Source organism: Lycium ferocissimum, chromosome 6 (assembly GCF_029784015.1).
Source record: "Lycium ferocissimum isolate CSIRO_LF1 chromosome 6, AGI_CSIRO_Lferr_CH_V1, whole genome shotgun sequence".
Lineage (NCBI taxonomy): Eukaryota > Viridiplantae > Streptophyta > Magnoliopsida > Solanales > Solanaceae > Lycium > Lycium ferocissimum.
Genome location: NC_081347.1, coordinates 3,578,847 through 3,650,935, shown reverse-complemented (window position 1 = coordinate 3,650,935; position 72,089 = coordinate 3,578,847). Strand labels below are relative to the sequence as shown.

General features: G+C 32.9%; 6 protein-coding genes and 1 pseudogene across 7 annotated transcripts; 2 read left to right on the top strand and 5 right to left on the bottom strand.

Annotated features, from left to right (window-relative positions):
* The first annotated feature begins 1,331 nt into the window (after positions 1-1,331).
* Positions 1,332-7,197, top strand: LOC132058957 (elongator complex protein 4). Of its 2 annotated transcripts, none has more exons than XM_059451389.1 (9): positions 1,332-1,484; positions 3,334-3,487; positions 3,603-3,829; positions 3,947-4,016; positions 4,601-4,757; positions 5,572-5,650; positions 5,927-6,086; positions 6,162-6,253; positions 6,662-7,197. In XM_059451389.1, the coding sequence occupies exons 2-9, from the start codon at positions 3,355-3,357 to the stop codon at positions 6,827-6,829; spliced, it is 1,086 nt and encodes a 361-aa protein (XP_059307372.1). In that variant the 5' UTR covers positions 1,332-1,484; positions 3,334-3,354; the 3' UTR covers positions 6,830-7,197. The 2 variants fall into 2 exon arrangements, with proteins under 2 accessions (XP_059307372.1, XP_059307373.1); XM_059451390.1 differs by lacking the exon at positions 1,332-1,484 and adding an exon at positions 2,375-2,527.
* A 742-nt stretch (positions 7,198-7,939) lies between these two features.
* Positions 7,940-11,860, bottom strand: LOC132058958 (probable mannitol dehydrogenase). The gene is made up of 6 exons (XM_059451391.1): positions 11,763-11,860; positions 11,561-11,714; positions 10,072-10,185; positions 9,001-9,514; positions 8,773-8,926; positions 7,940-8,403 (listed from the first exon to the last, which is right to left on the bottom strand). The coding sequence occupies exons 2-6, from the start codon at positions 11,656-11,658 to the stop codon at positions 8,201-8,203; spliced, it is 1,083 nt and encodes a 360-aa protein (XP_059307374.1). The 5' UTR covers positions 11,659-11,714; positions 11,763-11,860; the 3' UTR covers positions 7,940-8,200.
* A 4,110-nt stretch (positions 11,861-15,970) lies between these two features.
* LOC132058956 (probable mannitol dehydrogenase) lies at positions 15,971-19,310 on the bottom strand. Its single transcript, XM_059451388.1, has 5 exons — positions 19,036-19,310; positions 18,705-18,818; positions 17,248-17,761; positions 16,481-16,634; positions 15,971-16,351 (listed from the first exon to the last, which is right to left on the bottom strand). The coding sequence occupies exons 1-5, from the start codon at positions 19,131-19,133 to the stop codon at positions 16,146-16,148; spliced, it is 1,086 nt and encodes a 361-aa protein (XP_059307371.1). The 5' UTR covers positions 19,134-19,310; the 3' UTR covers positions 15,971-16,145.
* A 3,299-nt stretch (positions 19,311-22,609) lies between these two features.
* LOC132060497 (uncharacterized) lies at positions 22,610-23,260 on the top strand. Its single transcript, XM_059453520.1, has one exon. It carries the CDS (start codon positions 22,610-22,612, stop codon positions 23,258-23,260), a length of 651 nt encoding a protein of 216 aa, XP_059309503.1.
* Positions 23,261-31,966: 8,706 nt separating this feature from the next.
* Positions 31,967-40,196, bottom strand: LOC132060496 (uncharacterized). Its single transcript, XM_059453519.1, has 10 exons — positions 40,084-40,196; positions 39,455-39,568; positions 38,396-39,096; positions 37,772-37,909; positions 37,451-37,656; positions 35,635-35,843; positions 34,756-34,869; positions 33,167-33,677; positions 32,478-32,631; positions 31,967-32,385 (listed from the first exon to the last, which is right to left on the bottom strand). The coding sequence occupies exons 1-10, from the start codon at positions 40,179-40,181 to the stop codon at positions 32,183-32,185; spliced, it is 2,448 nt and encodes an 815-aa protein (XP_059309502.1). The 5' UTR covers positions 40,182-40,196; the 3' UTR covers positions 31,967-32,182.
* Positions 40,197-41,869: 1,673 nt separating this feature from the next.
* On the bottom strand, positions 41,870-52,883 carry LOC132058954 (8-hydroxygeraniol dehydrogenase-like). Its single transcript, XM_059451386.1, has 5 exons — positions 52,696-52,883; positions 51,935-52,048; positions 46,531-47,041; positions 42,248-42,401; positions 41,870-42,144 (listed from the first exon to the last, which is right to left on the bottom strand). Exons 1-5 carry the CDS (start codon positions 52,791-52,793, stop codon positions 41,942-41,944), a joined length of 1,080 nt encoding a protein of 359 aa, XP_059307369.1. The 5' UTR covers positions 52,794-52,883; the 3' UTR covers positions 41,870-41,941.
* LOC132058955 (probable E3 ubiquitin-protein ligase ARI8) lies at positions 43,802-45,081 on the bottom strand (annotated as a pseudogene).
* Positions 52,884-72,089: the final 19,206 nt, after the last annotated feature.

The window sequence follows — 72,089 nt, the reverse complement described above, 5'->3', positions numbered from 1 at the left end:
TATAAAAGGGGTACATACAAGTTCACTCCCAGTGGAATTTATTCAGTGTCAAGTGGTTACATTGACATGCTGGAGGCAATGACAAGATTGAGAGAGGCAGATTTGATTTGGAGTGCAGTGATGCTGCCTAGACAGAGGGTGATCTTATGGCTTGCTTACCAGGACAGATTGCTTACAAAGGAAAGGGAAAGGATGATGAGATTAAACATCCAAGTTGATGGAAACACTGAATGTTGTTTGTGTGATATGGGAGTTCTGGAATCACACCAGCACCTTTTTGCTGATTGTAGCTGGACAACTGCGGTTAGAACTGCACTAGAGACCTGGTATGGCATTCCAATCCTTGCTAGAAATGCTAGAGGTTGTATGCACTGGATCAAGAGCAGACATTGGAGACAACTAAGGAAGGAAATAACAACTGCTATGTGTGGTGCCCTAGTCTAGTACACCTGGCAAGCAAGTAACTGGAAAATTTTCAAGCACTTGAATGTCAATACTGCGTATATAATGACACAAATACAGAAAGAACATAGAGAAAGGCTTAACATATGTGCAGGATCTAGGAAAGCTAGAAACTGTCAAGTTTTGATACATAGAATTTGTACTTAGTTGTTCAGTTGTTTGGTTTGGTTGATTGTTGTTTTTCCTTTTAAGGTCTAGTGGATTATGTGAACCTTTCCTGGAAGGTGGCTTAGGACTCTAGATGCTCTTAGTTTGTAAAAAATTGATTTTTTTTTTTTTTTGTATAGTAATATTCACAGTTTATTGTCAAAAATAATAAGTCGTGTTCCATCAATTTATCATGACTTAAGTCCACTTAACAAATAATTAATCCGCGCATTTTTAACCCGTTCAGATTTAAATAACTTTACTCATTAGACCCTATTTGATCGAAGTAGTAAATCAGTTTTTTATTTAGAAAGTAGAAAGTAACAAAAATTAAGAAGAAGAAGAAGAAGAACAACAACAAAAAACGTTACTCCCTCCCGTTAAAAAAGAGTATTCACTTACCAAATCAAAAAAGAATTAACTTTAATTTTTAAAAGTTACCCTTACTAAGTGTTAAGGGCTCGTTTGGTACGAGGGATAAGGATAAATAATTCTGAGATTATACTCGAGATGAGTTTATTCCACGTTTAGTTGAGATAGAATAGCGGTATAACTAACCTCGGGATTGTAGTGTTATTTTATTCCCTTGGGAGGGTGGAATAACTAATCCCAGGATAAGTTATCCAACCAAACGACCCCTAAGTAATCGAATTTCAATACCCTATTTAATTAGGGTTAGTTTAGTAAAATTAACTATTTTAAATGGCTAAATGCACACCTTTTTAAAAAAAAAAAAAAAAAAACCAGAGGGAGTATATTATAAACTTTGTAAAGTTCCAAAGACACTATTTAACTTTGCCGCTCTAAACTCGTATTAACTCCCCAAATTTTCAGGGTAAATCAAAGAAGCCGAAGTTCTAATAGCGCAATCACTTGTAAACACTACTTTCCTCTTTCTTTTAATTGTTGTAATTCTTTTTGTTCAAAGTATGCACACCAGGTGTTTGATAAAATGCTTAGTAGAAGTATCAGCCTATTATGTCAATCATTTTGTATGTTTTCTTATTTAAAATTTTGTAAATCAATTTGAATCGAAGTCCCAACTTGTGGGTGTCTTGAATATTTATAAAATAGAGGAAAAGAATTGAGATGTGAATAAAAGATGTTATTTTTCCTTATAGACAATATGATTCTTGATAGTATAATGATTAAAGATTTTCTGTATATACGGTAGCATATAGAGTAATTGACATGTAAAAGCATTAGCAAAGTGCTGAAATATGTAAACAAAGTTATGTAGAAGCATAAGGTAAAAAACAGTAGAAATATAGCAGATATGGAATTTGTTTTTATATCATATTGGAGTTGTTACCCATGCTTTTTATAGCATTTTGCCTTACCTTATTCGCTTCCGTTATTTCTTTTGTACTGCTTTGAATTGCTTGTACTTGTGCCGAGGTGTCTGCCGGAGACAGCCCCCACTTGTGGGATTGAATATGCTATTCTTTTGGGACATCAGCAAGTTCTCAGATGCTGAAAATGGGAGCATGTTCAATATATTTACAGTTTACAAGTATTATCTAGCTTGTGCAATATGTTTTGCAGGCATATGAGCTAGTTTGACGTGGATGCATTCTATTTTATGATGCTGAGACTATTTGATGGTGCTCATTATTTGTTGAAAAGTTGTGTGCTTGGTTTGTTTCCTTTATAGCTCTGCAGTTCAGGGGCGAAGCTACTCTAGGTCAAGGGTGGTCAGTTGACCATCAACGCCGAAAAATTATACCATGTATATAAACCAAATTCTAGTGGCAAAGGGTGTTCTAAGTGATCAATTGTTCTCATGTTCAAAGTAACCTTGTTTTGGTTTGTTATGACTTTTTTTGGTTAAAAATCAGGAACGAACAAGTCCCTAAGAATGAAAACCTACGAGAATATATAAAGTATAAACCCCATCCTTGTTGGGCTTGTTTTGATAGTAAGTTTTTTTTCTATAAATATTGAATAAATGAAGTTTGTTTGAAGTTTTATTCAGAGGATGGATTTTCTATGTACTGTGACTTGTGAGTCTTTATAATTTGGACAGAGTAGGAAGTTCTCTTTTTTCTTCTTAACTTTCTTGTTCAACATTATTTGTTCTTAGCTTTGAGAAGTATACTATACCTCCGCTACAAGTGCCATAATACTTTTAGTTTCATTAGTTTATTCATTGTCCTTAAAAAGAACTTGTGTGGAGATAGAGCTATAATAGGGAGCAGAGGATCCGAGTTTTGAAATTACTATCACAAAGCTAGAAGTTAGTAAGAATTAATTAAGGCCAGGTAGTTCTTCTTCTTTATTGGTTACCTAGTTTGGACTCGATTTTGCTTTCACAGGTAGAATTACTTTTGTTGACTTCCTTATGTTAGTTTTGATTTATACAATTATTGGTTCTATTACAAGAATATTTATGTTATAGCTAAGTAGTACGTAGTTTGATTTAAAAATTTGGGTGCTCCCACTCATCATGTTTTTTTATTTTACTTCTCCGAAATTTGAACACTCTTAACTGTATTCCTGGCATCGCCACTGCTCTGCACAATGTTTTATTTTGTTCATTTATTTGTGCTTGGAAGTGACAATTCTAGAAGAATTAACTTCTATGTTCTATTAAAATTCTACTAAGATAAGTCCATTTTGATGCTGCTAAATTTTCATTTGCTAGCCATGACATATGATTTGAAATTCTTACAATTTGGTTGAGCTTGATTTTGTTACTAATTTTGCTTCCTTCTTTTTATGAAGAGTTGATCTATAAGAAGTTTCATGGCTTCAAGTAGGCCCCGTGCCAGCAGTTTTTCTCGAAACATATCTAGTGCAGCTACATCTCAGATTCCTGGAGTTAAGCTTGGTCCAAATGGCACATCATTTCTTTCATCAGGCATACCAGATCTTGACCGTAATTCCCACTACCTCTCCTTTAGTGTCTCTTTTCCTTTTCTTTGTTATTACTAGCTAGCGTGAAATGTATATAAACTCTTTTTTCCTTTCCCATTTGTTTGTTATATATCCAGAGATTTTGGGCGGTGGCTTTACCTTGGGAAGCCTAGTCATGATTATGGAAGACCCTGAGGCACCTCATCATATGCTTTTACTGAGAAATTTCATGTCTCAGGGCCTGATTCACAAACAACCCCTACTTTATGCTAGCCCAGAAAAAGATCCCCGAGGCTTTCTTGGAACTTTGCCTAGTCCAATGGCTTCTAAGGAGGAAAAGTCTCATGAACGGCCAGCAGAACAGGTTTACACCTCGCTTTCCAACGTCTTAGTATAATATTATATACGAACGTATCATATATGATAATGTAGGCCTTGTTGTTTACTAGAAGTTGAACTTTTAGATCCATTTATATTACAGGACGCGAATTTAAGAATCGCTTGGCAATATAAGAAGTACTTTGGGGAACAAAATTCGGAGGTCCAAAGAGGTATGACCACTTGACGCCTTATTCGCACGATGAATAATGATTATTTTTCCTCTAGAGATTGACTTCAGTTGATTAAGCTAATTCTTTCTTGCAAAATCAAAGATCAAGTTTGTTTTGAGTTGGACTATGTCTTGTGGAGAGGTGACTAAAAATATCCATGATATCATTTACTGGTTATAGTGTAAAGAAAGAGGAAATCGATCCTGTCTGCTAAGGGGAATCTGTTGTGAGATTGACTCAAGTCTCGTGAAATATTCAATAGAATGATGCTTTTTTGAAGTGCCTATTTACTATTTTGCAGTTTTCTTAAAGCCACGATAATATGTTTCTACCGTTAAACAACTTGTAAGTATGAGTTGAAATTTCCTTATGGTCATACCTTCAAGCAAACCTAAAAAAAAAAAAAAAAAAAAAAAAGAGACAAAACGAGAATATTGTGAAGGCACTGATTGTGGAATTAGCTCTGAGACCAAGCCCTCTCATCTGTGTAGAAGACTTTCTATTCCTTTGTTTGTAACTATGGTCTTAATTGAAAGCGAGACTTCTGCTGAATCTGAAGATTAGCTTTTGCATTATGTATGCAGGTGGGAAAGCTGAATACTGCAATGACTTTGACTTGCGAAAGCCCCTAGAAAGGCACTTCTATAGTGGGCAGCGGGTTGATTGCATTAGTCTTCGAGATTCTCCGAATCTAGCCCCTCTACTTGAACGTTGTTCAACCTTCTCAGCTCAAATATCAAAGTATTTTCATATCTTTATTTCCGTATATTCAGTTATGGTTTTCATGTTGGATGTGATTATGAACCAAAATTGCCATTTATCAAGTTGCCCACTCAAGGAATAAGGATGCTTCAACGCATATCTAACGTATGTTGGCTGGATAATCTTTCAAATGATTTGGCAGTGAAAGGAAAAACTAAAATATTGAGATAGAATCACAAACAACTTAAGTTCTTTATGTTTGTGCAATTATGATGTCCGCTATAGATTTTTCCGCAATTAAAGTATCTAGCAGATACACAATATCCTTGCAATCTGTAATTTTTTCCCTTTTCAAGTAACTTCAAGGAGACACTCTGCGTTGGTGTCTACTCTCCTTCCTCTCCTGCAATTGAAATTTTCTTATCTAAAGTGACAAAAGTCATAATTTTCACTATATTCTGTTTTTATGTGGAATATGGGACGGAATAGTACTTTTTATCAGTTGAATTTCTTTTATTCAAAAGCTTCATCATTCCATTTGAATTGAGAAAGCAAATACCGTTTCGCAAACTATATGCACACATATATTAAGCTAGTGGTTTTATTGAGAAGAACTAATAAATCATTGATATTGTGAATGAAGCATCAAACTCTGCTGTTCTTTGTCCAGTTTGGCCCCTTCCAATATTGCTGTGATTAGGATTACCTTTCAAATGGTGGTTTTGTCAATTAAGTTCTGTTACCTGTTTGGACTATACTGGCGTGAATTTTGTTTCTGGGGCTTCTTTAGTTCTGATTATATAGGATTGATCTCTTGAATATGTTGTAAAAGTTTCTTCTAATACAATGTCAGATCTGATGGAAACATCATATGTGCCGGTCGTATTGCTATTCAGTCACTATGTTCACCTCAGTGCGACTTCTCTGACAAGGTTATTTTCTGAATTTTGGTAACTTGTAATCTAGTTTATGCTTTAATTTCTTCTCAATTAATAACTCACTGGCTGCTGCGGGACTAACTAGGCCATCAAAATCATGGTTGTTTGTTGTTTGTATAAAGGTGGGGTTTTCTTTTCAGGGCGGGGATGGGGATGAAGGGTTTCACGCTAGACCAAATGCACGATGAAACTTTTTGCTCGTTTTGGGTTCTAGTTGCCCCGCGGGACTCTCATTGCAAAATTTGATGTTGTGTTTGCATCTTGATGCAGGATTGGGATATGCTATCTTTTATAAGATCGTTAAAAGGTATGGTTCGATCTTCGGGTGCAGTTGCGGTCATATCCTTTCCACCCTCACTTGTCTCACTGACCTTTTTAAAGAGATGGCAGCATCTGGCTGATACCTTGATATCTGTCAAAGCTATTCCTGGTAGGCCTCTGTTTAATCCATTATAGAAAGTTTCATCTTTGTTCTTGTATAAAATGTGACTAAAGCTTGCTGCAGATGAGGACAAGGAATTGGCAAAACTCTTAACTGGTTACCAAGACATGCTGGGCCTTCTGAGTGTACATAAAGTTGCTCGCATAAATACACAGGTGACTTAACCTTTTCTGGAATGCATATTTTCCTTACTTGTCTGATTTATTGAGAATGGATAATGTGCTAAACAATTGATGCTTGGATTTTGAGTTAAAGAAACTCAACATTTTCTAAGAGCATGTTGACTTGAGAAAATGGACGTCGTTCTTAGCGTTTACGCTTCTGTTCTTTTCTTATCTAATCCTTAAGCATAATTAAAGTACGCGAATATTATCAGAAACAATAAAGAAATATCGGTAAAGTGGACTTCCATGATAGTCTTGGATAATTAACGAAATAAAAATTGTGTTAGAGCATCAAAAGTGCACTCAATCATCCTTGAGGGGAGTGACAATATTTCTAACTTCTTTGTTATTGTCTGTTTGTCAAACTTATGGGGTAAGTTGATCCAAATCTTTTAACAGGTCCCTGCAATTCTGGAAGCCACAACATTCTCAATGAAGCTGCGAAAACGAAGGGCATTGGTTTTAGAATGCCTTAATCAAGCCCCAGTTGATGGTTCAAGTGGAAGTTCGTATGGTACTTCTGGTAGTTGTTCTGGAAGTTCTAAGACAGGGAACCTGGACTTCTAGATGATATATAAGCGTGTGGCTCCAACTTCTGACAACCTAATTCATGCTCCTGCAAATGCTGGATTTGCTGGTCTGTACTTGGGTCACATCAAAGCTGGATCTAGCAAATATTCTTATGTTTCTGTTACACAGTCTGAACTTTGTCAGTGAAAGCCGTTCAAAAAGAGGATTGCCAGGACCCGTAGTTCTTCTCACTGTATTATAGGTTCATAGTGTTTTACAGTAGCAAGATTTAGTTTACAATTATGACCTTGATTCGCTAGGCTGTGCTGACCGAGTGCTTTGTGTTTATCTGTACTACAAATTTTTTAGGAAATTGTATTGAAGGATATGTCATTATAGTAACTTATTTGAAGCAGTTTTCTTGATTCCTTGACTCCAACAATGACAGAAACATAATATGAGTATCATCATGCGTTATCACGACCGATAGAGACGGATGTAGCCTGATTTACTGGTTGAGAGGTGACACAACTTGACTGACTAGGTTCATCCGAACCCAGTATTTTCTACACCAGGTGAAAATATAAATGCGAGGAAATATTAAAATTTCAACATATATTAAATTCTTAACTCATAATTTCAAGAGTGACTGGATTCAACAGTAGGGATTTAAAAGGGTGGATTTCAAAAAGTTAAAATTTTGAATCTTGTCTCTGACAAGTGGCACAATCTGGCTAAATATTTAACACCAACAGTCTCTATTTTTTAACCTCCATGCCGATGACTGCCTCCCTTGATCATGTTTATTGCACAATCTTTTTGTTAATCAAGTATATTTAATCTTCGGCATAATGCACAAACAGGCCCTTAAACTTGGCCTTAGCTGGCAAGTATACCCTCCAACTTTGGGTGTGCACAAGTAGGCACATCAACTTGTACCTAGTTGAACACGTAAACACAAATGCTGACATGACACATAAATTTTGGAGGTGTTCAACTGACAAAGTGGGGACAAGTTGAGGTGCCTACTTGTGCACACCCAAAGTTGAAGGGCATACTTGCCAGCTGAGGCCAAGTTTGAGAGCTTGTTTATGTATTATGCCTTAATCTTATTAGTACTAAACTTCCATCTTGTGGAGAAAGTAACACATAAATGAAAGAGCTTGCTGCATTGAAGATGAAAGACTTTGAACAATTTCCAGTAGTTGAGAAGCTACTCATAATTCAATATATATTTTCACAACTAATGTATGAAAGAAGCTACTCACGAAGCATCCCTTGTTCACACAGGTCGGGGGAAGGACTGCACTCCAAGGGTGTGGGAGAGGGTCCGTCTCTAAACTAATGTATCACAACAAGAAATCAAACTAACAGTTTTATGCCCAAAACATCGTAAAATACTAGAATTACATGAACCAAAGCTCTTAATTATTCAGTTTTGAGGGTATTACCAACATCAATGACAAACCGGTATTTAACATCACCTTTTGCAAGACGCTCTAATGCAGTATTTACATAATCCATTGGAATGACTTCAACATCTGCTGTTATATTGTGTTTTGCAGCAAAATCTAGCATTTCTTGTGTCTCTTTCATCCCTCCTATCCCACTTCCAGCTACAAGCTTCCTACCTGTCATTATATGCAAAATTCTCAACTTGATTTACATTTCTAGCAGCTACAATGTTCTAAATATGAGACAATAACACATTGTTCATAGTAAAACAACAACTACGTCTCAATTCCAAGCAACCCGGCGTCGGTTATATGAATCCTTACTAACTGTGTCACTCCACTTAAGCTCATCCCAAAGTAATATAAGACAAAACAAAAGTAAAAAGTACTAGAAGTTCTCTATATGTTTTAATGGCATATAAATCTGTAAAAATCAAGACGCCTGAAAAAATAGGAGCTAAAATAAACGAACTAACGTGCCTAAAGTAGATGTGCATTCTTGCACGATGGCCATACTAAAATGTAGAAAAAAGGTAATATACTCACCCATAAGTAGTGGAAAGACGGGTAGCTCGACCGGCTTTTCCGGTGCACCAAGAAAGATAAGCTTCCCATGAGACTTCAATAGCCCAATCAATGGATCGATGGGGTGATCAGCAGAGACTGTATCAAGAATGCCATCCATTGTGCCCATAGCAGCCTATGGATATAGGAACCAAATTTGAGTACCACAATGTCATTCTATGACAATAGATAGTAGAAGTAATTAATTACCTTCATCTGATCCTGATCAGTGCTAACTAAAAACGAATCAGCAGCCAGACGTTCAAGAGCCTCCTTCTGCTTTTTCCGAGATGTACTAATTACCGTCACCTTTAGCCCCATGGCCTTGGCAAACTTGACACCAACATGACCAAGTCCGCCGAGACCTACTATACCAATATGAAGGCCCAGTTTATCTAGCCCGAAGTATCTCAACGGGCTATACATTGTAATTCCAGCACAAAGGAGAGGGGCTAAAGCAGCTAGGGGCAAGTTTTCCGGGACATGAAAAATGAAATGTTCATCAACAACAATAATGTCCGAGTAGCCTCCATACGTTGGTGTTCCGTCATTGTAGATTGCATTATAAGTGGCTATTCCTTTAGAACAATAATTCTCGAGGTCGTTGGTGCAGTCTTCACAAGACCGACATGATCCACAATATCCCCCCACAGCAACTTTCTCCCCGATGGCGAACTTCTCTACCTTGCTACCAACCTCAGTTACTTCGCCCACGATCTCATGTCTGCATCCATCAATTAAGCTATAAGAGTTAGAAATCAACTTAAATTATAGGAACACAACCCAACCAATTCCCAAAAAGTATAAATTTTCATCAAATTCAAACTAGTAACTAATCCCAATATGGAAGTACTGAAAAAACTCACATAAGCAAAAAGTCTCAAACGGCCTTGATCATGAGCCATAAAATTATCACTATAAATAAGAACCATAATTTCAAAAATAGTGATTAATATTGACATAATAAAATAAGTGGCTCAATCAAGTATCCGAAGTCTAAAGAAAATCATTATTGATGATCAAAAACCATACATATTGATAAAAAGAACTGCTATTTATTTGCTGAATAGACAGGTAGATTGGAAAAACCATGACTATGCTTAACATTTTTTTCCGCTCATAAGCATAAACGACCTCGCTAAATTAAGATTTGTGGTGGTACCATAGGTGAAGAGCAAATGTTACAAATATGCAATATACTGTAATATCAGAAGCCAGGGAAAGAATTGTGCATATGCATGAAAGGTGATATTTTTCAAGAATCTAAAATTGAGACCATACCCGGGGACCAGAGGGTATAGAGAAGATCCCCATTCATTCTTCAATTGATGAATATCAGAGTGACAGATACCACAATAAAGAATCTTCAATTTGATATCCTTATCACTAGTTGCCCTGCAAACATCATTTGAAACCAAAAGAATACAAACGTTTATCAAGATGATCAAAACAAAATCTTGTCCTTGTTATAAAAATGATTTCTTAGATAAAATCAAGTGTATCAATTTAGGAGCTTTTGCTTCCCCGTTTACTCCTAGTCACATGAGTTGTACTGAAGCTACTCACACTCCGAGTCCCTTATTCAAATAGTCATTCAACTATTCAAAATTATCAAGTAAAGTCATGTTATATTTGTTTGTAACCGAAAGGTCACTTAACTATGCGTATATCACTCGGTCACTCAACACGCATACCTATTTTGCCTTCTAAATTATCAACCTTTACTCAAATAGTCCCTCAACTCTCCGTAAATTAACTAGTTGCACACTGAATGTTCTCTTAATGTTAGTGATGATGCATATGAAAACGGCGATTATGTGGACCGTGAATATGATCATGACAATATTATTGAACAATACAAAGTGATGATGCATATATATAGAGACGAGATTATATCAACTGTAAATATGAACATGACAACATTATTGAACAATGCATTCAAGAGGTTAAAGAACAACTCAATCTTGATTGTTCAATGGATAACGTGATTTCGAATAATGATTATGCTAGAGAGATTGTCCAACAACATATTGAAAGACATTTGAAATCAGTTGAACCTTGTTGCTCTAGTGTCTTATCGTGTAGTACTAATATGCAACATACACTATTAGTTCACAAATGTTTAAGTAAAGAGATTTGACAGCATGCCCACATTCTTTGTAGAGGTTTTATAGCTTGATTAGCAAGCTTTGGGAAGCCAAAAGTGCTTATTTTAGAAAGTTGAAGTATTTGGTCAAGCTTTTGGGGGACAAATGAGTGCTTTTGAGTAGTAACAGAAACATATTTTCAGAAGTTAAAAAAGAACTATTTTTTTCCAGAAGCACTTTTGGAACTTGGCCGAGCACAAATTACTGCTCTAATACTGGTAAAAGTAACTTTCAAATTGATTAACCAAACACAAACTACTGCTCTACAAAAATACTTTTCGAAAATCACTTCTAACAGAAAACACTTTTTTAAAATAAGCATATTTTGTAATCTTGGCCAAGCTGGCTATTAGTCTAGTTTGCAACTGCATTTTGTTCTTTGTCTTGAAAAAAAGTAACCACCTCTTGGTGGTTTAGTTTTTCAAATCCCGGCGGATGCAAACTAGTGATTTTTTCCCATCTATCTGAAGTATTGATAGACAGAGTTACTCAATATTTATGTTGCTGGAAAGTAGCAGGTATCCATAGAATTAGTATTTATGTTGCTGGAAAGTAGTAGGTACCCATAGAATTAGTCGAGATGCGTGCAAGTTGGATAAAAACAAATGATTAAGAAAATATACCTTCTGGAGAATTTGAAGGGGGAGAGTGTCCCAGAAGTGTTTCTAGCTGCCCAGCCAAAAGCCTTAACAGGGTGCAATTCTTCTGGTGATTTCTCCATAACCCAATTCTTGAAATTTTCACTAGCTCAAAGAACGATTTCACTGCAATATTCTGCTAAAAATGTAAGTATTATTAAAGTATATTTTGTGGTGGAACTATAACAATGGGGAAGAAAAAAGTAAGTGGTGGGCTTTATATTATTATGGTGTATAAGTATTTGACAGGCTGATGCCATTTGGTCAATTGTAGAAAACTAAACCTTATGAAAAAATTTGCTTTTGTTCCCATCAGAGTTGCCAATAAGGACTCGTCTATTAAAAAAAGTGTTCTTTTGAATGACCTTGCAATTGACAATTCTTTTGTTTTCCACTCGGTATTCGGTACTTGATGTGAACACCTAATTTTTGACCGAACATAAGTTTTGAGACCATTTTTAGCGTTTAAATATTTCTTTTAGGTTTAGTTATATATTTTAATTTTTATCTCATTTTTTAGTAAGTCTTACATTTAAAGATCGAAAGATGCAAAAAATAGAGTCACATTTTAGGGTAAGTTTTGCCCTCATTTTTCAAAAGAATAGAAAATTTACAAAAAATATATATATTTTCTTCGAATTTAAGTTTTGATAAATAAGATAGTTATTTTTAGTAGCTTTGTTAGTTACATTTTATTTTGGACTAGCTATTTAATTTTTCTTACACTTTTGTTAAGTTTAAAATAAATTATCTTTGTATATTTTGTTATATTTTTAATTAAAGAAATAAACAAAAAAAAAGAAGAGAAAAATGAAAAACTTTCCTAGAAATTAACCTCACCATCACTCGCACGCCTCTCCCCCAAAAAATAGCCTAATCCTAATCTAATTCAAAACAAAAATCCTGCTAATTCCCACGTACCAAAATCAATCCCATCTTCCCTTGAAAGACTCAGCCAACTTCATCCCTTTAAACCTCCTCCCTTAAAACCCTCAACCAAACATTATCTCTCAAAATCCCACTCCTTCACGTTCCATTTTTCAAGCAACAAACACACGCATGCACATCTATATATATACACACAAAATCAGCCTAATAAAGGGGATGACAGCCGCAGCTAAACAAAAAGACGGACCTAACTTTCATACTTTGATTTCACGGTACCCTGTCACGTCAAAAAGGTGGGTAGCTGCTCTTCCTTTTCACCATTGTTCCCCTTCAAAACAGCCATGTAAGGACCAAACACCATTGGCTTCGCGCATAACCACCACCACAAAAACTCCATTAAAACCAGTTCAAAAACACCATGAAACCATCATTTCCGGCGAGGTCGCAAGCTCGAGGTTCCGGTTCGAGGTCTTTTCCAGTTAATGAATTTCAGAAGTGTTAAATGACAAGTTCCTTGACATAAAGGTTCAATCTTTACCTTGCTAAGTTCTTGATTGATGCATAAAGTTCCATGTTCAACGTTATGCATTTAATTGAAGTTTGGATGAAATGTTGCTAAAAATGGCTATGTTAATGGAGTATTATTTTCCAGTTGCATGCTTATGAATCATGTTTAAATATTGTCCGGAATGTATTTATTTGTTTAACTAAAGCCATGGACGCAGAATACTCATGTACATATGTAGTTTACTTTGAATTTCTTACATCACGTATGTTTTATAATTAATTGTAGCTCCCTGCAAAGTGTCACATGTTCGGGAAAAGACAAAAATACAAGAGCCTTCGTCAGTTTGTTGAACATTCATACTTTTGGTTTAAAAATTAAAAGTTTATGTGTTTGATGCTACTAATGGCTTCCACACCGTTTATTAGATAATAATGTGATGTCATGGTGCTATATTAGATTTGTTTTGGTATAAATTGATTGAGTTTTTCAAAGTTTGGTTCCATTCTACTTTATTCCGATAAGATTGGTTCATTGTATGTGTACTTTATATTAATGATGACAACTAAATGTGATTAAAACTGATTTGGCTTATTAATCGTTTCGTGTCGGGCTTAGATAAACTTTTACCGCCCGATTAATTAGTTAAAGACGTCAGATGAGTGAGATGGGACACAAATTATTTCATAACCCGTTGCAAACGTATAAAAGAAAGGAGCGGAAAGAATATGTGTGAGCGAGTGAGGCATGGTACTCGGGGAAAAATATAAGTCACAGAGCTTTTTGTTTTAAGCGGATTAATTGGGCAAATGTAGTTAAGAATTAAGGCAAGGATGATTTTATCTAAGATTAATTTAAGTTTCGTCCCGATATTTAGTCAATAAAAGCGACGTGCTAGAACCACGGGACTTGAAAATGAATGCCTAATACCTTCTCCCCCGCTCATGATATACGGTTTAACAACCATGTTTGTTTATGATTACCGAACTTTTGTTTTCGTTTGATAAACTGCATCAAAATAAAGAGTCATTTCCTTTTGATTAGGGAAGCAATAAGGTGACTTGGAGCACCAAAACTTAATTCCAAGTGGCGACTCTGTAACAATAAAAATAATCCCTTTTCAAAACGTCACTTTAATTGGAAAAACCCTTTTAAATAAATTTATAACTAATTTGTTTTTTATTTATTTAAGGAAAAAAAGGGGTGTGACACTTGCATTAAGTCTTCAGGGCCCACTAGTCAGGATTCATCCCATATCGGGGGGTAAGACGCTTCCTATTAGAGACTCGAGTCCGAAACCTTTAATTTAAGACGGAGTGGTACTCCACTGGAATCTTTGGTGGTCGACAAAAGTGGTTGACATAACTATGTTTGAAAATGACTAATAAATGTGTACTTTAAGTTCAAAGGAATGAGACCAAGAAGTTGTGATAAAATAGCACAGTCATACGGAAAATGCAGAGTAGTCATTCTTTGACTAAAAGAAAATCTTGTGTAATTATTAGGTTGTGTAATTACTGCGTACTAGGGTAATGATATACGGTTTAACAATTACAAAGCATGTTTGTTTGTGATAATGTAATTACAAGGTAATTTCCAACTAATCGGGGTTAAAAATAATGTCCTTGTCGTAAACCGTTTCACACAGTATGCAGTATGCACAACTGTCGTTTGATAAACTGCTTAATAGAAGTACCCACCTTTTATATAAATAATATTTTTCTTGATTTTAGAAATCAATGTTATCGAACGTTTCAGATTCGGGGTATCTTGAATTGAATCATAAGATAGAGAAAAAAATTGAGATTTTTCTTGTAGTTTACTCATCTTTCTGAAGTATCAAAAGTGGAAAAAGGTCATATTTCATTGTCCCCATACTCTCAAGTTGTTTTTACAGAATATCGGATGGAATAGCATAGTATCTTGGACTTATCAGTTGAATTGTAAAACAATAACTATGCTATGTGTTTTTCAATGACAGTGGTATCTAGTAGGAAAAGGCAACCAGTTTGTCTAGCACTAGGACTCGATTATTCCACTGAGGCATGACCCAGCCTGTTACCTCCCACTAAAGACATATACCGTAACTCGACCACTAACTAACAATAACTATGATAATTGTTTTTTTTCGAAGAAGCGTTTCTCTCTCAGTTGAGAAAGCAACTACTGTTGCAAAGCATACGTTATGTATATATGATAGACAATGTTAAGCTAGTGGTTCAATGTAAAATAACTACTACTAAATTACTGAAGTTGTTTCATAAAGCATCAAACTCTGCCAACTCTTTTGTCGAGCTTTCCCCCTTTCCCTCCTTCAGTATTGCTATGACAGGACTGCCTTTCGAATTGTTGTTTTGGTCAATTAAGTTCTGTTTCTTATTAGCACTTTAGTGGCATGAATTTATTTTCTGTGGCTCCTGTAGTTCAGATTATGTAGGATTAATCTCTCGATTATGTTGTAACAATTTCTTCTTATGTAAAGTCAGATCTGATGGTAACATTACACGTGCTGGTCGTATTTCCATTCAGTCGCTATGTTTTCCTTAGTGTGACTTCTTTGACAAAGGTTAGTATCTGGACTTTGGTTACTTTTTTGGTTTTATATGAATTCCAAGAAGGAAGAATTAAGAAGAAGAAGAAGAAGCAGTGTAGTCCTAATATGGTACACATAGTTCTTAAGTTTACACTTAGACCCCTACACTTTATCATTCAACACATACGTTATGTATATATGATAGACAATGTTAAGCTAGTGGTTCAATGTAAAAATAACTACTACATTGTTTCATAAAGCATCAAACCGACTAAATCCGAATTTGCACCGGGAAATCCCATATTGGGGGTAAACCGCTCCTTAACAAAGCCAACCCCATACCCAGGGCTCGAGGTTAGTTGTAATGTAATTTGTTTATGATAGAATAAGAAATTGTTTCGCCATGGGTGAAATTCGCTTGATTACTGAATCATGTACAATTGATTTTCATCTTCCACAGAGAGAAACATTTAAGCAAAATATTTGGCTTCATTGAAGATTAAAGGCTTCCCATAACTTCCAACATGTAAGATGCTACTCATTATTAGTATATTTTGTATACTAGTGTTTCTCAAGAAGAAATCAAACTCACTGTTTTATGCCCAAAATATTATAAAGTACTAGAATTACATCAAGAAAAACTCCTAGTCGTCTGCTTTGAGGGTCTTAGCAATGTCAATGACAAATCTGTATTTAACATCAGCTTTGGCGAGACGCTCCATTGCAGTATTTACATAATCCATTGGAATGACTTCGATATCTGTTGTTACATTGTGTTTTGCAGCAAAATCAATCATTTCTTGCGTCTCTTTCATCCCTCCTATCGCACTTCCAGCTACAAGCTTCCTCCCTGTCATTATTTGCAATTCTCGATTAATTTTTATTACCAGCAACTAGTAAAAGATTTTAAGTATGAGACAATAATGCATTCCTTGCACGGTCTTTACCAAAACCTAGACAGCGAGAGTAGTCTACTTACCCGCAAGCAACGGAAAGACGGGTAGCTCGAGGGATTTTCCACCTACACCGAGCATGATAAGTTTCCCATTAGTCTTCAATAGCCCAATCAATGGTAGGACAGGGTGATCAGCAGAGACTGTATCAAGAATGCCGTCCATTGTGCCCATAGCAGCCTATGAATACAGGAACCACAATTGAGTACTATAACGTTATTCTATGACTAGATAATTTTTATTTTATTTAGGTGATTCATAATTTAACGTGACTATAGTTGAAAAGACACAATATTTTCTAAAATGATGTATCAGATCTTTGTAGGATGCATCTATTCATTACAACTGAAGAGATGTATCCAATCTTCGTAGAAGGACATATGTATTCAGTAAAAGGTGCCTTGGCTATATTTTCCCCCCACCATCCCAAGGAATCAATCAATTAATCTTGCATGTGACCTTGACTTTCAATAACTTTATCCTTTGGTTCTTTATCATTTCACTCTCCTCAACAATGTTTTATCTAAATTATTACAAAAGCAATTGGAGACTTGAGAGTTATTTGGAACTTCAATTTGAGTCTTATGATAGGAAGTCACTTTGCTATTGCACCAGGGGAGCGACAAATATCTACTATGAGGACAGAGCCCTCGATAGCATGCCTCGAACTGGTCTTTTTGCATCCTAAATTTTTTTCCCTTCTTTTATTGTTAGTTATTGTATTGTGTGTGTCGTTAAGTGTTCTTCTAGCTAGATGGTAGAGAGGAAGAGTTAAAAGATTAGAAGTAGCTACCTGCAGCTCATCCTGATCAGTGCTAATCAAAAACGAATCAGCACCGAGACGTTCAAGAGCTTCCTTCTGCTTATTTTGAGAAGTACTGATAACCGTCACCTTTAGCCCTAAAGCCTTGGCAAACTTGACACCAACATGACCAAGTCCACCAAGACCTACTACACCAACATGAAGGCCCGGTTTATCTAGTCCAAAGTACCTCAACGGGCTGTAGGTCGTAATTCCAGCACAAAGCAGAGGGGCTGCAGCAGCTAGGGGCATGTTTTCTGGGACACGGACAACGAAATGCTCATCGACAACAATTATGTCCGAGTAGCCTCCATATGTTGGTGTTCCATCGGGGTACATTGCACAGTAGATGCCTATTCCTTTAGAACAATAGTTCTCGAGATCGTTGCTGCAGTTTTCACAAGATCGACATGATCCAACTAAGCATCCCACACCAGCTTTGTCCCCGAGTTTAAATTTTTCCACCTTGCTACCAACCTCAGTCACTTCACCCATAATCTCATGTCTGCATCCATCATATTAAGCTATAAGAGTTAGAAATTCGAAGTTCAAATATGAGAAGCAAACAGAGGCGAGCTATTGAATTTGGAGGTTGCAAGGCATGATCTTAAATAAAGCTAAAATCTCAGACCTTTGGCAAGAGCAGTTAACGTTTGAGTTTAAATACTATATCACTAATCGTGGAAAAGAATTTTTATACTAGCGGTAACTGTACATGAACATTGGGAGTTGTAACATAGAAAATAAGGTAGGTTGTCAGCTACAATAGGTAAAAATATACTGATAGTGAAAAGTTTATTTACACTGGAAGTTCATATAAGTCAATACCTTAATGTTTTGACGAACGATGGCAGTTCATATAAGTTAATACCTTAATGTTTTAACGAAGTACGAATTTTTCGCATGTAAGAATAAATGACCTTACTAATACGGTTGTTAACTTGCTATATCTCAAAAAATAGTTCATGAGAATCATTTATATTTTTTGAACTTCATACAGTTCCAGCAACAACTTCTCTTGTTTTAAATCAGGGGACTCATGCCAACTGAAAACTGTGACTTGTGAAATGTTATCTTTTTAGAGGTTATTTCCTGGATAAATTACAATTTATGGTGATACCTTAGATCAAGAGCAATGTTATAGATCCCAAAAGAGAAGAAAAGACGGTAGGTACAGTAGGTAGTGAACAGCAAACCATCGTACAGTAAAAAAATGGATAGGTCCGATCTACAGTCATTAAGGCCTCCTGAACGATCTACTAAATTCATTGAGTTGTTCTAAATGATCAAAATGGCAAGTTATTAATGAAATTACTTGTCGGCTCTCTGTAAAATAGTCGTGTGGCCGAGGGCTTCCAAATACACCGTAAGTTAATCCGGTGCTGACAAATAACCAACCGGCAATGAGTAGGGAGTAATAATTTCAATAATCTGAGATTGAGACATACCCAGGGACCATAGGATATTTGGAAGATCCCCAGTCATTCTTCACCTGATGAAGGTCAGTATGACAGATACCACAATAAAGTATTTTCAATTTCACATCCTTATCACCAGTTGCCCTGCAAACACAATCATTTGAAACAAAAAACAACACAAACATTAACCAAGATGATCCTTTAACCTTAAAGTCGATCAAATCAAAATCCTGTCCTCATTACAAAAATAAATTTATGTTGCTAGGACTCTCCAAAAATGTTGTTGCACCCGTGTCGAGTCCACCAAAATATCAGCCACACTTTTTAAGAGTTCGAGCAACATGAAACAAAAATGAAATACCTTCTAGAGAATTTAAAGGGAGAGAGTGTCCCAGAAGTGTCTCTAGCTGCCCAACCAAAAGCCTTAACAGGGTGCACTTCTTCTGGTGATTTCTCCATAACCCAATTCTTGAAATTCTCACTACTTCAAATAAATTCAATATTTTTTTTTTTTTTTGATGAAAAAGTTGTGGTTCAGATAGTATTTATTATATTGGTAGTGGAACTATGGAAAATGGGTGAAATAAAGTGTAAGTGATGGGTTGTTCATTATGGTGTGTATAAGTATGGAACAAATTTACGTCATTGGTGATGTGTTAGAGAACTAAATTCTTGAAATGGAACAAATTTACGTCATTGGTGATGTGTTAGAGGACTAATTCTTGAAAAGTTGTTTTTGCTTCCTTCAACCGTTGCCAATATGGACTAGTAGTTATGGTCAAGAGAAAAAGTGTTACTTTAGAATAGTCCGCAGACAGAACATATCGCCATCTTAAATTATGATACAGTTACCAAACTGTATAACGACATTACATGTATTCAATTTTAAAAATATTTTAACATAAAAATATTTTTTTATAATTTATAAATATTTTTCAAATTTTTTAATTTTTTATGTTATATTTTACTTCTATAATAACATTTATATCTATAACAATAACTACAAACCAACTCAACACTAATACTAAATTTTTATATAGGAATGACAATAATGTTGGATATTTATTCTTTAGTTTCCCATAGTGAAAATACATAACTTAAGTTTTTTTTTCTCACATAATTAATACTTATTTTTTTTTTGATAATATAATAATTGACCATCAATATTTATAAATTATAGAATATTTTAATAACTAATAATAAGTGTATAGATTTTAACTAAATATTTGATCATTTAATACACTATTTATGACAAAAATAATCATATGAATATATATATTTTCATTATGAAACGATTTTATTGGTTTGGTTTGGTGTATAAAGTATGATTAAGCTTAATTTAATAATTAAAAATGAAAATTAGATTTTATGGTCAAGAAAAAGTTTTTTGCCTATAATAGCGATATATTATTTAAAATATCAATGCTTATTATAGATATATAACAACACTTCTCTATAATCCTAAATTTTTCAAAATCAAATGTTATATTTGGAGAGGTTTGACTGGAGTTCTTTAAACATAATTTGGACACGTTGAGCATCTTTGTTACTGCCGTCATTATTTTATCATTTTCTCCAAAGAAAAAGAAGTCAAGAGAATAAATCTAGTATCTTATCAAGTCAATAGTATCTTACCAAAAAACAGAGGACACATGGACTTTTTAAAATGACTTGGAGTCCAATGAAACGGTTAGCTAATTAAAAGTAAAGTAAATCGATAAACCGCATCAAAATGATAATTCGAATCAAATTGAAAAAAAAATTAATTAGTGATTTAGTTTGACTTGGTTTGATTTTAAAAAAAAAAAAAAAAAAAACCCGATCACTATTGTTTTGGTTTAGAGTTCAATTAAACATAATTTGGAATCAAACCCGTCATTACATTATCATTTTTGTATAAAATTTCAAAAATATTTTATACATAAAAATATTTATTTATAATGCAATTTATCAATATTTCTTAAACTATTTCATAGTTTTTTGTCTTTTAACATATTATCTCAAGCTTGAAATTAGAATTTTGAATAATCCAATAAGTTTTATAGCCCATAGATATTAGTAATAATTCAAATAAAACCCAACAAAAATCAAAAATATTTTATACATAATGCTAATAAAATTTCTTAAACTATTTCATAATTTTTTGTCTTTTAATTTTAACACTAGATATTAGTAATAATTCAAATAAAACCCAAAAAAAAATCAAATCAATACTAATGCTAATAAAAGAAATTTAATTTTAACATAATATTCTTTATATATTTATATTGTTTTATATTGGGTGAAAATACATAACTTAATTTTATTTTTTCTTTAATATTAAGTCATAGAATTAATACTTACTAGCCGTACTTATTTTAGCATAACTTCATACTTTTAGATTGTGATCATTTTCCATATACCTTGTAAATTAGTCGTATTTATTATAGCCTGACTTAGTACTTTTAGATTCGAATCATTTTATATTATGTAATTTCATTACTTTTTTTTGTTGAATATTTTAGTACAATGTCATCTCTCATCTCACATTTTGTGTTATTTTTTTTTAAATATCTTATTTAGATAGCCGTATCTTACTAGGACTAAAAAAATATTTGAAGTACAAGTTATATGTTTTGTATGAAGACTTTATCGAAAAAATCCAAAAAATCTGAACAACCCTAAAAAACCGAGAAAACCCGTGGTTTAAAAACTCGACTTTTGTTGGTTTGATTTGATTTATAGATTTAAAAATCCGATGCAATTGATTTGGTTTGGTATTTAAAAATTCGAACCAACCCCGTCCATGCACACCCCCTAATTAAAAGTAACCGATATGTATCAAGTGTTTGATTCTATAATTAAGCAGTTACGAGTATGGATAGATGTGCTGAAATTGATAATGGACAGTCAGTGTATTTGGTAAAGTATGTTGGTAAACACTTTTTCAGTTAAATGACTTAGATGTCCTTAAAGCTTTTCACACAAAAATATATACTACAATATATTTAAATAATTTACATAATAAAGCACAAATGACAAAAATAAAATAAAATGGAGAGACAGACTAGACAAATTACTTCGTTATTACGCATTCACTTACTGAAATTTTGGAGATTAGAACAAAAGACATTAGGAATATAATTATAAAAAATGTTTGGTCAAACAAAAAGTGCTTATAAGCTGCAAAATCATAAATCAGGAATGACCAACTTATAGCTTTTATACTTATACTAGCTTTTAATTTATTTTGGTTTACAAGCACTTGTGATGTTTACCAAATACCATATGATAAAATATGCTTATAAGCTAGTTCGACGAAATTTATAAACTTAGCGAAGCAACCTCGTAACATCCATGGCACTACCAATAACTCAATATTTTGTTTCAAGTTCAATTGTTCAAATGGATAATGCCAGAAGTTGTGGTGAAATTGTTAGCATGATGGACAGCTCACAACTCATAATTTAATAGAGAATAATTGTATATATTTATGTAATCATATAGTGTTGTAAATATAGAGATTTGATGTAGTAATCAAAGAGAATAAATACTGATATTATAATAAATAAGAATAGCATATTTGTAGGGATAGAGTAGCTGATCTTTAGGGATAGAATGACCGATATTTAAGGATAGAATAGCTGATCTTTAGAGATGTAAATCTGTATCCTTTCTATTTAATGGCAAGAATCTCCAATTGAGAGGCATTCAACAGAAAATTGACATGGTATCAGAGCCTTTTCTTGGTTGCTTTGTTTCATAGAGTCCATCTGTTTCTTTTCAATTTTTTTTTTGTTTTGAAAATTTTGGTTTTATTGGGAGTTTGTCAACCATCAGTCCTAAACACCTAGGACTTTTGGTTTTGGTCATTCTTGAATCATTGTGTTTCTGGTTTTCTTAGCTATTCAAAAGCATGACTTCACATCAATTTGAATCCTTCAATGTTCGTTTCAATGGAAAAAAATTATTCTTCCTGGGAGTTTCAGTTTCAACTATTTGTCACTGGAAAAGAATTATGGGGCCATATAGATGGAAGTGATCCTGCTCCTACGGATCCTATAAAGTTAGGTCAATGGAAGGTCAAAAATGCTCGGATGATGACATGGATTTTAGGGTCAATTGATCCTATTATTATTCTTAATCTCAGACCATACAAGACTGCGAAATCCATGTGGGAGTATTTACAAAAGGTTTACAACCAAGATAATAGCTCAAGACGCTTTCAGTTAGAGCATGAAATTGCCAATTACTCTCAAGGAAGTCTCTCTGTTCAGGATTATTTTTCGGGATTTCAGAACTTATGGGCTGAATTTACTGATATTGTTTATGCAAAAATACTTGCCGAATCTCTCTCTATAATTCAGGCAGTTCATGAGCAAAGCAATCGAGATCAATTTTTGATGAAATTACGATCCGTGTTTGAGAGTGTTAGCTCTAACTTGATGAATCGTGACCCGTATCCCTCTTTGGTTGTTTGTTTTAGGGAATTACTTCGTGAAGAGCAGCGTATTGTCACACAAAACGCTTTCAAGCAAGCACATGATGTCATTGTTGCATTTGTTGCTCAAGGAAAAGGAAAGGGCAGGGATATGACTAGAACTTAATGCTACAGTTGCAAGGAATATGGTCATATTGCTAGCAATTATGGCAAGAAGTTCTGTAATTATTGTAAACAACAAGGACACATTATCAAAGAGTGTCCCACACGCCCTCAAAATTGTAAGGTCAATGCTGCCGAGGTAAACGGTTCCAAACTCGATAACTCATCTTCTCGCAGACAAGTTCTTACTCCTGAAATGGCACAACAAATGATTGTGTCAGCCTTTTCGGCTTTGGGATTACAAGGTAATGATATTGCATCTAAGTTTTGGCTTATTGATTCTGGTGTTTCCAATCATATGACAAACTCAACAAATATACTAAAAAATGTTCCTGAGTATCCCGGTCCATCACAGATTCAGGTTGTCAATGGTAGTAATTTACCCATTACCAAGATTGGGGATATTACTCCAACTTTCAAGAATGTTTTTGTTTCGTCAAAACTCTCAACTAGTCTTATTTCAGTTGGACAATTGGTAGATAACAATTGTGATGTGAATTTTTCTCGTAATGGTTGTCTTGTGCAGGATCAGGTGTCCAGAACGATAATCGCGAAGAGGCCTAAAGTTGGACGATTGTTTCCTATACACTTTTCCATTCACCCTGCTCTATATTTTGCTTTTACTTCTACTGTTAGTAAGATTGAGGTTTGGCATAAGCGTCTAGGACATCCAAATTCGTTTGTGTTGTCTCATTTATTGAATTCTAGTTTATTGGGAAATAAAAATAAAGTTTCAAATGCCTCGATTGATTTACCTTGTAAATTGTGTGCAAAAGTAAAACTCTTTCTTTTCCTAATTTTGGTTGTCGCAATTTTGATGTTATTCATAGTGATGTTTGGGGACATTTCACCAATTACTTCTCATGCTCATTTCAAATACTTTGTGACATTTATAGATGATTATAGTTGGTTTACATGGATGTATTTTCTCCGTTCCAAATCTGATGTATTTTCCATATTCAAGACATTTTTAGCTTACATTGTGAATCAATTTTCAACCTGAATCAAAATATTAAGATCTGATTCTAGTGGAGAATATATGTCTCATGAATTCAACAATTTCTTGCTTGATAAAGGAATCGTCTCACAACGCTCTTGTCCATATACGCCACAGCAAAATGGGGTTGCTGAGCATAAAAATCGTCACCTTTTAGGTGTCACTCATACTTTATTGATTGAGTCCTCTATCCCGTCAAAATATTGGGTGGAAGCTTTGTCTACTACTGTTTATTTAATTAATAGACTTCCATCTAAAGTGTTAAATTTTGAGTCTCCATATTATCGTCTTTACCACCATAATCTTAACTATGATAATTTTCATACATTTGGTTGTGTTTGTTTTGTGCATCTGTCTTCTTCTCAACGCAATAAACTTTCTGTTCAGTCTATTAAATGTGCTTTTATGGATTGTAGTACTTCACAGAAAGGGTTTATTTGCTATGATCCAAGTTCTAATAAATTTCGTGTTTCTAGAAATATTGTTTTCTTTGAGAATCAGTATTTCTTTCCTACTCATGTTGAGTCATCTTCTATTTCTCCTCTTCTTCCTACTTTTGAGGATTTGTCTCCTTCTTCTAAGCGGTTCAAACCTGGATTTGTGTATGAACGATGTCGGTCAACTTACCCCATCTCGAAACTAATCTGCCACCTTTCGCTCCACAAACTGACATCCGAGATTTCTTGAGGCTGCTCGATCTATTAGAGTGCGAAGTACTCCTAATTGGTATGGTTTTTCCTCAACTTTATCCATTATTTATGTTCCAACTTGTTACTCACAAGCTTCCAAGCATGAATGTTAGCAGAAAGCGATGGAGGAAGAACTTTGGCTCTTAAACAAAATAACACATGGGACATTGTTTCATGTCCTTCAAATGTGAGGCCAATTGGATGTAAATGGGTCTATTCAATTAAACTTCATTCTGATGGGTACAAAGCTCGATTGGTTATCCTTGATAACAAACAGGAGTATGGTGTAGACTATGAGGAGACCTTTGTACCAGTAGCAAAAATGACTACGGTGCGAATTATTATTGCCATTGCTACTTCACAAAACTGGTCTGTTGACACCCGATTTTGTCCGGCCCTTTTTCCCAAACATTTATTTGTGAATAGTCATGTATATTTTGCACACAATTATTCGCCTTCTATTGACATAGTCGTTTATTATTATTATTATTATTATTATTATTATTATTATTATTATTATTATTATTAGTATTAGTATTATTATTAGTGTTAGTATTATCTTTATTATTATTAGTACTATATTTATTACGTTATTATTATTATTATTATTTTATTACATCGCGAGCACTTAATCTTATGATCGCCATCTTAATATTATTATTATTATTGCTATTGTTATTATTATTATTATCATTATCATTACTGCTATTAATATTATTATTATTATCATTATTTTTATTATTATTTTTAATATTATATTTATTATTATTATCATAGTTATTATTAGTATTATTATTTTATTATGCTGCAAGCACTTAATGTTATGATTATTAATATTATTATGATCGCCGTCTTAATATTATTATTATTATTATTATTATTATTATTATTTAATTATTATTACCTGTATTATGATAATCTGCATTTTTATCATTTCAGCATTTTTACCATCTTATGCACACACATCGCATTTGTTTCCGCACAACTAAATAACAACATTTTATTTACTATCGACTTTGTAATATCGCACGGCTTATTACGTACGTTGTATAATTTTATCTTTATCTAATTACCAATAAATACGTACTTTTATATCAATAATATTTTAACACGCGGTAGCATATAATTAATTGAAATAGGTCTCCACTTAGAATTAGAAGCCCATTGTCCCCTAAAATAATACCCTACCCGTTAATGACCAGCCCAACATAAACTAGCCCATATTTTAAACTCACCCAGCCCACATTTCAGCCGACCCGCCCCGGCCCAACTCGTTTCTTAATGAAACGAGTAGGGTTTCTCCTTTCTCGTTTTCATCCGCCGCACACACCCCGCCTGTTTTCTCTCTCTTCTCTCTTCCCCTTCGTTCCTCTTCAACACAAACGGAAAAATTGCAGAACCTTTTCAATCCTACAGGTCATGCATGGCCATTTTGGGGAAAGGAATTAATGGCTCGTCCTTTCCCCGTCAGGTTCAGCCATTATAAGTTTTGTTGCCTTCTTTCTTTTTCTGTTTCGATCTGAAACCCTTAATGGGATTTGTCCAAACGTGAATTTGAAAAACTCATTGTGATTGGTCGATTCACTAATTGGAGGGATTTTTCCCTCCATTTCTACTCACCCCTCACAAAACGAAGAAGGGATTTAGGGTTTCGGGGTTCTATAAAAGGAACCCCATCCTCAGTGTTGAGGGAGGGTTTTTTTTTTCTTTTGGGGGGCGGCGATGATCTGATTCCCTAAAATATAGCCATAGCTTCTTTTTTTTTTAAAAAAAAAAACAAATAGTCGACGAAGGGCTTTATTTTTCATTTTAGTTCGAGATTTGGTTAATCCAAACAGATCCGAGTTTATCGTGTTCTGAGAGTGGACCCGAGACCTGAAAGTCCCAGTTCATTGCACCCGAAGCAGGTAATCTTCCTTTCTTGTCTTGGTTCTACTTATTTCGAATCTCTCCGTAATTAGAATAATTTAGTTTGGGTGTTAAGTTGCTGATTTGTAGTGCAATTTTCCTTGACGTAACATAATTTTTAGTTCTGCTATTTCTAAACATATGGGGAATGTTTAGTTGTAATTTTATCAGACTTAAGTAATTAGCTTACTTCTCGCTCACCTGTTAAGAATTCTTATAGTTTGTTTTCTTCAGTTTGAGTTAGACTAATTTAAGGTTTATGTAACGTTGAATAGTTTAAGGATGAAGATTAAGGTAAATGTTTAAGGTGGTTCATTGTTTGGTATAGCTGTTGGTCAAGTTTGGCATTATTTTCTTTTAATTAATTTAGACAATATAGATCAATTATGAATCCATCCAAGCTTAACCGTCCCTCTATATGGGTACATGCTTCATCTATGATGGTCATTAGATTAATGTTGTTTGTTTTAGCTAGGTAATACTAAATCCTAAGTTCAACTTCAACAGGTTGACTTCATGTGTTAGATTCAAAGTATATTGCCCACTTGTATTGTTAAAGCATACCAGCAATTAATATGATTGAAGCTTAGTTCAAATGGAGGATAACCCACCCTTAAGTTTGAACTTGTTTATTCTTGCCAGATTTATCTAGTTTGTGTAACTACCTTGAATCTATCCCAAATCTATCTTATAAGTGTTAAAATGTCTTTCAACCTTAAGAAATACCTCTTTTGTCAGTCCTTTTCTTTGGCTTATTTGACTTTATGTGTGTTTGTAGACTTGAATGCGGTGTTTTCTCATTTATTAGCTCTTGGATTTAGGATTTGATTAAATGGATGTTCTGCAGTCCTATTAGACACAATAATGATTCAATTAGAGATACAAAACTGCGTTAAGTTCTGTCCTACTGTTTGAGAAGCTGTAGTTTTAAAGAAATGCTTGGTTGGGTTTGATAGTAAATTGTAAAGTTTTGTTTTCGATGGTTAAATAGGATTCTGCTTAAATGATTCAGTTTAGTTGCTATTTTTTCTTAAAGGTATTTCCTCCTTCTTCTAAAGCCTGCTTATGTCCCAAAAGAATAACTTTCAAACCTATATGTCGTGTGTATCTTGGTTGAGTATCATCTTCGAGAATTTCTGATGCTTTCTTCTCTTCCCTACATTGTTCTGTTTTCTCTTTTTTTTTTCTCTTTTTCTTTTTCTTTTTTTCCAATCAGTATGAGATTAAGAAACTGTCTATGAAAGCTTAAGTTTGTGTGATCTAAAGTTACCATTAGATTAGACATCATATATACGTTTGAAGTCTATCCAGTCGTTAGCATGCCTGTAAGGTGGTTAGTTTGAATACTACTGATCATGTGCTTGTTTAAATGTCTGCTGCCCTGGGGAATATTTTGGTATAGCTGGTAGTGTTCTGCCTTGTTAATATAAAGAATATGGACTGGAAAGCGCGCCTGAATACCATGAATATCCCCTTGAATTCAGCAGGTGTTTGGCATGTCGTAAATCTGCCATGCTAGACTCAGAATAATGCTGTGTGTTGCCAGTGCACTTTCTTTCAAGCCCCGTGCATGCTATATTGCGAAATGCCTTGTTTAGATTCTTTGAATAGTTGAATATGGTGGATATACTTGGTCTATATTATGTGTGCCTTCATGTGAGTAAATGTGTATGTTTGAATCTCGGGTATAGTTTGTTATCAGTTTGGGTGTTGCATAAACTTTGTGTGCTGTTGCAAGCATGTTTTAGTTGGTCATGTATATTTATGTATATTATCGGTAAACTTTTATGAGAACACATTGATAGGGAGGTTAGATTGGTCATTATGGATCAAGCTTGAACCCTCCCCGGTGTTAGCCCTGCCTGGGATTCATGAAATCCCTTGGAACTTGTGCAATATCGGGATAATGGGGGCAAAAGCTTTCTGATATAGACCTTCTATACATCCCTATGAGTGTGTATACATAAGGCATGCTTCAAATATATATAGAATATACACGATTGGCTGATTCGGTTGAGTTTGTATTTCATATGTTTAATATAATTCATTGACCGCATACTAATCTTTTTTCTTTCATTTTTTTTGCATGAACCTCGTATACGAGTCCGAGGGACTCGTCTTCCGCGTTCGGTGTTGGGCCAAGGCCCAACGAAAACGTTATTCTTCCTCTGTCCAGTTCTGTCCACAGCAGATTTTAAAATTTCTGGGCTAAGCCCATACAGCAGCAGGCTGCGGCCCTACAGTGGATTACTGGGCCGAAGCCCAATAACATCATGATCATGGCAGCTTTGAAAATGGGCTGAGTCCATTTAGCTCACTTGTTCCTCTATTTTATCTTTTGCATTTAACTTGTATGACCAATACTTTGTTTTGCTAATTTAGATGCACCTTAGCGACATTAGTGGGTTTTAGTTTTAATAATGGGTAGTTAATGTAAGGAAAATTAACAATTAATTCCCCGAGTTTCATTCTCTTTTATTATATTAAAATTATTTACAATACCTACAACATTTATCTTTCTTAGAATAATTGATTTATAAAGTGGCATAATTATATATTTAAGCTAAAGGGAATCATAATTCGTACTTACTATCTTAAAGATTTCGAAACGTCACTAATATGTAGATAATAATGTAAGTATATTTTATAAAACATTGTTTTCAAGATTCATCTAACTAAACATATTTTATCCGAGTCTAGTTAAATAAAGTTAGGAAAATAGAAAGAAAATTCATCACCTTTCGCATTCTATTTATAAAAAAGGGAAAAATTTAGATTAGACAAAGCATATCTAATCAATAGAATTTTGAAGCTTCATTTACATTATTTTAACCTCTTTGCACTCTGTTTATAATAAGTCTAGACATATGATGTAATTTTATCTCAAGCTTAAATTGGCTAGTCTTTTCTTAACAGCTCCTAATTATGTGAAATTTATTCATATTTTGCAAGTTTCAATGGCATATTATTTCAAAACTCAGCAACATTTATAAGTTGTATTTAAAACCTTTTTCATATAAATTATTATATTTCCTATAAGTCTTTATTTTAGATGGCGTTATTATATTTAAAAGCTTTAACAATATTTGTAAGTCTTATTTTAAATATTCTTTTATGCAAAATATTATATTTTCTATAAGTCTTATTTTAAGATAACATTACTATTTTCATTTTAAGTTTTAACAACATTTATAAGTGCCATTTTAAAAGCATTTCCTTTATGCAAATTACTATATTTTTCTATAAGTTAGTTTAGACGGCATTATTATATCTCCTTTAAAACCTTAGTAATATGTACAAGCTATTTTCTTGAAATTAAAGCACTATATTTAATCTTAATCAATTAACCTAAGTTTGGTCGGTAAACCGTAGTTAACGGATCCTAAAGGATGCCTAATCCCTTCCCTTTAGGATAATTAGAACCCTTAACTAGAATTAAAATTTAAGCAGACCATTAACGGAGGTATAGTTAGGCTTTACCTTAGTTAATAAAATAGGTGTCCTAATTCACCATTAAATTAATTAGGTGGCGACTCTTAAAATAAAGCAATAGAATGTCCAATATGTTATACTCTAGTTTAATCCGTTTAAATGGGGTATAACATGGTCTCTTCGTCAAATGGATGTCAAAAATACTTTTCTTCACGGTGACCTCAAAGAAGATATTTCTATGAAACCTCCACCTAGTTTGTTCGCATCACCTACATCAGATGTATGCAGGTTGAAGCGCTCTTTGTATGGACTAAAACAAGCTCCCAGAGCTTGGTTAGACAAGTTGCGGTCTATTTGCTTCAATTCTCTTTTGAGCATAGCAATTATGACTTATCTTTGTTTCTTCGGAAAACATCTACAGGTTGTGTTCTTCTTTTAGTCTATGTAGATGATATTATTATCACTGGGACTGATTCTTCATTAATCACCAGTCTTCAACAACAACTTAAGGAATCTTTTCATATGAAAGATCTTGGTACTCTTACATAGTTTTTGGGGGTTAGAAGTACATTATGATTCTTTAGGTGTGTTCTTAAACCAACACAAATATGCTAAGGATTTGATTGCTTTGGCTGGTCTTCAAGAATCCTCCTCTATGGATACTCCATTGGAATTAAATGTAAAGTATCGTCGTGATGAAGTAGATCTTCTTCCTGATCCAACTTTATTTTGGCAACTAGTTGGGAGCCTAAATTATCTTACTATTACCCGGCCTGATATATCTTTTGTAGTTCAACAAGTCAGTTAATTCATGCATGCTCCTCGTCATCTACATTTGGTGGCTGCTGTTCGTCGCATCATTCGATATCTCTTAGGAATATCTACTCGTGGATTATTCTTTCCTAGTGGTTCTCCTATTAGACTTAATGCTTTTAGTAATTCTGATTGGGCTGGATGTTCTGATACTCGTCGTTCGGTCACGGGTTAGTGCATGTTTCTTGGAGAGTCCTTGATATCTTGGAAGAGTAAGAAGCAAAATCGTGTGTCAAAATCTTTAACAGAGGCTGAATATCGAGCCATGTCTACTGCTTGCTCCGAGGTTGTTTGGCTTCGTGGATTACTTGCTGAGATTGAATTTCCTCAATCTAATCCTACTCCTCTCCATGCTGACAATACAAGTGCCATTCAGATTGCTACCAATTCGGTTTTTCATGAGAGGACCAAACACATCGAAATCAACTGTCATTATATACGAGAAGCTGTAGATAAAGGAATCATTACTCTTCCACAAGTGTCCAGTGATCTTCAAATAGCTGATGCATGCACAAAACCTTGGCACGACAATGTCATCGGTTTCTAGTAGGTAAATTGATGCTTCTTGATCCACCAGCATCAATTTGAGGGGGGATGTTAGCATAATGGACAGCTCACAACTCATAATTTAATAGAGAATAACTGTATATATTTATGTAACTATATAGTGTTGTAATTATAGAGATTTCTTGTAGTGATCAAAGAGATTAAATACTGATATTATAATAAATAAGAATAGCAGATTTGGAGGGATAGAGTAGCTGATCTTTAGGGATAGAATGACCGATCTTTAGGGATAGAATAGCTGATCTTTAGGGATGTAAACCTGTATCCTTTCTATTTAATGGCAAGACTCTTAAATTGAGAGGCATTCAGCAGAAAATTGACAGAAATAGCATAGCCATATGTAAAATACAGAGTGGTCATTCTTGACAAAGACAAACCAGAAACTTTTTGTCTTTCAAGTTTGAATAGCTACAAACTAAGCAAGACACAAACATATTAAAACAAGATAAAACAAGACTTTTAGAAACACACAGGAGCAAGAAAATCAGCAGTGATTTTCAAGAACCAAAATGGTTCTAGCTTAAGCAGAGTTCGATTTTTTGCCCACATCTAGCACGAATCGATACTTCACATCCGATTTCAGAAGACGCTCCATCGCAGTATTCACGTAGTCCATCGCGACGACTTCAACATCTGGTGTTATGTTATGCTTTGATGCAAAATCTAACATTTCTTGAGTCTCTTTCATTCCTCCAATGGCACTCCCAGCAATTAACTTCCTTCCTGTTTTCCACATTATTATATATACATTAGTATAAAATTAAAAGAGTACATAAAAGTCATAAACTTAAAGAGAAAGAGGCTTATGTGATTACCCAAAATTAAGGGAAACACTGGCATTTCAAGTGGTTTTGGAATTACACCAACCATAACAAGTTTTCCATGAGGCTTTAACATGCCAAGCAATGGCAAAAGTGGATGAACTGCAGAAACTGTATCAATAATTCCATCCAATGTGCTCATTGCACCCTGTTACATTAATCCAAGTTCCAAAACAAATCAACATTTCAACCAGAGGTGACAAAATCAACCCAATCTTTTAAGTTTAAACGGGTTGAGTTATGGCTAATTTATTGATTAGGTTGAACTAGGAATGACCTCTCAATTTATTGGGTCAAAAGGGTCAAAATAGTGTAACACGGCAGTTCAAAATGCAACCAAACACGAAGATACAAAAATAAATTTAGAGATGGGGAATTATGTAAAATTTGAAAGAACTTAAGCAAATAATTTAAGAAAGATACATTAGATTCCACATATTTCTTTTTAAAAGCAAACTTAATAAAGGAGAGGAGGTCCGTTCACGTTGGTCGGGTTGGGCTACACCCGTTATTAGACCCATTTTGACATAACCCATTTTACTTTAGGTGAGCCGTGTCATAAATGGTTTATTAATTTGACCTGTTTTGACCCGTCCAAATTTGACCTAACCTTTACTAAAACAAATCACAACATTTCAACAATTTCATCCAAAACACAAAATAGAGCTGACATTTATACACACCTGAATCTGCTCAGGGTTGGTGCTAAGTAAAAACTTATCCACACCAAGATGTTGAAGGGCTTCATCTTTCTTGCCAGGAGAAGTACTAATCACAGTCACATTAGCTCCAAAAGCCTTAGCAAATTTCACAGCCATATGACCAAGCCCACCAAGGCCCACAACACCAATGTGCATTCCAGGCTTGTCAAGCCCAAAATATTTCAATGGGCTATAAGTTGTAATCCCAGCACATAACAATGGTGCAGCTTCCATTGGCAAATTCTCCGGCCAACGGACCGCGAAATGCTCAGCGACGACCATGAAATCGGAGTAACCACCGTACGTCATTGTGCCGTCGTGGTACAGTTGACCATATGTCATTATTTGTCTAGGACAGTAATTTTCAAGACCATTTGAGCAACTGTCACATTTTTGACATGATCCTACTAGGCAACCAACACCTACTTTGTCACCAATCTTAAATTTCTCAACTTTGTTGCCAACTTCTGTCACCACGCCCACAATCTCGTGCCTGTTGTCAGACCATTAAGTAAAATACATTAATGACAAAAACATTGACAAGAAGCTGTAGGGGCATTGAGTATAGTTATTGATTCTGCTGTTAGTTCCATCTAAATTGGAGGTTGGCACTAAATGCTAGTACTTTATTAACTCACTAAAGACTTCGAGGCTGACTAATGGCAATAAGTCCCGTGAATACAGTTTCAAGTTATATCTCAACAATAAAAATTTATTAGAACGTCATGTTTACATATCACTTAATTAGGTGTTTCTATTAAAAAAAATACTTAGCTTGCACTCATTGATTTGATGTAAACACCGACGAGTAAATTTTACCGTCAGCTGCCTACCATTCATTGTCTATTATTCGTGAGTAACCTGGTTATTAATAGGATATCAATGAACTATCTCAAGTAATTAGGGGTTGTTTGGTTCGTATATGAGTTATGCAGAGTTTGGAACACATAAAATGTAATGTGGATATTTTTTGGCAACTAACTTAACTTTATTAATCACCAAATGTAATCAATCACTCCATCAACCTCTCCTTCTATCTTTCACCTCATTCAGAACAAAAAACTATCCATTAAAGTTCAAATATGAATTGTAGCATAAATATTAATAATGCAAAAATTACAATGTAGAGTTTAACGTGGAATTGAAGTTCAAAGCATTTGATTTTATGAAAAAGAAGATTTAAAAAAAAAAGGATATAAGTCTAGTGAGATGAGGACATATCTTTTTCATTTTGGTGTTTTTAATTCATTTATTATTAGTACTTGAATTCTTATATTATGTGCTACCCCGCATAAAATAGTATAATTTATACGGTTTTATTTATGAAAAAAATAAGTAAAATGATAAAGAAGGTAAGAGTCATGCTGAATTCTTTAGAGTTTATCTGACAATGTAAAAAGAGGTTTACACTATCAAGCTAAGTGACTCAAAAAAATATTTACATGTAACTTTGCATTAAAAAGTTTAAATTTGTAATTTTGAAATACGATAAATTGCATGCTACAACGGGTAAATGTGATCTGATAGTATAAATTTACGTATGCGTTCATGAAATAAACTCAATTTCTTACCCAGGTACAACGGGATATCTGGTGACTCCCCATTCATTCTTGAGATAGTGAAGATCTGTGTGGCAAATTCCACAATACAAGATCTTGAATTGCACATCTTTCTCCCCAGTAGCCCTGCACCATAAATTAAACCATTTCTCTAAAGTGAACAAAAGATAAAAGAGTTTAAATTCAACGCACTAAAACTGTTAAAAAATATTTGTACAATCAGATCATTCAGTGGCGGAACCATAGTGCTAGCTACGGGTTTAACAGAACCCAATAGTTTTTGCTCAAATCATGTATTTATGTTAAAAAAATTCATTTAATATGTCCAAATAATTTATTCAGAATTTAGCAAGTAAAGAAAATTGTGATCCAGAACCCATAAACTAAAAATCCTTGCTCCACCTCTGTGATTATCAATAAGGTAATTATAAGCAAGTTCTCTATGATAACCATCAATTTATAGTCAGATAAAAATGATACTCCCTCCGGATAAAAAAAAAAGTTCACTTAGCCATTTGCACACCCCTTAAGAAACTACCCACTCCAAGAAAAAAATATGTAAATTGACTAAACTACCCCTAATTAAATAGACATTGAGATTTGATCACATAACACTTAATAGGGGCAAATCTGGAAAGATAAGGTAAATTGTTTCTTGATTTAATAAGTGGACTCTTTTTTTGACCCAAGAAAAAAAAGGCTAAGTGGACACTTTTTTTTTATCAGGAGGGAGTAACTACTAAGATAGGTTAAAAATTATAACCTACTATGATAGGTTAAACTACACTAATCGGGTAAAAACTACTTTACACTTCAGTTTATATAACTTAAATCCAAAAGGAAAATGATAAAGATAGAACTAAGTTGTACTTCTTGTTAGCTAATGAGTACCTTCTTGAAAAGTTGAAAGGAGAAAGAACCCCAGAAGTGTCTCTAGCTGCCCATCCAAATGCCTTGATTGGATGCTCTTCTTCTGGGGATTTTGCCATTTTACCTAATTCAACAATATTATAACACAAAGAAGATACTAGATGTAAAATATTAAAACTAAGAATGCCTAGAAAAATGAGACTGAGCAATGGCAAAGTCTCAAGCCAATATATTTATACTAGTTGATAAGGTTTCTTCTTTTATTGCTATTTTGACTTGTTTCAAGAAAATATTTAATGGAGTTAAGGCAAATTTCCACTATATGTGGATATGGGGAAAACGGATAGGTCATTTTTGAGTGTAAAAATTAGTTGTGTTAGAGAAATGTAGTAAATGCTTGCAATTATGGTGCAACTACCAGAGTATCGGGTTTGATGAAAGTTAATATAACGACAATATTGCTCTCCAAAAAAATAAAATCTCCTTTAGACTAATGCAATTTAATTTTAACTAACACCTAATTTTTACACTAACTGAATAAATACTTAACAAATATCTTTTATATATATGCTCTTATCAGTTAATCATGATTTATGACAAAGCTACAATATTAAGTAGATGTTCGACAAACCCAATAACTTTTGTTTAAACTTTGTGTATTAAGACAGCTATCAAATATAAATAAATATGTAAATGCAAAGCTAATAGTAACTAAAGCGAGCTATGACATCAGTGACAAGTTCACGATCAACAAATTTCAAATTTCTGATCCTTTTTTTATCATAAATATTTGTTTATGTCTTTCTTTAACTATAATTAATTAATATATAATCAATATAACCGAAGATATGAACAAGTTATGGGTGCAGTCTGTGTTTGTTAGAAAGAATAATGGTTCATGTGATCGACTAAAGTGAGAAATGATGAGTAAAGAATGCAGATTATTTGTGCATGTGATGTATTGACCTATTGGGTATGTACCTCGTTGCGTAGTTGCGATTCTGAGGGGTAAAAAAAATATAATTGTTTGCGCTAAACTAATATAGATGCATGACATCTGTTTATACGTGCATAAACTTCTTAATTATGAATAAAATATATTATCACCTTATTAACTTAGCTTGCTTATTGTATAATTTGATATAAACTAGTAACACTTTTTTTTTGGGGGTGGGGGGTTCCAAGAGGGTGAAGAGCAAAACCTCTTTATAGCGACAATCATCTCAACCAATTAGTACTACAAAAATAGTCTAAAGTTATTTAGTAAAACTCAAAAGTTCCTTAAGTTACATAACATTACGAACACATACTTTCTACTTTTCTCTTTTCTTCTAGAAAATAAGAATACCACGAAACAATAAAGTTTAAGCTAATGAAATAGAACTCAAAATTCCCAAGAATTAGCACTGTTAATAAGATAATAACTCAATATTTATATGGAAAATACAGAATAATCATTCTTGACCAAGACAACCATAAACTCTCTTTTCTATATCAAGTTTGAAACAACAATTGAGCTAAGCAAACACAAACAAATTAAGACTTTAAAAACATACAAGAGCATGAAAATTATTCCTCATTCCTGAGTTGACAACTTCTGGCATCACCAGAAAGCTCGAAACCATTCTTAAGTTGAATAGGTCGAATAATTGGAAGAAAGTAGAAAAGATAGATCAAGTGGAATCAAAGAGACTAGCGGACTGATCACTAAGTAGATACAAATAGATGCAAATTCTGACATCACCATAGAACACTTGATTCGAGCTCAAATAGATTTCGATATCCTCCTTCCGGCGGGGGCCCGGGGGGGGGGGGGGTGCAGCCATCAATGAGATACCACTTTGGAAGGGCTAGAATTTTTTCCAATATCGAGCACAAATCGATACTTCACATCGGACTTATGAAGGCGGTCCATGGCAGTATTGACATAGTCCATTGGGACAACTTCAATATCTGGTGTTATGTTATGCTTTGATGCAAAATCTAGCATTTCTTGAGTCTCTTTCATTCCTCCTATGCAACTCCCAGCAACTAACTTCCTTCCTGTTTTAATTTCCACATAACATATACTTCAATATAAACTTTAATAACTCAGAGAGTGCACAAAGGTCATCAATTGAAGTATTTAATTTTAGAAAAAGAGTAATTATTTTGTTACCCATAAGTAAGGAAGGCACTGGCAATTCAAGTGGTTTTCCAACTGCACCAACCATAACAAGCTTTCCATTAGTCTTTAACATACCAAGCAATGGCAAAAGTGGATGGACTGCCGAAACAGTATCAATAATGCCATCCACTGTGTTCATTGCACCCTGTTACATTAATCCAAGATTAAAAAAAAAAAAAAAACAAATCAATATTTCAACCAGGGAAATCGGTGATAAATACCTCTCTACTATATGAAATATCTTGATTTTACCCTTTATTGGGTCATTCATATTTCATACACTAACCATTAGAAAATTGTCTCACATTTGTCTTGATTCTAACGGAGCTCCAACGCGCACGGACTCTGACTAAAGTATATATAATAGAGATAATTTAAACCATAGTCAAAAGTAGAGGTAAATCTGGACCTCTTTTTTAAAGATTTTGCACGTGGAATCCATAGAGTTTGTGATGGAGCTCTGTCAAGGGCAAATACATGACAATTTGCTAACTAGAGGTGAATCCATGATTTGAAGTTTATAAATCCTACAACGACCTCAAATTAATATACAATAATAAATATGTTCACAATCTAATATTTAGAGATGTTTAGTGGATTCTTAAGAATATATACAGGTGTAGACAAAAGTTACTAGGTTCACGTGCCCATAACTTATTGTAGATCCATCTATACTGCTAACTTCAAGGATATGAATCGGCGGAAAGTATAACAGAGGGTTAAAACTTAAGATATTTTGTATGGTCAAGGAGTAAAATTGGACATTTTTCCTTTCAACAAAAAGAAAAGGCTGAATTATACACACCTGGATTTGCTCAGTGTTGTTGCTAAGTAAAAACTTATCAGCACCAAGATGTTGAATGGCTTCATCTTTCTTACCAACAGAGGTACTAATAACTGTCACATTAGCTCCAAAAGCCTTAGCAAATTTCACAGCCATATGGCCGAGCCCACCAAGGCCCACAACACCAATGTGCATTCCAGGCTTGTCAAGCCCAAAATATTTCAATGGACTATAAGTTGTGATCCCTGCACATAACAATGGTGCAGCTTCCATTGGCAAATTCTCTGGCCAACGGACCGCGAAATGCTCGTTGACGACCATGAAATCGGAGAAACCTCCGTATGTGGTGGTTCCGTCATGGTAAGTTGTACTATATGTTCCAATGTGGCTAGGACAATATTGTTCGAGGTTACTCAAGCAGTTGTCACATTTTTGACATGACCCTACTAGGCTTGCAACACCTACTTTGTCACTAATCTTAAATTTCTCAGCTTTTGCACCCACTTCAGTCACCACACCAACAATTTCGTGCCTGTTTTAGACACAATTCAAGGAAATAAATCATTAGTTCATATAAATTTACCCAATTAATACCAACAACAACTAACAACAAAATACTTAAATTGGTCTATTCTCTTTTTCTAAAATCCGCCACACTACTGAAAGTCGTGAATTTCTGATGGCCGTTCCCATCTGACGTCATTAGAAATATGAGATTTTCCACGAGAAAATTGCGACGCATTCCATTGGAAATTTGCATGTTTTTAGCAGCTAGTGAAAGTGGGAGTGGAGAATATTATTGTCTCAAAATGCAAAAATAGAAATGGGAAACGACAAACTTGCAAACACATGAATAAAAGGGAAGCAAAATGTTGAAACAAATTAATCACCCGGGTACAATGGGATATCTCGTGATTCCCCAATCATTCTTGATGAAGTGAAGATCTGAGTGGCAAATTCCACAATACAAGATTTTGAATTGCACATCTTTCTCCCCCGTGGTCCTGCATTATTCAAAAGGTTTTAAATTCAAATCAAAATTCTGAATCCACCTCTATTTACCTGTATGAAGCTATTTCTAGAAACGCAAAAAAAAGAGAGTTTATATTTTATGTACGAAGTAAAAATATATATTTTTAAAAAAAAAAATAAGGTCATTTAGAATGAAATTACAAGTAAATATTTATGATATTTGATAATTTTATAAGAATAGTAACTAACCTACAATGATAGGTTAAACTACACGTACTGTGTAAAAAAAATTTGCACTATCAATTTATATAACTTAACTCCAAAAATGATATGATACAGTTATAATAAATAGAGGAAATACGATCTCTTGGCCTCTTACAATTTGAATAGAAGAAAATGTCTTTTTCAGATCTCTTATGCATTTTTTCTAGATCTCTTATAAAAAGGTCATAAATCTTAAAAAAGTGTGTAAAGGGCCAAAAATCCATTTCTCCGGTTATATTATAAGTAACTAATTTGGACTTGTCATATATAAGATAATGAGTACCTTCTGGAGAAGTTGAAAGGAGAAAGAACCCCAGAAGTGTCTCTAGCTGCCCATCCAAATGCCTTAATTGGATGCTCTTCTTCTGGGGATTTTGCCATTTTCACTTAATTCAACAATATGACACAAAGAAGATAGCTAGCTATAAATTATCAAAAATAAGAATATAATGCCTAGAAAAAATGAGACTGAGCAAACGCATAGGGAGAAGCCAATATATTTATACTAGTTAGTTGGCAAAGGCTTGTGTTTTTGTTATTATTACTACTATTTTTATTCCCTTCAAGAACTGGAGTTGAAGTCAAATATGGTCGCCTACTTTCGTGCATGTGATGTATAAGAATAGTATGTCTGCCCTCGTGTTTATATCATAATTAGACAAATAAATGCACATGTGTTTGTAAATAATCTTTTTTCATTTAACTAATTTATTAATATATATTCTTGTCTCATTAACTTACTCGACCATGAATTTGGTTTGCTGTGTCATGTGGAGAGCATGTGATAAAGGAAAATGGAGCCAAGAAATGCCAGATGGAACATAATACTAGTTAATTATTTATTCCAAGAGATAATATAAAATAAAGTAATCTTCTTAGTAAATAACATCAAAAACTAGATGTTATTTACAAAGAATTAACCCGAGACTAATGTAGTAGTCCTAGATAGAACCAAAAACTAGAGGGAAGTCAATTAAATAACATCCTAGATGTTATTTACAGAGACTAATGTACGTAAAGATAGAACCAAAAACTAGAGGGAATTTATATCTATATATAATATAAAGTTATCTATATATAACGAGGTGATGTGGGGGACGCAACGCATCTCTCTGGCCGCCTCCAATGATATTTATCTTTTTCTCCTTTTTTTGGCCTTTTTTTTTTCCTTTCATTTATGTGCTTTATTAAAAAGTTCAAAAAGTCATTTATGTGTTATGTAAATGGATGCTCCAAAATAAATGACTTGTAAATGAGTGATTTATTTCTCTCTATGTAACATTGTGTACATATTCTTAATCTCAAAAGTAATTTCTTTCGCTTAAAATCATTCGTCTTCCTTCTCTTTCTTACAGTTTCTTACACACATACAAAAAATCGGAAGTGATAAACTTTGACATTTTCTTCTTATTTAATTTGTCCTATTAAATATATGTTTAATTCTGTCTTTCACTAATGAAGATTGTAACGTCTAACATAATGGAGCAATTACTTACATCATAACAAATATGTAATTTTTTGAATTCTGGTCCATGAAACGATGGCTCTTCACATCTGAAGCAATCCATTATTAAATAGCAACTCTCTTTCTCTCACATTTGTACAATCTTACCTTTCATCCCATTTTCTTCTTTATAATTTGTTTTCTGTATTTTGTTAAAATTTACATTTGGACAGTGGACACTACAAAATTCAGAAGAAGTTTTACGATATGGCTTCTTATTCCATTGTTATAACTTACTGTGCACTTCATTTTCTGAAATTACATTGGTATGGTTTTTTATTCCATTTGTTATTCCTACTGTGCATTTCATTTTCTGAAATTTTCACGACTGGATTCACTAAAATTAATAATATTGCGTTTCTTCTTTGTTGTATGTAGGTTTTAGATGCACGGATAAATTGTCTCGGTTACTAAGTCGCTATCGGTCATAGATGCATGTACTCAAATATTTTCATCTCGGAAGGCGCTAACATCCAACAAGTAGAACAAAGATGAAACTCGGCCAAAATCTACTATTTCAACCGTAAATAAACTATTCAAGTTCCATGAAAACTATGATAAAGTCTTCCATAACCAGAGCAAAATGCTCATTTATTTTATTCATAATGATAGTGCTCAAACCAATTTGCTCGCACGCTTAATCAGCTTTCATCGTTTTCCCAACATCGAGCACGAATCGATACTTGACATCCGATTTCAATAGACGTTCAATAGCAGTATTCACATAATCCATTGAAACAACTTCAACTTCAGGTGTAATATTATGTTTTGCTGCAAACTCAAGCATTTCTTGGGTCTCTTTCATTCCTCCAATTATACTTCCTCCCACAATTTTCCTCCCTGTTTGTTTCATACGAATGTTATTAGAACTATATTGAATAATCCCAAATATCAGAAATGAAAAGATAATTAAGAAAAGAAAAAATATTATTTATTTACTTACCCAGAAGCAAGGGGAAAACTGGTAATTCAAGTGGCTTTGGCGGTGCACCAACCATTACAAGCTTTCCATGAGGCTTTAGTATATTGAGTAATGGGAAAATAGGATGTTGTGCTGAAACAGTGTCTATAATTCCATCCAATGTGCTTGTTGCAGCCTGCAAAGTAACAACAATCCAAGTCGTATTCAATGCCAACATATATATGCTCGTGCCCTCATATCTACAGTATGCCATAATCATATAGACCGTTAACCATTAAATTAAGAGTGTCAAGTTTAGCACATTAAATATAAGTCATTCAAATTTAGCCCATGAAAATATAGACCGTCCAATTTGTCCAGACTTGGATGAGTTGGATTGAGTATAAATTCATAGGGAAAAGGACACTGTGTGTCCAACCAGCCCAAACTAATCTCATATTTGGCCAATATTTGGGCTTAGTGTCACTACAAGTCCACTCAGCCCAAACTAATTCCACCCCGTAGCCCAGCGGTTGAAAGCCCACGCCTAATGTCTTTATTTCCATTAAGCTAAGGCAAAAGGATAGAATTGGGATTTCCATCATCGACGTCTTCTCTTTTCAACATAACTATAAAGGGTTTCTTCATTATCTCCTATTTTTATGCTCGATTATGTTCGAAATTGACACGTTCTCTTTAGATAATAATGCCTATTTCCATTAAGTTGTATCTATTTTGTATATATACGCATTGTATTGTATATATTTTGTATATTGTTTGTATAGTGAACTTTATTGTATGTATAAAACTTGTATATAAAACTTGAAGCTAGTTTGATGTGCTCATGTATTGTGTGGTTGAGAATCTGAACCAGAGGCTATTCCTTTTTCTGACACACACAAGATGTGTATATATATATATATATATATATATATATACATACGCAGCACTATACCGATACATATACAGGCAATCGTGTTGATACATATTATATACACAAATGATACATATATATACAAAACCGATACGGCTTTTGTATTCTATACGAGGTAATCGTGTCGATACATATTATATACAAAAATGATACATAACTTAGTGATTCATATTTTATACAGTTTCTATACATTACGCGTATAGGTACTGATACATATTTTATACACATACATATTATAAACAAAAATGATTTTTACGGTTGTTGTTTAGGTGTTATATAGGTTGAAGTTTCCATGTTTAAGAGTGATTGAAGGAGGAAATTGCCTCAAAGTTTTTAGTTTGGATTTTTAGTTGAAAATTGTGTTATTTAAGTTTTGGCAAACTGATGAGATTTTTTTAATAGCTACATTATGGGTTTGGAGAAATTTGGGCCAGTGGGTGGGTTGAATATGGGTCGAACGACCAATTGTGTCCTTTTCCCAAATTCATAAGCATGTCGCTTTAGATATAGTAGTCCATCAAGTTTCGACTACTTTAAGCTAGCTCAAATTAGCTCATACAAAAACTTATCATCAAAATATAGAAAAATAATTTCGTCTATTAAAAAAATAAAAAATAAAAAGGAAAACTAAGACTCTAAACTCAAATCTAAAACAATGAACCTTCAACTTCAAATTCCTATTCTTGATCCATTTGAATCATTACTAAAATTCTTAATACAAGAGCCAAAATAAAGACAATCATCCATATGATTCCATACACATTCCAATTTAAGAATAAAATAAAATTGACAGTCTCTATTTCTGACGGGTCCTTCTCTTGGATTCTTTTGAGTTGCTCACATCTTCGAGTCCATTCTCTAAGGCAATAACCAACTTGTCAAAATAATTTCCGGTAACCTTAGTTAGTCCACTAAGTTTCGAACGAAAAACGACGAAATTCTTATAAGATCCTTGCTCGGTATACTCCAATTTCTTGGTAGATCCAATATGATTAAACAATTCTTTCTCTGCACATTCATGAAGTCGCTCAAGACCTGCCTCAGCTTGCCCTTGCAAGTACTCAAAAATTTGCTTTTTGGTCTTCTCCTTTTCTGGTAAATAAAATCCATAAGCATAAGTCCATTTCAAGACTCTTCTACACTCAACAATTTGTTGCCAAGCTTGTATAATGAATTCCAATTCAATCTCCCTTAAAGAGTGCAATTCACTCAGTTTCTTCAATCCTTCATCTCTCATCTCATTTAAATCCTTTAAGGCCTTTTGTTTCGACTTCTCATTTGATAACCATCTCTCATAGTAATGTGTGTACCTTTGAACATGTTTCTTGGCTTCCTTTTTCTCTTTTGTTTCCTCGTAACGATTACAATTACCATCACAAGAACCCCATTTTTCTAAACAAAGCCAACAAAATTGGTAACAACACTTACAAGTCATATGCATACATCCCCTTTTTTTGTTTTTTGAATAGGGTTGAAACATTTAGGACATTTCTTAGTGAAAGCCAGAATCCAATTCGTACGTCCACTTTCCGCACGATTTCTAATCCTCCACTTAGCTATAGTGTCACAATCAATCGGTCGATGATTCTCATCCAAGCAATTCCAACAGAAACAATGAGAACAATCACAAATCACATCGTAATTTTCACTCCCAATTTCGAATTCGACCGCATATTCACATCCAGGGGCAGGACGCCACTTGATCTTCCAATTTTCTTCTGACATAAGATCTATACAAATAATCATAACACTTCAATCTATCTTTCTCCTGTGCTAACATAACGGTCCTACTTTGACCTACCATTTACAGCACGGCTCCGGACAACGTAAGACAAGACATCTAGGACCACTATCAATCGACGTGCTAACGTAACATTCCCAACATTCCTTACAAAAAGGATGTTTGCAATCAGCAAAATGAATCATATCAAGAGGATATTCCTCAAAACATATCCCCCATGTCAAAGTCAAACGATTCGAATCCCAAGACCGGTTTTTTTCCGTTTCTTGTTCAGATAACATACCTATAGCCTTGCGGACCTTGGATTCGTTAGCAAACCATTCTTCATTAGCTCTAGTGATACTCCAATTATAGTGACGAAGAAGGGCAACAGAAACGTCCGTTGGGACCGAAAAAATTGTTGAAGTTTTCGAGATATCTTCTTCCATGAGTCGACGAATATCCGTAGCCTTCAAGATTCTGTAATTTTTCGGGTTATAATGGGAGTCTATGGGTTCATCAATGGTATCTCCATCACTGAATACTTCCTCCTCTTAATCCATGTCATATATATCATGATCGGAATCCATTAGCAAAATTGTGATATTTTAGAGGACTCTTGGTTGGTGCTACGTTAAAAGGAGACAAATATGTATATAAAGCTAAATATACAACCTAAACCTATATGGTCTCGGGAAAAGAAAAAAGAACCTAACAGAAGTAGGAACGGAGAAAAAACCTAACACATGTAGTAAAAAAAAAAAAAAAAACTAGCAGAAGTAGGAAGCTCTTATTCTTTCTTTTTAATTTCTTAGAGGCTTAATAGTGATGGTCACATAATTATAGCTTTTTTTCACCAAAGTAACAGTTTTCGACATTTTAAAATTAGATGCAATGATCCAATTCAGTTTTGGCAGTTGATTTAATATCAGGGGGTTTATTAGCTGATTGAAAAGGTGAAGAGTTTATTGTTTTCGGAACCAAAAAAGTTAAAGGGGTTAACTCGAATTTACTTCATATGTAATGTTTATTTATAAAATCCGGTCAAGTGGGTTAGAGGTTCTTACATTATGGTATTTCATATATTTGTGCCCCGACATGTTTGTTGATTAGACCTCAAACACATATACCAGTTTAATGGGCGAACAATCCAACCTTTGGAACATACCTCCAAATGGAGAAGTGCCGACTTTGAGGTGCCAAAGTAGTTAATAATTAATTCTTTTGACCGACTACTTGTACGTAAATGTAAGTAGAAAAGCGGTAGAAACAAAAATAAATAGTGCAATAGCAATAAATGTCGTTTCAACCAATCCAAATGTAACCCAGCCCTTCGACAAGAGATGGGACCAAGAGCTTTCTAACTAGGAATGACAGGATTTAAAATGTTTAGGGATAACACTTTTAAGAAATAAACTTATTTAAGTTATTTCTTTCCAAACAAAAAAGAGTTTTTTCCCCTATTAGGCTTAACGTCATGCACGATATTATATAGAAGAATTAACTTATATGGCCGCCAATTCAAAATAGCCGATAGATGTAAAACTATGTATAATCAGTATATAATTTATTTATACCGCCTAAGAAACAAACAATAAATTTAGCCAGCTATTTGGATAAAGATCCCAATTATATAATTGCAATTTTAAAGAACAAAAGTAGAAAGTTTACCTGCATTTGTTCAGGATCACGACTGAGGAAGAATGAATCAGCACCAAGACGTTCAATAGCTTCATCCTTCTTATTAATAGAAGTACTAATCACAGTCACATTGCATCCAAAAGCTTTTGCAAATTTCACAGCCATATGACCAAGTCCACCAAGGCCAACAACACCAATGTTCAATCCAGGCTTGTCAAGCCCAAAATATTTCAATGGACTATAAGTTGTTATTCCAGCACACAACAAAGGGGCAGCTTCCATTGGTAAATTCTCCGGCCAAAGGACCACGAAATGCTCGTCAGCGACCATGAGATCGGAGTAGCCTCCGTATGTGGTGGTTCCGTCATAGTAAGTTGTACTATATGTGCCAATGTGGCTAGGACAATATTGTTCGAGGTCATTGGTACAACTCTCACATTTTCGACACGATCCCACGAGTACTCCAACACCTACTTTGTCCCCGACCTTCACTTTGTCGACCTTGTTACCAACCTCAGTTACCACGCCCACGATCTCATGCCTGTGCAACAAAGGTAAGATGTGGTTTGAATAGAGTTTCAGTGGCCAATAGATCTACCATGGCCTCATTTGAATTATCTAAATAAAAGAAATTGAAAGATTTAAAAGGTTGGATATATATTTGATATTATCTACTAGTCCACATATAGATGATAGCCCTATCAAATGTCCATCTAATTTGTCGACGGATTTCTATTGTTTAGCGATAGAATTTTGGCAAGATATGACCGCCTATAATTAGTAGTGGGGTAAGATTAAAGGTTAGCATTTATAATGAGTTAAAATGAGTGAAACTCATTACCGCATACATCATATAAGTGCAGGAACTGAGTAGTAAAATTATCTCAAGAAAATATAACTTCAACCTGTTCAAGTTTGGGCGAGTTGAGTTAAACAAATTTCCATAACGAATCAATATGTGCACAGAAACTAGTGAAATATTTTTTGAAAAAAAATCTTATTTGATATGTTAGATATTGCTATAACAAGGAAAAAAAATTGTATTAGTTTTGTTTTAACAAATGCTACAAAAAAATTAGGAAATTAAAAGCCATGATTTATTGTTTTCCTCATTATTTACTCAATCCATCTATTGCCATGATTGATTCGGCCACTTGAGTTGACTTAGTCTTTCTCTCCTCGTATAGTTAGTGACTAATAAAGAGAAAAATTCTATAGCACCGATATATAAAGTTTCAAATTTGACTCCTCTTCCTGGTCAAAGATCACTGTATTTTTGCCGGCAAAACATATGTAATAAGCAAAATCATACAAAAAAAGATAAAAGAAATATGAAATACTCCCTCCATTTCAATTTATTTGTCATACTATTCTTTTTAATATGATTCAAAATGACTATCACTTGCTGTATTTAGTAACACTTTTTAATCTCAATATCTTATATGATATATTTAAGATTAAAAGATCAAAGGACAATTCACACATAACTTTAGTTTAAAATTATAAAATTTAAAAAAATTCTTTATTTTTTCAGAAATCTGCATCGAGTCAAGCTAAAACAAAAATTAAATCGAAGGTTGTAATCATAACATATGTGTCAGGCCAGGGTCAATTTCACTCAACCTGCTACTTCGACACGTAGTAGGAATCCATGTAATGATAGGGAAAAATAGTGGTACACCACATAGTGCGTTTGGGAACATATCGTGTTACATGCAATTATAATTATCTTCGAAAAATTAATGATATTGGCCGTGTCAAAAGTCCATCATGTCAGTTGATGTTATAGTGGTTGTGTTTTGGCCTTCACTGGCACGTTCTCCAAGAGTGGTCCATTTTATTTTGTTGTTTTTAGTTCAATCTCCAAGAGTTATTTTGGTCCAGTTACAAAAAAGTTGAAAACCAAATCTACAAAATTGATTCGGAGCACAAAAGTGCAAAATTTCTTGAGAATGAATTTAGGAACCATAAATCAGTCTTTCTCTCCCCGCCCCCACCCGCCATTAACCCCATTTTTTAGTGGTCCCACCCCCTTTAAAACTATAAGTTATTTTTAATCAGCTCAATATTCTCGGTATATTGAAGTAGAAAAGTTTCTTGGATTTCGAATAAATGACGTGATAACACATTTCAAAAACCTGCAAAGCCTTCAATCTAGAGATATATTTTTATTACATTGTTAAATATATTATTACCCTAAGCATGGTCATTGTATCTTGTGGTGGATTACGTTTTGCTTTTTTTTTTTTTTGCGACACGTTGGGTACCTTTATTTTTTCGTTTTTTTTTTAATTTGTTTATCTATTGTTAATTAGTTAATTATATATTGCTTGTTTATTTAGTATTTGTTAATTATTGGATTCGACTTAAGTATTTATTAATTGTTTTAGCTATTTCAATTGTTAGCTGGCTAATTATTTATTTTGTTTTGCTAAGCCAATTGTTTATTTGTTAATAATTTCTTAATTGTTTCATTAGTTAATTAATTGTTTATTTGTTAAATATACGATAATAATTTATTAATTTTTTGATTAGTTACTTAATTGTTTATTTATTAAATATATGATAATAACTTGTTAATTATTTGATTTGTTAGTTATTTGTTTATTTATTAATTATTTATACTAATTGTATCCTAACTAATTGTTAATTATTTAACTCATCTTTATATTTTAGGAATGAAAACCCTTAGTTTAGGATTCATAACCCGTAGCTAGGATTGAAAACCCTTAATATAATTTTCTATAAAAGATTACGTAACTAATATTACTTGTTAATGATTTATTTAAAATACGTAAAACAGATGGGTCACCACAATCTTTAATAAAATTTTCGATAAAAGATTACATAACTAATACTAATACTAATACTACTTGTTAATGATTTATTTAAAATGCGTAAAATAGATGGATCCTCTTGATCCGGGCCCTTCGACCGAGAGTTAGTATCTTCAAAGTCGACATATATCACCTGCCGGGCCGAGTCTCGGTGTCCGTACCCGGTTGGGGACTCGACGGAGATCTTAGCCGCTCGCCCCACACGGATATTTAGTTTAACGAAGGTCGCTAGTGACAAGCATTGATTAACAGACGCAATTTCATCTCCGCACCGGTGAGGCTACCGTTACCCTTCGGATGTGAAGGTCGTTTATGGGCTACTGAGGTTGACGGACGCCCATTGTATACCGAAGAGCCTCGCGCCGCCGCCCTTTTACCGAGATGAGTTGATTAGGCTCACCGGTTTGCGCTTTCTGATGGTCATATTCCGCCAGCAGCTTTTGGTTGCCGGCCCTTTATGCTCGCTTGCGCCTCGCTGCATACGCAACATCCGATTGGAGAGGACACGCGCCGATGTTGATCGACGCGCGCGTCTATACCTACTCATCATATTCGGGGGCCAATTCCCGAACACTTCGGGTTCGCATACGAGCTTGAGGTATCTTCGGTATATCGACGATCTCGCCGAGATAGGATGTTATAGTTGGGGCGGCCGTGCCGGGCTATTCGGCCAATTCCACCCACTTGGTAATGAAGCTTATTGGCCAAACGAGCCGTTTTCGATGGTTGCTAACAAGGATTACATTAGAAAATTGGGCATTAACTCACGGAGTCGTAGACAATCAAATGGATGTTAGTGAAAGAACTTACTCTCGCAAGTGCTCTATATGTAAGCAATATAGCCATGACAAGCGTTCGTGTGGTAACAAGGCCGTGGTAGTACAAGCACGTCTCGAAGTAATAGAGCCTCTAGAACTTGAAGATTGTATTGTTATTGTAATTGTAATTTATTATTGTATTGCTTTGAATTAGTATTGTAATTAAATGGAATGAATTATTTTTTAATTAGTATAAACCTCTCGTATTGGATGAATTATTATTAAAACACTTAAATCAAAACCCTATAAATATTACAAGTTTCAAAACTTGCTTTGACTTTAACCCCTAAAACGACGATCCAAAACGTTTAGGTGGACTTAGTAATGAGCCGACATTATTTACGCAAAAAAAGATATTACGTTTTATATAAAATATTGATATTTTAGAATTTTGAAATATATAATCTTTCAAAGTATGGAAAAAAACGTGTTTGGAAAGGTAATGCAAAAAAAAAAAAAAAAAAAAGTTCGACACATTCACGCACGAAAGATGCGTGAATACTACTAATGGAATTTTTTTTTTTTTTGCACTAGTTTAGTTCAACTTTTATTTTTTGTCTTTTAAGTTGATTCGAGTTATTTTGATGGAATTTCAGTAAAAAGAATCTTTAAATAACACATCTTTCCCAAGAAAAGGTATGTAATGAGAAAAGGTATGTATTACACTACAAAGAATATTTTGGTCCGAAGATTTGGTCACTGGTTTGATAAAATTTATAGATCGAATCGTACTTCCGAAAATACACAAATAATTGGAAGAGTAGTTATATAAAAAAAAATGTTTATCTACTTTGAAACTTGTCACAACTAAGTAGGCCAAGATTTGGTCACAAGTTTGATAAAATTTATAGATCGAATCGTACTTCCGAAAATACACAAATAATTGGAAGAGTAGTTATATATAAAAAAAATGTTTATCTACTTTGAAACTTGTCACAACTAAGTAGGCCTAGCGCTTTATATAGTGTCAAACAACATTGCATATTTTAAAGTTTGATAACAGTGAACATATTGTCCTTCAATGTTGAAATCGAATAATAATATACTCTTGTTGATAAAGGATAATCAATCAGTATGACATTTGATAAAAATATCATCACATAAATGGTGTTATTTTGAAAAACATATATATGCGGGTTGTGGCACAACAAATACTTCATTACTGATTGATAGACATTTGATTTATTGCACTAAAAATGAAATACATACGGTATAATTAAAATATGTATTTGATTTAAACTAGATATAAAGTGAGTTAAATTATTATTTTCAATTTTATTACCTGAAAAGCGCAAATATATATCTTTATGTTTTAATCCCGAATTACTAATCCCGAGATTCTTATCCCACATGAAGTCTTAATATAACAATTATGGTATAACACAACCCGGAATTGCTAATCATAGAATAAAAATTCCTAGGAAATATGGAATTAGTTAATCCCCAATTCATCCCCAAAATATATTCCTTATCCCTCAAACTAAACGTTATAGTTTCGTTTAGAAACAAACAAAAAGCTGATTGGAGAAGAAAAGAAAATATTCCCTTAGGATTTTTGTTTCAAACCAAAAAGGAAAGACAAACAAGCAGGCAAGAGGAAACAATGCAGGTGATTTTATGTGATAATTATTTTCTCTGCTTTTACTATACAAATCAAACAGGAAGAAGAGCAATTTCACGCTAAATTTCCTTGCTTAATTACCCTAATTAATTTTCCATAAACCTAAACTTTCTGCATGTATAAGAGAGGCAAATTAGAATGGAATATAATTTATTTACCCGGGCACAATAGGATACTTGGCATTGCCCCACTCATTCTTGAGCATATGAAGATCTGAGTGACAAATTCCACAATACAACACTTTGAACTGCACATCATTCTCTCCAGTAGCCCTGCACCCACAAAAAATTTGTGGACATTTAAAAAAACTATAGTTAAAATTCGACCAAGGTTTAAATTTAAATCAGTAGATACAAAAAAAAAAGGTTACAAGGTGATTCCTTTTCCATCGGCCTAAGCTTGGTGGTTAGAGTTAAAGTGTTCATTGCTTGACAAGTTGTGCTGGTGGCAAGTAGTAGTATGAACAAGCATGGAAAATTACATCTTTATTATTTGTACTGATGAAAATAAATAACTACATGTTGAATTAATTAATTGGGGTGTGCATAAGCCAATCCCAACCACCACCAATTTAAACAGAAGGGTTTATAATTCCACCTAAATTGTACTCTCGCTTATTTACCAGGTTAAAATATACTTCCGCTCACCTTCGTTCCCTTAATCCTTTTCAAAGATGCACTTCATACAAAAAAATAATACTTATCTTGATTTCATGGTGATTCGAACTCACAACCTCAAGTTGTAAGCACCCTTTATGTCCAACCTTGAGATTGTGAATACAGATCACCAAGGGTACAAGGTGGGTAACTTCTGGCGAAGGAATACAAAAGAAAGTGTATGATAAAAAATAAAAAATAAAATCATTTCTCCATATTTCTCCCTTTTTTTTTTTTTTTTCACTTTGGTATCAAATCCATACCTTCGTGAGAAGTTGAAAGGAGAAAGAACACCAGATGTATCTCTAGCAGCCCATCCAGATGCTTTAATTGGGTGCTCACTTTCATGGGATTTAGCCATTTTTTTGTTCTTTCTAAAAGTGAAGTTAGAGAGTCACTTAAAAATATAAAAGAGAGCCAAACAGAAGAACATGCGTACAAATTAAAACCAAGTGGCCATTTGGTATCCATATTTATAATTTTCTGAACTCTAAAGGACGTGCAAAAAGAGAAAGAAAATAAATAGAGGCATAAATTTTAAAGGTTTATTCCTTTATTAGAGATAATATGATTGTGAAAGCCTGAAAGGTAATATTCCTTTTTAGAGTTTCTTTATCACCTTTTTTATCATGTTCTTTACCAAAAGAGACCCTCCGAATTAAATTACTTGATATGATCCTAAGTAAGACTTTATACGCAGTACTAATTCAAGAAATTGAATCTCCAAATTGATTATAGTACAATGAGCCTTAGATATTTTTTAAGTTGTTTACGTGTAATTTGTTGTTCTTCCCTGTTATAGCCAAACCTCTCTATAACAACATCATTGGGTTTGAATTTTTTTGGTTGTTATAGAGAATTGTTGTTATAAACATATAACAACATTGACATGCGCTGTTATAGGCAAAAATGATGCATAAAATCTAATTTTTCAATTTTAATTGCCAATTTCTAAGCTTAATCACATTTGTATAACGAAGGAAAATCTTTTAATAATGAGAATATATATATTCATATGATATTTTTTTGTCATAAATAGAGTATTAAAGGATCAAATATTTGGTTAAAATCTCTAAAATTATTATTGGTAATCATAGATATTCTATTTTATAAAAATCGTTAATTATTATATTACCAAAAAAAGAAAGATAGTTGTTATATGAGGCGTGATTTTACAAAGAAGTTACTGTTTTAAAGTTTGTTGTTTTTGTTATAGGTGAAATGCTGTTATAGAGAAGTAAAATATAACTTAAAAAATCTATTCCGGAAAATTTAATCATATGGAGAGGCTATGTTATACGCTTTGTCATGCAGTAGTTCTAACCGTATTAGTACGTACCTCGATGAACGATCGATAAACATAAAAAGTTAATCATAACAAATTTTATGAATCAATGTAGCAAATATGTAAAATGATCACTGTTGAGTCTTAAAACTCAACTATTACAGGTTTTTAATTGGTTAAATTTCTCATATCTATAATTTATTCCTCAAGTTTAAGGATATGTTAACTTATCACTATAGCATTTTGATGGACCTTTAGAGCATTTTAATATTAATTTATATTATATTAAAGTGCATCAATTGTACGTTACCAACTCTGCAGCATTTCCCATTTACGTTTGGATCATTATTTTCTAATTACTCATTTGAGTAAATGCATGAATGTGGACATAAGTTAATTTGAAATTTTCATAACCACTATTTCATTACTCCTGCACGTTAATGGCACATAATGATTACTTTATTTTCTTTATAACCTTCTAGTCATTATACTCCATATTCACACCACTTTATTAATTACCCCACTAATCCACTCTTTTCATCCAATCCATTCAAGGATGAATTTTTCAACTATAAATAGTTTATCATCCTTACCTTGTGGGAGAGAAAAAAATATATTGGAGAGTTCTTGACAGAGTGACGAAAATAAAAGAGAGTTTATTTAGTTGAAGAAAGGTGTTCTTTTTGGTGGAGCTTTGGACTCAACATCTTGTCCAGAGTTTGTTGAGTTATACAAAGTGATCGGGCTGTTGCATCCTGGAGGGGACAAGTCAAAAAGATTACTATTAGACCGGTAAAGATTTGCTGCAGTGGGCTTGAATCTCCTTAAAGAAAGCGAGATACCCGCGCCTCAGCCGAAGACATTTTTTATTTTATTTTTCAATTATAACTTTATATTATCACCAACAATTTTAAGGAGATTCAATGGCTACAATTGAAAAATCTGTGGATGTTAAACTGGGAGATCTTAACAAGCCATTTCGATTCAACGGTACTCATTTTAAGAGATGGAAGGGTAAAATACTTTTCTACTTAAGTCTTCTCAATGTTTCTTATGTGTTAACTGAGAAGAATCCAAACAAAGTAGATAACTCTTTCATGAATGATGAAAAACTTATTTCTCTTCCAGAAAAAGTTGAAAATTACGATGAGGATTCTTACAAGTGTCGGTATTATCTGCTTAATTGTCTATCAGATAATTTTTATGATTATTATGATAGAACTTACTCTACTGCAAAGAAAATTTGGAAAGCATTGCAGAGTAAATATGATACCAAGGAGGCTGGAGCCAAAAAATATGTTGCTAGTAGATTTTTTCATTTTCAAATGGTGGACAACAAATCAGTGGTAGACCAAGCTCAGGACATTATAATGATCATTGGAGAGCTCAGGTCTGAGGAGATAAAAAATTGGAGATAACCTTATTGTTTGTGGCATAATAGATAAACTTCCACCTTCATGGAAGGAATTTCAAAAAAACTATGCGCCACAATCAAAAGGAAACTTCACTTGAGACGTTGATTATGCGAATCCGCATGGAAGAAGAGGCAAGGGGCCAAGATGCACTTTTGCAAACGGAAGAGAGCACCTTACAACCCGTCACAAATAAGGTAAATTTAATTACTTCAAATAATGCTGCTCCTAATGCTAACAAAAATACCTCTGTGAAGCCTAAGAAGAAAATATTCAAGAAAAATAATGGTAGACCTCACAAGAAAAATAATGGTGGTAATAATCAAGCACAAAATCAACAAGCACAAAATGGAGAACCATGCTTTGTCTGTGGCAAGAGTGGACATATTGCTCGATATTGCAAGTTTCGGAAACGTGGTCCTACACCTCAGGCGAACGTTACTGAAGAGCCACTTGTGGTGGTGATAACAGACATAAATATGGTTGAAAATGTTGATGGATGGTGAGCTGATTCTGGTGCAAACCGTCATGTCTGCTATGACAAAGATTGGTTCAAAGTGTATACTCCTTTTGAGGAGACCAAAGCCATCATGCTTGGTGATTCTCACACTACTCAACTGCTTGGAAAGGGAGATGTCGAGTTGAGCTTTACCTCAGGAAGGATGTTAACATTAAAAGATGTACTTTTTACTCCTTCCATGAGAAAAAATTTGATGTCTAGTTTTCTTCTTAACAAAACAGGCTTCAAGCAAATTGTTGAGTCTGATCAATATGTAATAGTGAAAAGGGGTATTTTTGTGGGAAAGGGGTATGCTTGTGATGGGATGTTCAAGTTGAATGTTGAGATTAATAATGTTACTAATTATGTTTACATGCTTTCTTCTACTAATTTTTGGCATGCTCGTTTGTGTCATATTAATAATCGTTATGTGGGAATCATGAGTAGTTTAAGATTAATCCCAATGATTAAAAAGGATTTTGAAAAATTTGAGGCTTGTAGTAAAGCCAAAATCACAAAAAGGCCTCATTTTCAAGTTGAAAGAAAAACTAAATTGTTAGAGTTAATTCATACTGATATTTGTGAACTTGGAGGAATTTTGACTCGTGGAGGAAATAGATATTTTATCACTTTTATTGATGATTTTTCTAAGTATACATATGTTTTCTTGATGAAAAATAAAAGTGATGCTTTTGAAAATTTTAAAATTTATCTCCATGAAGTTGAAAATCAGTTTGGTAAGAAAATAAAAAGAATTGGAAGTGATAGAGGCCGTGAATATGAGTCTAATGAGTTTAATTCTTTTGATACATTATTGGGAATAATTCATGAAACTACTCCACCTAATTCTCCTGCATCTAATGATGTAGCAGAAAGAAAGAAAATAAAACTTTAGTTGAGTTGACAAATGTCATGCTTATTGAGTCAAGTGCACCTCTAAATTTTTGGGGTGAAGCTATTTTGATTGCTTGTTATGTGTTGAATCGTGTGCCTCATAAAGAGACAAAATTAACACCATTTGAGTTGTGAAAAGGTCACAAGCCAAATTTGGGATATCTAAGAGTTTGGGGTTGTCTAGCTTATGCAAGGCTAATGGATCTCAAAATTTCTAAGTTGGATAAAAAAGTTACTACTTGTGCTTTTCTTGGTTATGCTTCAAATAGTACAGCTTTTAGATTCTTTAATCTTGAAGATAATATAATAATAGAATCGGGTGATGCTATTTTTCATGAAAATAAATTTCCATTTGAATCTAAACTAGTGGGGTCATAGGACTGAAAAAAATATTTTATCACTACCTAGTTCTTCTACTTCTATTTTGAAGAATAAAGAAAATGATGACTTTGAGTTAAGAAGAAGTAAAAGAGCAATAGTAGAAAAAGATTTTCGTCCTGATTTTTATGTTTTTAATGTTAGAGATGACCCTCTCACTCTACAAGAAGTTTTATCTTCTCATGATGCTATTTTTTGGAAAGAGGTTGTAAATGATGAAATGAAATCACTTGTTTCCAATAAAACTTGGAAGTTAGTTGATTTACCACTGGGCCGTAAAACAATTGGGTGTAAATGGGTCCTTAGAAAAAAGTTAAAACCGGATGGTTCTCTAGATAAATACAAGGCTAGACTAGTTGCTAAAGGTTTTAAACAACTAGAAAGCCTAGAATTTTTTGATATTTTTTCTCCGGTAACTAGAATTACATCCATAAGACTTTTAATTGCTATTGCTGCAATTTTTGATTTTCATATTCACCAAATGGATGTAAAAACTGCTTTTTTTAAATGGGGACCTAAATGAGGAAATTTATATGGAATAACCCGAAGGTTTTGTTGAAGCAGGCCATGAAAGCAAAGTGTGTAAACTTACTAAATTCCTATATGGCTTGAACCAGGCACCAAAGCAATGGCATGAGAAGTTTGATTCCTGCATCATTGAAAATGGTTTTAAAACAAACGTGTTTGATAAGTGCATTTATCATAAGTCTTGGAATAATTCACATGTTATTGTTTGCCTCTATGTTGATGATTTATTGATCTTTGGCTCAAATATGAATGTTATTGGTGAAACTAAAAATATTCTTAGAAGCCATTTTGACATGAAAGTTCTTGGTGAGGCAAATTTTATTCTTGGAATAAAAATTACTAAAACATGTGCTGGAATTTTCCTTGACCAGTCACATTATGTTGAGAAAATTTTGAAAAAATATAACTTTATTTATTCCAAGCATGTTGTAACTCCTTTTGATTCAAGTGTTCACTTGTTTCCTGTTCAAAGTGAAAATGATGTGATAAATCAAAAGGAATATGCTGGCTTAATTGGAAGTTTGAAATATGTGACTGATTGCACTAGATCTGATATTCGTATGCAGTTTGGAGTACTTAAAGCAGTTTACAAGCAATGTAATGAACATTGGCATGTCATAACGAGAGTTATGAAATATTTAGTTGGTACAAAATCTTGTGGCTTGTTTTATAAAAAATATCCCGAATCGTACTTGAAGGCTTTTTCGATGCGAATTGGAACACTTTATCCGGTGATTCTCGTTCTACCACCGGTTATATTTTTACGTTGGCTAAGGTGTGATGCTATTTGTTGGAAATAAAAAAATCAAACTATTATTGTCAACTGGTTTATGGAGGTAACTAATTGCTTTAGCTTCGGCTAGTGGAGAAGTAATTGGTTAAGAGATTTATTATTTCAAATACCTTATTTTGAAAAACCAATTCCTCCTATTTTAATTCATTGTGATAGCACCGCTGCAATTGGTACAGTTCAAAACCGTTATTACAACAGTAAATCCAGACCTATAAAGGGAAAACACAGTACTGTGAGATCATATTTGACAAATGGTACCATTAATGTTGATTATGTCAAATCTTGCGATAATCTTGGAGATCCATTAACCAAGGCCTTGGCGAGAGAAAGGGTCTGGAGCACATCGAGGGGATGGAATCGAAGCTCGTATATTCATGAGTCTTTTATAAGGAAACTCAACTTGGAGACTAAAGATCCTATAACTATATTCAATGGGAAAAACGAATCATATGATGACTTGTTGTGAAAAATGCACTATTTTATTTATTCCTTCCCTATTGTGTGAGTGCATTATTCTATAACAGTTTGTGAAGGTTGAGTTTATAAACTCTTAATGAAATGTTGTAGCTCGTATGAGTGGGGTTTTAAGTTACAGAAGCACCCTTGATAGATTTCACCTATGTGAGTGTGGAAGTAGGCCGCTTCCTATGAGAATTAGGCTCGTTCTCAAAAGCACTCATGAAATCGGGATAACACAAGGCCGTAATGTGCTGGCTGTTAAAGCTCATGTCAACAACTTGATTATTATGTGCAAGCAGTAATTGTTTATTTCCCTTAAGCAGTCATAGTTCAAGTCTGAGACCACTACGGCTCTGGAGTAAAGATCATTGTTTTACTAAGTGGAGGTTCAATGCAGAGCACACATAGTCTCCATAAACTCTCTTGTTTAATATTAAAATGAGTGGGGGATTTATGGACCTTTAGAACATTTTAATATTAATTTATATTATATTAAAGTGCATCAATTGTACGTTACCCAACTCTGCAGCATTTCCCATTTATGTTAGGATCATTATTTCCTAGTTACTCATTTGAGTAAATGGATGAATGTGGACAAAAGTTAATTTGAAATTTTCATAACCACTATTTCATTACTCCTACACGTTAATGGCACATAATGGTTACTTTATTTCTTTGTTACCTTTAGTCATTATACTCCATATTCGCACCACTTTATTACCCCACTAATCCACTCCTTTCATCCAATCAATTCAAGGATGAATTTTTCAACTATAAATAGTTTATCATCCTTATCTTATGGGAGGAAAAAAAATATTGGAGAGTTCTTAAAAGACTGAGGAAAATAAAAGAGAGTTTATTTAATTGAAGGAAAGTGTTCTTTTTGGTGGAGCTTCGGACTCAACATCTTGTCCATAATTTGTTGAGTTATACAAAGTGATCGGGCTGTTGTAACCTGAAGGGGACAAGTCAGAAAGATTAATGCTGGACCGGTAAGATTTCATTTATAGTGGCCTTGAATCTCCTTAAAGAGAGCGAGATATCCGCACCTCAATCAAAGACATTTTTTATTTTATTTTTCAATTGTAATTTTATTTTTATTGTATTATCACCAACACATTTGAATCACATGAAAACTTAAAATAATCATATAGTTTGTGATGTAAATAATTTGAATTGTCTGATTAAGAAAAATAACTAATCATAATAGTTAGATGAAAAATATATTTAATTATGTCTCAAATTATATTACGAACTTTTATTTTTAGACTTTTCTATTATTTATAAGTGTGGAAGAGGGACTAACACACATGTGACTGCTTGTATCAAAAACTTTATAAATTGTACACGGAGTGAATGCTTGTACCAAAAGTTATATAACTTGTACACTTTGACCAACTACTTTTTTATACCACGTGGACATATGTCATAGTACTTAATATTTATTCTCTTCTCATGTATAGACGTATGCACTTCAATTTTAATTCTCCTACACATACTTATTCCCTCCGTGCACTTTTACTTGTTCACTTTTGACTTATCACGTTCTTGCTGAATATTTATTCTCTTCTTATGTATAGACGTATGCAGTTCAATTTTAATTCTCCTACACAAATTTATTTCCTCCGTACACTTTTACTTGTTCACTTTTGACTTTTCACGTTCTTTAAGAATTAATAAATTCCACGTGGACATATGTCATAGTATTGAATATTTATTCTCTTCTCATGTATACACGTATGCACTTCAATTTTAATTCTCCGACACTTATTTATTTCTTCTGTGCACTTTTGCTTGTTCACTTTTGACTTTTCACGTTCTTGCTGAATATTTATTCTCTTCTCATGTATACATGTATACACTTCAATTTTAATTCTCCGACACATATTTATTTCCTCCGTGCACTTTTACTTGTTCACTTTTGACTTTTCACGTTCTTTAAAAATTAATAAATGAAGTACTCCCTCCGTCTCATATTACTTGGCCACATTACTTGACTTTTCACGTTCTTTAAGAATTAGTAAATGAATTAATCCCTTCGTTTCATATTACTTGGCCACATTACTATACTTGACTTTTCACATTCTTTAAGAATTAATAAGTGAAGTACTCACTTCGTCCCATATTACTTGGCCACATTACTAAAAATATATGTCTATTTTTCTATTCTATATTTTTCTTATTATATATAAACACCCAAGTGGACGAACACACCAACAATAAGTTGTACAAAAAGCAACTGAAATTGTAATATAAGCCGGGATTAACATGTATACATTTAAGAAGTTTAACATTAATACTACCTCTTGTGTTTTTACTTTTTAGGTCCCCACGTGCCCCAGTGTCTCAATTATCTTTTCATTTCCTTCAATTGGCATATACTCCCTCTATCTCAATTTAAGTATCTACGTTTGACTAGACATGGAGTTTAAGAAATAAAGATAACTTTTGAATCTTGTGGTTCTAATTAAAAATGTATATAATATAATAAAATATCCTTTGAATCTTGTGATTATAAACTTGACATGTTGGATATTTGAGTTGTCAACTTACCAGATATAAAAAGAGGCTGACATAATCAAAATAAGACTAATTTTAATAATAATTGAGAAATTAAGGGGAAAAATAAGAGGAAAGGAAAAAAAAAATATGGAGACTCACTAAGGAGAATCGCAGTATCGTTTGCAAAATATATAAACCATAAATAATAACTAAAGTGAGTAACCAAATTAATCATGTTGGACCCCGTGCATCGCACGGGGCACGGGCATAGTTTGTGGACATATGTCATAGTACTGAATATTTATTCTCTTCTCATGTATGCACGTATGCACTTCAATTTTAATTCTCTGACACATTTATTTCCTCTGTGCACTTTTACTTGTTCACTTTTGACTTTGCAAGTTCTTTAAGAATTAATAAATGAAGTACTCCCTCTGTCCCATATTACTTGGCCACATTACTAAAAATATATGTCCAAATTACTTGTTCATTTACAAAACTAAGATAAAATTAATTAAATCTTAATTTTGATTTCTTTCTAACAATTCTTTTTATCTATAATTGTTAATATTTAAAATTATGATGTAACTAATTTATCCCTTATTAACATATTTTTTAAGTAATTTAAAATTAATTCTCCGACACATTTATTTTCACCGTGCACTTTTATTTGTTCACTTTTGACTTTTCACGTTCTTTAAGAATTAAGAAATGAAATACTACCTCCGTGCCATATTACTTGGCCACATTACTAAAAATTTCTAATATTTCTATTATATATAAGTGTCCAAGGGGGTGAACACAACAACAACAAATTGTACAAAAAGTTGTCTGAGTTGTACACTAAATTTGGACTTATTTTAATTGTACTTAGTTTCTTTCCAGTTGTGGGTCCACTTCATTTAACAAGTACTACTAGTTGGTTTGCCACCTATTCGCTGTACACATGCGTTTCACTTTTACGTTATCATATTTCTTCACTTCTACACTTCGTTTTGTTACTCTATTATAGAAAGCACATGAAATTGTACTCTAAGCAGGGACCAACATGTGTACAATTCAGAAGTTTAACATTAATTCTACCTCTTGTGTGTTTACTTTGTAAGTCCCCACGTGTCGGCGATGTCTCAATTGTCCTTTCATTTCCTTCCTTTGGCATATAGTCCCTCTGTCTCAATTTAAGTGTCTAAGTTTGACTAGACACGGAGTTTAAGAAATAAAGATAGACTTTTGAATCTTGTGGTTCAAAATTAAAAATACGTATAATATAATAAAATATCCTTTGAATCATGTGATCATAAACTTGACATGTATGATATTTGAATTGTCAACTTACTAAATATAAAAAGAGGCGGACATAATCAAAATAAGATAAATTTTAACAACAATTGAGAAATTAAGGGGTAAAATAAGAGAAAAAGAAACAAAATACTGCTTGGTGGTTCATATAGTTCGTACTCTGAATTTGAGATTTTCTTTTAATTTTTTTTGTTTAAATTAGAGTTTTGCTATTAATTTTGATGAGTTTATTCTACAAATTTCTTTGTTAATTAGATCTAACACAGTGTCTCAATTGTCCTTTCATTTGGCATATACTCCCTCTGTCTCAATTTAAGTATCTAAGTTTGATTAGACTCGGAGTTTAAGAAATAAAGATAGACTTTTGAATCTTGTGGTTCTAAATTAAAAATGTTATAATATAATAAAATATCCCTTAAATCTTGTGATTATAAACTTGAAATATAGGATATTTAAATTGTCAACTTACTAAATATAAAAAAAGGCGGACATAATCAAAATAAGACAAATTTTAATAACAATTGAAAAATAAAGGGGGAAAATAAAAGGAAAAGAAACAAAATATGGAGATTCACTAAGGAGAATTCCGGTATCTTTTACAAAATATACAAATCATATAGCCTAACTAAAATGAGTAACCAAATTAATTGTGTTGGGCGCCGTGCATCGCACGGGCATAGTTTGCTAGTCATTAGTTATTTGTCCTTTATTACCATATAAACTAAAATCTTCAAGCCCATTCTATTTGTCATCCGTGAAAGAAAAACATAAAGTTAATCGTATTATAAAAGTTTATCTCTTAAAAATAACTACAGATAAAATGATTAGCCTTGACTTTTTTTTAATGATCATGTTAAAAAAAAATATATATTATCCTTGTCGGAACTTAAAAGATATTCTCACATCAAACTGAATCAACTTCATTCTTGGAATAAACATTTTTCACGTTCTTGCTGAATATTTATTCTCTTCTTATATATAAATGTATGTACTTCAATTTAATTCTCCGACACATATTTATTACCTCCGTACACTTTTACGTGTTCACTTTTGACTTTTCACATTATTTAATAATTAATCTCCCCGTTCCATATTACTTGGCCACATTACTTTTCACGTTCCATATTACTTGGCCACATATTACTTGGCCACATTAATATATGACTTTTCACATTCTTTAAGAATTAACAAATGAAGTACTCTCTTCGTCTCATATTACTTGGACCTAAAAATATAATTTTTCTATTCTATATTTTCTTCTTCTTATATATAAACATGGACGAACACAACAACAATAAGTTGTACAAAAGCAAGCGAAATTGTACTTAGGACTAACATGTGTACATTTCGAATTTGAACATTAATTCTACCTCTTGTGTGTTTACTTTTTAAGTCTCAGTGTCTTAATTGTCCTTTCATTTCCTTCATTTGGCATATACTCCCGGCTAAAAATATATGTATATTTTTCATGGAGTTTAAGAAATTCTATAAAGATTTTTCTTGTGGTTCTAAATTAAAAATATTTACGAAAAAGGCTCAAATATCTTATATATAAACGCCATTGAAGGTGGACTCAACACGAACTATAACAAGTTTACTCATTTATGTCATTGTATCAAAATGAAAGCCATTTTCATTAAGCTTTTATAATACCAAAATTAGTACGTCGTTTGCCAGGACAAATTAATAAAACATGTACTGACTTAACCCACAATCATAATCTAGTTGGAGGCCAATTTGAACATTAATTCTACGTTTTGGTAACGGCGATGGCATAAATGAGTCAAACTATTGATGAGTGGTGTTTACTTTTTAAGTAAATCCAAACTAGTGTGGCATAAATGAGCCATTTTTAATTGTTCCATATTTCATTTCCTAATCATTTGGCATATAAACTCCCTTTGTCTAAATATAAAACGAGGCGAACATAACCAAAATAAGATAAATTTTAACGTTAAGACGAAAAGAAAAAAACTAAGACATGGAGTTTAAAAAATAATAAAGATAGACTTTCAAATCTTGTGGTTCTAAATTAAAAATATTTATAATATAATAAAATATCCTTTGTTTTTTTTTTAATCAATAAATGTGATTATAAACTTGATATACCCCAAATGTCGATATATTTGAATTGTCAACACACCTAATATATGAAAAAGTGAGGATGACATATAACCAAAATACACGTTATTTAATCTTTCACAATTTTCTTTTTTGATTTATTTAACAACAATTAAAGTAAAAATTGAGAAATTAAGAGGAAAAATAAGACGAAAAAGAAAAAACAAAATATGAAGACCACCACCAAAATCAAAATACCACTATCAATTCCTCTTTACCGTTCTCCACCAACCTATCACCATAAATCACAATAAAAAGTCACCATTGATTTGAGAGAAAAGACATTCATCTTTCATTTGCACTTTTATTTTTTAATTTTTCTCTTCAGTTATTTTTGTCCCTAAAAAATTCTTGAATTCTGATTTGGAATATTCTTCATATAAGGTCTTTTTTCTTATAATTTTTTGTTAGTCATGTCCTAATTTTGATTTTCTTATCCTCACGAAAAAAATTAATGATATGATAAGAAAAATGGACGAAATGAGGGGAGGAACTTTAGTTAACCTTTTCATGGAAGGGATTCATCTTAAAAAAACTATGAAGAAAAATGAAGGAAAACTAATAAGGGACGGGTGGGGCGTGGGGGGTGGGATTAAAAAATATAAATTTGATATTTAAAAAAAAAAGGAAAAATGTTTTTTTTTTTTTTTTTTTTAATCAATAAATATTTACATTTCATTTCCTATATTTACGCATAAATATAGCCACAATACGACTAAATAGATTGAGCAAATAATGTCTCTATTTAAGGAAAAAAAATCTTTTAAACTATAATGTTTCATAAATCCCAAATCTCATTCTCTTCCATATCTAATCACATATCTCATTCAACATCTAATCATTCACATAAAATTTGAATTCAAAAACTCTCTTCATATTTTTTCCCAAAAATATAACTGAAAAAAAATCTCTTTTTAATGTTCCATAAACACCAAAATATCATGAAAAAGTGATATTATTTACCTAATGCTATGACCATCGGTTTTGTGTTCGTTATTAAAAATATTCAATGAAATTACATTATTAAAAATCAAAATGTTCGTTACTTAGGTGCAATAATTTTGATATTGAATATTATTTAGTAACTTTAATAAGATGGGAAAACTTGTTCCACACACGCGTATTTTTACTTTTGTATTATGATTGTATTTTTTAGTGTATTCTAATTGACTGTAAGATTTGAATCGTAATGAATATATTGTAAATATATTTCACAATTTTTATGTTTTTTATTAAAATTGTTTTTTAATTTATTTCTTTTATGGTTCAATAATGAATTCAAGCATGAATATATTTTTACTCTTATTCATCAATAAAATATTGAAAAAGAAATACAAACTTAAAAAACTTTGACTTTTTTTTACAAGAAAAATATTTAATAAAAATCTATGATTTTATCCATTCAAAATTAAAACTTCTTCATTTCACCATGATATTATACATAAAAAAAAAAAAAGTTGGAGAAAAAAAAAACCTTAAAACCCCCAAATCTACTCCGAACATCTACTTCACATAATCCACCCCCATATTGGTGGTTGCTCCTAAATTCTTCACGTATCCACGGAGAAACTTTGCATCAATTTCGGAATGCATCAAGATATCGAAACTTTACATTAACAAAACATGAAAAAATAACAACATAACAAATTAACCACAATAAATAACCACATTCAAGAATACCGAAAATATACTATAAATATAATGCAAATATATCAATGTCAAATACCATACAACAGTGTGTTGTAAAAATACCAGAAAAATATCAATATATACTACAAAATATACTTTGATAAAAAATAAACACAAATTCAAAACGCATAAATTTACAAGTAATAAATTAGGTAGAAAAAATATATAACACACAATTAAAAACACAAACTAATTGAAATAATAAAAAATACGACAAAAATATACTTAAAATGTCAAAATACGATCTGGTGAATTACCGTTCGAAGTTCAAAACACAAACTAATTAAAATAATAAAAAATACGACAAAAATATACTTAAAATGTATGCAAAATATAGATGAATTGAGAGAAAAGTTCATCGAAAAATACGATAAAAATATACTTAAAATGCAAGTAAAATACATTTGAAGTGAAAATAGGGTCATTAATAAGAAAAAATTCTTGGAGAACATGAACTTTTTTACTCTTGTCCAATAACAAAAACTTTAGATCGTATTTTTGTCGGAGGGCCTAAAAATTCCATAACAAACTCGAAAACACCTACATAAATCAATTAACTAATGGTGGAATACGTTTTAGCCAAAAATAGAAAATCGAAAACTTAATTGGCATGAAACTAACTTACGGGAGGGATGGAAAATCCATAATGAAATTTTTCAACATAAATCATGAACTAATCCAAGCAATACTAAGTGATTAGTGAATTTTACAACACCAAAGAAAAAATACCTCTTGGAGAACATGAACATTTTTACTCTTGTCCAATAACAAAAAGAGATTCAAAAATGGATCTATGATAAGGTTAAATGATTTGGTGTTTAATATTTTCTGTTCAAATAGGCTAGTCTTTGTAATTGCTACGGAGGATGCAAGAAGATAGGAAAGAGAAGACGAGCGACGCCGGTCAAATCACGCCGGAGAAGACGGTGGTCTAAAACGACATGAGGATGAATGATTACACGGATCCCTCAAAAAAAAAAAAACCTTTAAACTTCCTTTGAATACGGGAAAGATGAAATACGTGGCTTAGTAAAGTCCAAAAATAAACAAAGATGATGAGGGATAACACAAAAATAACAGAGAATCTTACATATTTTAGGAAATAGAATTGAATTAGTAAAAGGTTGAAATTAATGAGCAGTTAATACAAAGTAAAAAAAGGAAGTGAAAGAAATCAGAAACTGATTTGAAAAGCACGAAATCAGGGGAGATGGAAGTTAGAAACGTATATTTAGGAAAAGGGGAGAGAGAGAAAGTGTTAAAAAATATGTGGAGAGTGGTAAGTTAATTGGTAAAAAAAGCTATAAGTTGTAAAAATATAATATTATAGCTACTAGACTTAATTATTAAAAAGCATAGTTATGTTCCATAAATATGTAACATAGTAAGCTATGCCAAGTAAAATTTACTATATTATTTTTACATTTTATGCCACATCAGCTCAGAGGGTGTTATTAGTTCCACTTTTTCATATATTAGATGTGTAATAGGTCACTGGTAAAGTTTAAGTGTGATATCGACATTTGGGGTATAGTTTAAGGGTCAATCTATGTCTTTTCCCTTACTTCATGATATGTTTCGAATCTGTGCATCATTTACCAGAGTGTCTTTCTAAAATGAGATTTCTTTTACAAAAAATAACTAATTTATAGTTTTGTGATCGTAATTTTCGTCATTAATGATGTATAAAGTTTTTTTTTGTTTTTTGAGGTATAAAGTTTCAATAACACCAAAAAGTCCTTCTTCTCCTCCTCTTCTTAAGTAAATTGAGGCAAATTATATATATTGATTGTGTAAAAGTTTTAATCAATGATAGTAGGGTTTTTTTTAAAAAAAAATTTTGCTTTATCAAGAATATTATTTATAGTTATCTATTAGATATATAAATATCTTTTATACCATCAGTGCATAAAACAGAACTCCACAAACTTAAAAAGAAAGAGATAAAGGACACAAAATGCTTTATTTTTCAGACAAATTAAAATGAAAGAATTAGACCAATTAAGCACATCTAAATAAGGTATTTGGAATAATTTATTGTGTAGCAGAAATACATTTTGGCAATGATGTTCAATTTCAGCAGTAATCTCACCTAATTAAGAAGAAATCCATATTTAAAAAACCAACAAATCAGAGATATCCCTTAATTGGCCCCATAATTTCTGAACTTTAAAGGACAAAAAGGTGCAAAAACAGAAAAATAAATAAATTGAGGCATATTTTTTTAAAGTTCTTTTCCTTTATTAGAGATAATAAAATATGATTGTGAAGGGGATATCACGAAAAAATGAGATTGAGTGACTCATTACAGAATTAATAACTCAAAAGGTCACTCAACTAATAGAGATTGTACGAGTGACTTTTCTGATATAAAATAAAAAAAAGTGACTTTATTTGTTAAACAACAAAAACATAATGACTTATTATGAAACAAAAAAAAAAAAAAAAAGAACTTTTTTGCACAGTAATCTCTATTAGTTAGTTGAGCGACCTTCCTCTACTTTTACATTACATCCCTAATTCTAAATTAAATTAGCTACTCTTTTTAGATTTTTACCATTTATTTTTACCCCTTCTTTTTTTATGATCTTTTCTAAAAGAGAGCAATGCGAATTAAATTACTCGCTTAGATTTTATTTTATTTTGAAAAAAAAAGCTTACTCTTAATTTATTGTTCTTTATTTAAGAACTTTAGCCATATTGTCTCATTCCAGAATTATCTTCGAAATTCATCTTAGAAAGGGGAGCACAATTTATATTCGAGCAAACTTTTCAATAATCATATTCGGATTTTTGGGTTCAACAATCCTATATTTGTTGTTTTCTTCTTCCTCTTTCTTGAATTTGAACCTTATTTCTCATCTTTTAGAATATAAGTTTTTGTCCTGACAGTATATACAAATAAATATTCTATCGCTTTACATTTACTATTGCTATGCGGTGAAAATAGAGGGGAAAGGGTGAAAAAACTACGGGTGCCTTATTTAACTACCAAAAAAACTACAATCTATATCAAAAAGTTTATTTAATATTAAAAACCTAATTATTTTCTTTATTTATTACTTGACTATTTCAGTTAATAAGAAGTATTCATTATTATTAAGATGGTTGTAAATCTACTTTGTAAATAATTTTAAATTTGTAAATTTTAAATTTGTTAATTTAATTTCTCTAAGTCTTTTTAATCATAGAACTTTGCCAAATACTTTAGGGAACTTTGAGTCAAATTACTTAAATTTTCCTATCACTAAATAAAGTCTTTAACAACAAGATCCAAAGTGATGTATTGCAAATACAGGGTAAACATTATGCTAGCCTAAAATAACTCTACTAGTATAAATCAATATTAGAAGCCAAATAATAATTAAGACAATTTGTTTGGTTTCAGAGACTATGTAATTAGTTTGGTTCTATTTGTTTTTTCCAATTTAAGGCTTAAATGACTATAGCACCCTTCCTAGAAGGTGGTTGTAGTCCTAGGTGTTCTTTAGGTGTGTTAATATTTGATTATCAATGATGATATAGCTATCTTGGCTTTTTTCGGGACTAGTTAGGGTTGGATTTATACATTTGATTATCAATGATGATATAACTATCTTGGCTTTTATTGTTTGTCCATTGTTCAAATGCATTCAAATTGGTGTTATTGACTATTCTTTCACGTATAGTAACAAAAGATTGGTTTTATTGTTGTCTCCCTTAATTCATTTACTTGTGAAGTGATGTGAAACCTGATGATAGGTATCTGAAGTCAAGAGGCCAAATGTTTCTGTACTTTAAATAAATCGTTCATGTTGGTTGTCGGTGTTGGCACATTGGGTGGTGTTAGCCTAACAGTGTTTGGCATCTGGGAATGTATCATGTACCTGAATGGACACCCTTCACCTAAACGTGAGTTGTTGACTGCTTTCGTGATTGCTATCCTGATAGCTTTGGCATTGTCTCTAATTGCTTTATGTATCTGGGTCATATACATATGGAGGCATGACAATATGCTTATTGCTATGACAGGACAGATTCAACCACTCGATGCTAACCAAATGCCGTAGCCGGAGATCGAGATGAATCACCATGCTTAGCAGTGTTTGGTATTTGGGTTATTGATGAACTGATCACTAGTTATTCAAGATTCTTTTGGGGGATGGGTATTGATTTAACATACTTTTAGTACGTATAATAGACTAGCAGTGTTTGGCATTTCACAGATGAGAGTTATTCAAGATTCTTTTGGGGTCGGATATTAATTTTACATACGTATTGAGTGGTCCATTCTTTTGTGGGTATTAGAAGTGAGTTCTAAATTCTTTTGTGGGTATTAGAATTGATAATCATGTGTAGAATTCTTTAGTCAAAATGCAATCCGTTGTAGTGAGTTCTTTGCGATACGGTGTTATGTTGAAATGCATTAGGATATCTAAATTTCCGGGTTATCATGTGTATAATTCTATAGTCAAATGTACTTGTGATACGGTGTTATATGTTGAATGCAATTAGTACAAGTAACAAAAGATTGTCCCTATATTCATTTACCTGTTTAGTTGAAGATACTTTTTAGACATTTCTTCATATAATTCATTATTCAATAGTACTTAGTTTGGGAAAATATTTTAATATCTTCTTGGTTTTAAAAAAAATATTTATTTTGACCAAATTTAAGAGGCTAAAAAATCATTTATGATGGACGGCAGGGAGTAGTACTTTTTCCGTTCAAGTTTGTTGTTTGTTAAACTAATTATCTAAGACTAGAGCTGGGCATATTTCGGTTCAAACGGAAAAAACCGATCGACCCGAGCCAAAGTTAATTTCGGTTTTGGTTTTTCAGTTTATTCGGTCCGGTTCGGTTTAAATTTATAAGATTTCAACAATTCGGTTCGGTTTTCGGTTTATGCAAAATTTAATTCGGTTAAACCGAAAAATCGAATTTTAACAAGCCACTTTTTTCTTGAAACATGTATTTTATATATATATATATATATATATATATATATATATATATATATATATATATATATATATTCTGCCCACAAATAATAAACTAAAGAGGCCCAAATCTCCATTTCCTCTATCATATCTCTTGGATTGTAAAGAAGATATTGGCTGATAAACAAGAAATACTAATAATAGAGGACTTAAGTGAAATGTGGGGAAAAGCTCTGCCACTGCATTAATTTGTATTTTGGCTGTTGAAGTGATTATTAAGCAGTCAACACCTTTCTACTGTGTCAAACCGAGCTCTACCAGGATTTTTTGGAATGATGAAGTATCGGCTTGATGCTTAACTATATCATACAGTCTGTTTTTCTATTGATGTAGCATTTGATATAACCAACATTCTGCACCTCCTATTAGCTTCCGAAAGAACTGCTAGGAGTCCTCATAAATATGTACTAGATACTGTTCTACATGGATTGTCATCTAGTTAGTATAAAAACAAACAAAAACAATAGCATATCTAAGATGTGTCAACAACATATCTAGGATGTGTCAACAAACAAAACAACAGCATATCAACAACAAACAAAACAACAGCTAGAAATTGTTCAAACTCCTACTTGTGGCTGTGGGAAAATTTCCATATCTAAACCGAAGAAACCGAACCGAAATTGCAAAAACCGAATTGAATCGAAGTTATTTCAGTTCGTTTCGGTTCCCATTTTTTACAAACCGAAAATCGAAAAATCGAACCGATCGAACGCCCAGCCCCATCTAAGACTATATAAACATGTTAAACTGATTCTCTAAAAGAATACATGGTTAAAATTTATTGCGTAGTAGTAAATGAAATCATGGGCGGAGCT

Excerpts from the sequence above, each read along its gene's own strand:
- LOC132058957 (XM_059451389.1), top strand. The coding sequence starts at position 3,355 with ATGGCTTCAAGTAGGCCCCGTGCCAGCAGTTTTTCTCGAAACATATCT. Across the intron at positions 3,488-3,602 it reads AGGCATACCAGATCTTGACC|AGATTTTGGGCGGTGGCTTT; the intron begins GTAATTCCCACT and ends TTATATATCCAG. Across the intron at positions 4,758-5,571 it reads TTCTCAGCTCAAATATCAAA|ATCTGATGGAAACATCATAT; the intron begins GTATTTTCATAT and ends ATACAATGTCAG.
- LOC132058958 (XM_059451391.1), bottom strand. The coding sequence starts at position 11,658 with ATGGAGAAATCACCAGAAGAATTGCACCCTGTTAAGGCTTTTGGCTGG. Across the intron at positions 10,186-11,560 it reads CCCTTCAAATTCTCCAGAAG|GGCAACTAGTGATAAGGATA; the intron begins GTATATTTTCTT and ends TGATGTTTGCAG. Across the intron at positions 8,404-8,772 it reads CGTCTTTCCACTACTTATGG|GTAGGAAGCTTGTAGCTGGA; the intron begins GTGAGTATATTA and ends ATATAATGACAG.
- LOC132058956 (XM_059451388.1), bottom strand. The coding sequence starts at position 19,133 with ATGGAGAAATCACCAGAAGAAGTGCACCCTGTTAAGGCTTTTGGTTGG. Across the intron at positions 18,819-19,035 it reads CCCTTTAAATTCTCTAGAAG|GGCAACTGGTGATAAGGATG; the intron begins GTATTTCATTTT and ends TTGTGTTTGCAG. Across the intron at positions 16,635-17,247 it reads CTGATCAGGATGAGCTGCAG|GCTGCTATGGGCACAATGGA; the intron begins GTAGCTACTTCT and ends CTGTATTCATAG.
- LOC132060497 (XM_059453520.1), top strand. The coding sequence starts at position 22,610 with ATGGAAAAAAATTATTCTTCCTGGGAGTTTCAGTTTCAACTATTTGTC.
- LOC132060496 (XM_059453519.1), bottom strand. The coding sequence starts at position 40,181 with ATGGCAAAATCCCCAGAAGAAGAGCATCCAATTAAGGCATTTGGATGG. Across the intron at positions 39,569-40,083 it reads CCTTTCAACTTCTCCAGAAG|GACCACGGGGGAGAAAGATG; the intron begins GTACTCATTATC and ends TGAATAATGCAG. Across the intron at positions 34,870-35,634 it reads CCTTTCAACTTTTCAAGAAG|GGCTACTGGGGAGAAAGATG; the intron begins GTACTCATTAGC and ends TTTATGGTGCAG.
- LOC132058954 (XM_059451386.1), bottom strand. The coding sequence starts at position 52,793 with ATGGCTAAATCCCATGAAAGTGAGCACCCAATTAAAGCATCTGGATGG. Across the intron at positions 42,402-46,530 it reads GTGATCCTGAACAAATGCAG|GCTGCAACAAGCACATTGGA; the intron begins GTAAACTTTCTA and ends GTTACTTTGCAG. Across the intron at positions 42,145-42,247 it reads AGTTTTCCCCTTGCTTCTGG|GGAGGAAAATTGTGGGAGGA; the intron begins GTAAGTAAATAA and ends TGAAACAAACAG.